The 70,194-nt window shown below is 49.9% G+C and overlaps 3 protein-coding genes and 1 pseudogene across 6 annotated transcripts in view; 3 read left to right on the forward strand and 1 right to left on the reverse strand.

The window, feature by feature from the left end:
• On the forward strand, nt 434–22,644 carry QRICH2 (glutamine rich 2). Its single transcript, XM_018064022.1, is given in 20 exon segments — nt 434–481; nt 1,312–1,374; nt 3,519–4,964; nt 4,966–5,059; nt 5,186–6,514; nt 7,265–7,350; nt 8,462–8,559; nt 9,079–9,193; nt 14,035–14,295; nt 14,997–15,119; nt 15,202–15,276; nt 15,466–15,630; nt 15,726–15,847; nt 16,468–16,533; nt 16,769–16,870; nt 17,506–17,709; nt 18,868–19,015; nt 19,317–19,404; nt 20,339–20,464; nt 21,907–22,644. Coding segments are annotated over 20 exon segments (4,944 nt in total). The 3' UTR covers nt 22,092–22,644.
• UBALD2 (UBA like domain containing 2) lies at nt 24,566–30,690 on the reverse strand. Of its 2 annotated transcripts, none has more exons than XM_018063755.1 (3): nt 30,256–30,690; nt 29,832–29,894; nt 24,566–25,642 (listed from the first exon to the last, which is right to left on the reverse strand). In XM_018063755.1, the coding sequence occupies exons 1-3, from the start codon at nt 30,373–30,375 to the stop codon at nt 25,325–25,327; spliced, it is 501 nt and encodes a 166-aa protein (XP_017919244.1). In that variant the 5' UTR covers nt 30,376–30,690; the 3' UTR covers nt 24,566–25,324. The 2 variants fall into 2 exon arrangements, with proteins under 2 accessions (XP_017919244.1, XP_017919242.1); XM_018063753.1 differs by having other exon boundaries at nt 24,566–25,645.
• RNF157 (ring finger protein 157) overlaps nt 46,737–70,194 on the forward strand; it is an 80,105-nt gene continuing 56,647 nt past the window's right edge. For 2 of the 3 annotated variants that reach the window (XM_018063757.1, XM_018063758.1), the window contains exons 1-2: nt 46,737–46,895; nt 67,456–67,574. In XM_018063757.1, the coding sequence (XP_017919246.1) occupies nt 46,808–46,895; nt 67,456–67,574 (207 nt within the window). In that variant the 5' untranslated portion in view covers nt 46,737–46,807. The remainder of the gene's footprint in view (nt 46,896–67,455; nt 67,575–70,194) is intronic. The other variant, XM_018063756.1, reaches the window with a different exon arrangement.
• Nucleotides 60,609–61,002, forward strand: LOC102186516 (annotated as a pseudogene).

Genomic DNA, 70,194 nt, shown 5'->3' on the forward strand with positions numbered 1-70,194 from the left:
GGGATTAGGGGGTAGGATGGTTGCCCAGAGCCTGGCCCCTCTCCTGGGGCTCACCCGGTTTCCCACCCCAGGGGTCTGCATGCTTTCATTCTAGGGTGATGTATGTCTCCTTCCTCTTGGGGTGCTGTCCCTGGCATGTGGGAACATTCTTTCCCTGCTCATTGGTCCATCTGGGGCCCACATGGGACAGGAAACCAGCTGCCCAACATTCACTGGTTTCTTGAAGGACAGTACTTCTCCTTGGGGCTTCGGAAAGACCCACCCCATCCTGTTCTGTTCTTTTCTGTTCCTAAAAAGTCCTGGGATTAAACTAGGGGTGTGTGTGTTGTTTGTGTTCGGTGTGTGTGTGTGCTTGTCTGTGCGTGTTGTCTTTCACTGTCAGGAATTATTAAACCGGAAGCTGAGTAGGATGCCATCTTCAGAAGAGGCCACCATGGTCACCTGGGAAGAGCTGGAGCAGGCGATTACTGATGGCTGGAAGGTCTCACAAACAATAAATAAGGGTGGGGGGTCCTGGGGGTGGGCAGTGGTCTTGGAAGGGGCCCCTGAACCTCACAGTGTTCTGTTATGTGGATATTTATAATTTCCTTCACGAGTTTTCTATCAATATTATGGATAGTTTTAATGTTTTTCCCCAAGCTTATAAGGAACCCTGCTCTAATGCGACATTCACACAAGTGAAGGTATTCATAGGGTAAATTCCTAGAACCAGAATACATGTTTATGGTTTGGATAGCTTTGGCCAAAATTGCCTTTCATGGCTGTGGTTCTGATTTGGAGTTCCACGAACAGCAGAGCAGAGAACTTGTTTCTCAGTACCAGATTTTGTTTGTTTTTTAAAAAAATATTAATTTGCTGCATCAGATCCTGGTTGTGGCATGTGAAATATTTTTAGTTGCAGCATGTGGAATTTAGTTCCCCGACCAGGGATCGAATCCAGGCTCCCTGCATTGGGAGCATGGTGTTTCAGCCACTGAATCACCAGGGAAGTCCCCAGAGGATAGTTTTGATTTGCTTTCCTAGCTTTTCAAAGTTCCTTTAGAGTCTGTCCTAACACGAATGGGTCCCTTCACTATCAGTGCACAAAGGTGAGCAACCGTGGCAATAAAACCTGTTCAGGGAGCCTTTTGCTGATGGTGACTTGTACACACAGGTGGCATCTGCCTCGAGGCAGTGCATAGGATAACCAAACCAAGCTTTCTTTGTCTGAACAAAGGGAGTATTTTCAAATGACCCTCAAGGACAAGGATCAGGTGCCCTTTTGGTCTTGACATTCCTCTTCCTCTGACTTTGTGTATCTGGATTCCTCAGAAAGGGTCCCACAAGCAGGGGAAAGAGAGTGAGGCCTTTGGCGCCACCAAGTGGCCATCTGGGGTGCGCCGAATACTGTCTTGGTACAAAGACACCCTTCTAGTCTCCTTGTTTTCTGAGGTCAGGGCCCTCTTTGAGGAAAGCAGCATCAGAGAGTTCAAGGAAGAGCCTGCAAACCAAGCGACCAACCTCGAAAAAGTTGGCCTCTGCTTTCACTGTCATTTTTTTTAAGCCAAAGCTTTTTTGCATTTACCCACATATCACTATTCTATGTTTCGAGAGAACAGCACATTTTTGGGGGTGCCAGCAGAAGACACCCGCAAGACCTAAAAATAAGCCTCGACAGAAGCGCCTCTTGACTTCTCACTTGTCCAGAAGTGAGAAAGTGTCAGGGTTCTGACTGCTGCTCAGAATCACGAACAGCCCCAGAAGCAGATGAGAATAAATTTAAATATTAATTTTTGAGAAGCAAGTCAGTAATGATGATAATGAAAGCAGTGGAGAGTTTCACTCTTTCAAGCTGAGGAAATACAACACGCTTGAGCCCAATTTTTTTTTTTTTTTGCCTTGTTGGCAGTAACTCTAAGGTGATTGTGAGGTACACTGTCCGCCTGCATCATGAGTAGACAGGCAGGATTGAGGCTTGGATGTGAGTACAGGGGGTGGGGGTGTGTGTGATGAGTACAGAGGAGTAGATTACACGCTTGGAGATGCAGATGTGAGGAAGGACACTGTCCACGTAGCAACTGCAGTTCAAGGAGCTCAGAATTCATGTGGAAGACGCTCATCCCAGGACCTGAGTGTGGAAGGATGCTGACCGCTTGTTCCCAAGGGTGTGTTCTGATGGCCGACGGGGCAGGTCTTTGCAGCTTTGCTCATATACCCAGCGGTGCTGCTGATGCTTGTCTTCCACCTTCTTTTTCTCTCCTTCCTCCTCCTCCTCCTTATGGTACTTCTTCAAGCAATTCTTGTATCAGTTGCATCCCTAGGGGAGAGGTCTTGGAGAATCTTCTGTAAAGCAGAGTGGACTGCCTCCCGTGCTTCATCTTTTAGAATTTGATTTATTCTTGATTGCACGGGGTCTTTGTGGCTGTGTGCAGTCTTTCTCTCGTTTCAGTGAGTGAGGGTTGTTCTTTGGTTGCGTGGGCTCCTCACTGTGGTGGCATCTCACGTGGCAGAGCCAGGCTCTAGAGTGCGGGCCCAGTAGCTGTGGCACATGAACTTAGTTGTTCTACGGCATATGGAACCTTCCTGGACCAGGGATCAAACTAGTGTCCTCTGCATTGGCAGGCAGATTCTTTAGCACTGGACCACCAAGGAAGTCCAGAGGCATGGAATCTTAACCACTAGACCACCAGGGAGCCCTCTTGGTCCCCTATAGATAACCTGTTTTCATAAACAATGCCTCAGACTCTGTCTCTGTACGTGTATGCCTGTTCTTTCGTGAGAGTCAATACAGACAGTTCCTATCTATGGAGTTTCTGAGTCTGTGCTTTACATTTTAAATGCATGGTTTACTTTCTCTACTGTGTACACTTCTGCTGCCAGCAATGGGTCAATGGTGGAGTAGACTTTATATTGTAAACTCAATAAATTACTTATGTCCTTTGTTTCTAGACACAATAAAAGTTGGAGTTGATCACGTGATTTAGCAGGTTTCCCCCCAACCTTTTTTTTTTTAATTTATAGTTTGGCTGTGCTGAGTTCTCATTGCCATGTGTGGCCTTTCTCTAGTTGTGGCGAGTGGGGAATATCCTCTAGTTGCAGCGCGTGGGTTTCTCACTGCGGTGCCTTCTCTTGTCGTGGTGCATGGGGTATCTATGCCCGTGGGCTTCAGTAGTAGTGGTGTGCAGGTTTAGCTGCCTCACGATATGTGAATCTTCCCAGACCAGGGATGAAACCCATGTGCCCCACACTGGCATGTAGATTCTTAACTACTGCACCACTAGGGATCTCCCCCCTCCTGTCTTCTATGAGGAAAATTACATATAAGGAGACCATTTACAAATGTACAGACTCAAAAATCTGGAGAACTGCCTTTCAAGGGTGTCAAAGTCAGTCTTTGTGTCCAGCTTAGTTTTGTAAGGGTGCATGTTTTTTCCCCAAGGGCTCTAAATCATCTTCATCAGATACCCCAGACTTCCTACCCTCCTATCATGAGTACTTTTTCCTTAGAGACACTGATTTCTTTCTTCCTCTTTCACCAGATCTCAGAGTCATCAACAGGACTTCAGCGGCACAAAAGACAGAGTTCCATAACATCAAGTGACCTAATTCCAAGTGGAGTCTCCACAAAGCATCCAAGTGATGACCAGGCTGTGGACTCTGCTGGTTTTATCACAGACAACACCTTTTCAGGAAGCAGTGGCATAGGATACCCCTTCGATGGGCCTCCTGGCAGGGAACGAAGCAGAGTTTCCTCTGCCACTGGGTTTCCGGCTAGAGAACAGCACTTAAGGGCCCGTGATGAAGCTGGCCTGGCCAGACCCCATCCGCCATCTACGTCCCAGTTGAGGGCAGAGCCAGATCGCCGCCGGTCTAGAGAGAAGCACAGCTCAGGGCATCTACGCAGAGATGAACGGGATGCCCACCTTGGCCCAGTGTATCAGGATGTGTCCTTGCCCAGAGATCAACACCCTCAGATGTCCCCAGATCAGCACAGGGGAGTGTTTGCTAGCCAAGGCCACCTCTATGCAAGGCCAGATCAATATGGATTCGGATCGTTTGATTCAGATCAGCTTGAATTGCTGTATCCCAGCACTTACGTGCCTGGCATGGTTCCCATCAGTGTGGATCAGGTTGGAGTGATGCTGCCTGGAATGGATGAGCAGGAATTGGTACTAGCTGGCATGGCTCAGAGTGATGCGGTGCCACCATTGGCACATGGCAGAGATCAGCCAGGATCAGAACAGCCTGGTACAGTTCCGCTTAGCACATATCAACTTCCTGGAATGGATGAGAGTGGTATGGGACCACTTGGCACATATCAGTCTGGGGTGGTACCTCTTGGTGTAGATCAGCATGGATTTGTAATATATCCCATGGATCAGCAAGTTTTTGTACAGCCCAATTTGGGAACATCTGGCTTCATACAACCTGGCACAGAGCAGCATGAAATGATCCAGCCCGGCGCAGGCCAGGCTGGTGTGGTGCAGCCCGGCGCGGGCCAGGCAGGTGTGGTGCAGCCCGGCGCGGGCCAGGCTGGTGTGGTGCAGCCCGGCGCGGGCCAGGCTGGTGTGGTGCAGCCCGGCGCGGGCCAGGCTGGTGTGGTCCAGCCAGGCGCGGGCCAGGCTGGTGTGGTCCAGCCCGGCGCGGGCCAGGCAGGTGTGGTGCAGCCCGGCGCGGGCCGGGGGGGGCGGGCGGGCCAGGCTGGTGTGGTCCAGCCCGGCGCGGGCCAGGCTGGTGTGGTGCAGCCCGGCGCGGGCCAGGCTGGTGTGGTGCAGCCCGGCGCGGGCCAGGCTGGTGTGGTGCAGCCCGGCGCGGGCCAGGCTGGTGTGGTGCAGCCCGGCGCGGGCCAGGCTGGTGTGGTGCAGCCCGGCGCGGGCCAGGCTGGTGTGGTGCAGCCCGGCGCGGGCCAGGCTGGTGTGGTGCAGCCCGGCGCGGGCCAGGCTGGTGTGGTGCAGCCCGGCGCGGGCCAGGCTGGTGTGGTGCCAGCCCGGCGCGGGCCAGGCTGGTGTGGTGCAGCCCGGCGCGGGCCAGGCTGGTGTGGTGCAGCCCGGCGCGGGCCAGGCTGGTGTGGTGCAGCCCGGTGCGGGCCAGGCTGGTGTAATGCAGCCTAGAATGTATCCGCGAGGTTTGGTGCAACCTGGGATGTATCCGCGAGGTTTGGTGCAACCTGAAATTTATCCGCGAGGTTTGGTCCAACCTGGTATAGATCAGCCTGGTTTCATGCAGCCTAGAATGTATCCACGAGGTTTGGTGCCACCTAGAATGTATCATCGAGGTTTGGTGCAGCCTGGTGTGGGTCACCCTGGTCTGGTGCAATCTGGTGCAGGTCAAATGGGTGTGATCCAACCCAGTGCAGGCCAGCCTGGTGTGGTGCAGCCTGGTGCAGGTCAGGCTGGTGTGGCGCAGCCCAGTGCAGGCCAGGCTGGTGTGGTGCAGCCCGGTGAAAGTCAGGCTGGTGTGATCCAACCCGGTGCAGGCCAGGTTGGTGTGATCCAGCCCGGTGCAGGCCAGGTTGGTGTGATCCAGCCTGCTGCAGGTCAGCCTGGGTTGGTGCAACCTCAAGTGGATCAGTATGGTTTAGTACAGCCTGATAGAGGTCGACATGGCTTTTTTCAACCTAATATATCTATGCCTGGCTTGGTCCCACCTGGGGCATATCCTCCTGGTCTGGTCCAGACTGGTGCCTATCCAGGTGGTTTGATCCAACCTGGGGCCTATCCACGTGGCTTCATGCAGCCTGGTGCCGATCAGCAGGGTTTGGTTCAGCCTGTAATAGATCCACATTGGGGGAGGCAATCTGGCACAGGTCGAAGCATAATACCACCAGGCACAGAGCTTCTCGGGTTTCCAACATACCGTGCCGATTTTCGAAGTTTCACATCACCACGCCCATACCAGCAAGGTGTGGCACCTCCTGGCAGGGATCAGTATGGTCAGGTGTCATCACTCCTATCCAGTCAAGGTCTGACACCATCAGGTACAGACCGAGAAGCTTTGGTACTACGAGAAATGTATCGACAAGGTTTGCAGCAGCGTGGCCCAAGACCATTAAGCACAGCTGTAGGATCTGCACCCCAGGATCAACAGCATTTGGAAACACCTGAACCAGAGCAGCGTGACCAGGCTGTTCCCGACTCTATCCCAGACTCCCAGGGCCTAATGTATGGTGGCCCAGGGTATCAAGGTGTAGATCAGCACGTCCAGGTAGGTGTGGGTCCAAAAGAACTATATGTTTTAAGCCAACCTGGAGTTTCTATTCAGACTTCCCCAGGCCAAGAGGCCCCCGTTCCCAAGAGCACATACTCCCTTGACTATCTGGACCGAGGCTCATCCGAAAGGAGTGATACTCAGAGTGAGAGACGTGAGTCACTGGATAAACTGGCTCCCAGCTTCCCCATGGCCGTGGAAACATTTCGTATGATGGGAGAGATTATTGCCCTCTACATGGAGCTTAAGGAGAACATAAAGGACCTGAATGAGGAACAGGCTGGCCTAACGGACTTGGAGAAGATCCAGTACCTGCTGGCACTGATGGGTGGGTGCTGCAGGCACAGAGGAGAGGCTGTTGTCCTCCTCGGCTGATTTCATCCTTTTCTCCTCCTGTGCCTCTGCCTGAGACCCCCGAAAACGGCATTTCCATTCTCAGCCATTCTGGGTTCTCCCATAGCCTTTAAGGGTCCAAGTTGTTGGTGTTTAGTCACTAACTTATGTCTGACTCTTTGCAGCCCCATGAACTGTAGCCCACCAGGTTCCTCTGACCATGGGATTTCCCAGGCAAGAATACTGGAGTGGGGACTTCCCTGGTGGTCCGGCGGTTAAGAATCCGCCTTCCAGTGCAGGGGAACACGCGTTCGATCCCTGGTCAGGGAACTAGATCCCACATGTTGCAGGGCAACTTAGCCCGCACACCAAAACTAGAGAGAAGCCCTCGAGCCACACGACAAAGACCCTGAGTGCTACAACTAAGACCCGATGCAGCCAAATAAATATTCAACAGAAAGAAAGAAAGAAAGAAAAAGAATGCTGGAGTGGGTTGCCATTTCCTCTTCCAGGGGATCTTCCTGACCCAGGGATCGAACCCATGTCTCCTGCATTGCAGGTGGATACTTTACCACTGAGCCCCCAGGGGAGCCCTGAAAAGACACTCCTTTCTTCCCATCCCCTCTCTACCCCAGCCCCCAGGAAAAGCCAGATAAACGATCCATGTTGTTCTTCATTGTGAGGCGGGGATTGGGAGCCATTAGAAATCTGATTTTTCTGACTCTAAGATCTCTGTTCTCCATAGTCAAGAAGTCCATACCCCCTGACCTGCAGGAACAGCTGAAGACCTTAAAGGCCTTGACCAAAGAAATTCAACAAGAAAAAGCAAAAGTAAGGGAGGGTCCACCTGCCTTGCCTTCCAGTGCCAACAACCCCGCTTCCCATTTCCATTTTCATGGACTGCACAGTCCTCTCACCTCTGTTACTATCACATGGATCTTTACAGTCCCCTCCGATGGGAAACACACCCCAGGTTTGAGTGTGTTTCTTTCCTGAATCTAAAACCTGACATTCAAAGCTATTAAGATTCCACTGAGCCAGCAAGGTGGCCTGGGCTCCTTTCATTACATGTGGTCATTTCCAGTAACCCCCACTGTCCCTGGAGCAGCCTTGGAGTTTGTGGGACTGTCTGGGGCCAGCAGTCATGGCGAGGGGCTGTTAGGTCTTCAGCCCTTCTCTCTGTCTCCTTTTAAGGTTTTTATTTTGAGGTGGATGATATTTAAAGTCATTATTGAATTTGTTACAGTATTGCTTCTGGTTTTTTTATGTTTTAGTTTTCTGGCCCTGAGGCATGTGGGAATCTTAGCTCCCCTACCAGGGATTGAACCCATATCCCTTGCACTGGAAGGTGAAGTATTAATCACTGGACTACCAGGGAATGACTGACTCCCCAGTCATTCTCTTAATGCCAGCTCTCTACATCCGCGGGCTTCCTTGGTAGCTCAGGTGGTAAAGAATGCACCTGCAATGCAGGAGACCCTGGTTCAGTTCCTGGGTTGGGAAGATCCCCAGAGGAGGGCATGGCACCCTACTCCAGTATTCTTGCTCCCATAGACAGAAGAGCCTGGCGGGCTATACTCCATGGGGTCGCAAAGAGTCAGACACAACTGAGCGACTAAGCAAAAGCATCTTCATCCACGGGGTAGACGGACTGAATGTCAGGAAGGGACCTCAGGGTTTGCTAGAGGATTGGATTAGGATTAGGGGGTGGGGTGACTTGCCTGGTGGTCCAGTGGTTAGGACTCTGTGCTTTCGCTGCCAGCAGCCTGGGTTCGATCCCTGGTTGGGAAACTAAGATCCTGCAAGCCTCATGGTATGGAAAAAAAAAAAAGAAAAAGCAAGGATTAGGGAATGAGGGAGGAGCTTGCTGGGCCTGCAGAGGTACATTCAGAAAGCAGAGATCTCAAGCCTGCCTGACACTCCTCTTCCATTGGATTTGTAGATGGAGAAGATGAGCAAGATCCTGGAGGGTCATGGGGAGAAAGAAATAGGAAAGGAGGAGAAAGGTAGCCCGCTGAACCTGCAGCTGGGTATCCTCAGGTAAAATCCCCCACCTGAGTGCAGCTTGTGTCCTGGCATCACGTGTTCTCAGCCAGGGAGGCAGTAGTAGCCTCTGGTCCCCTCGTTCCTGAACTGACTGCTATCTTTGATCCAGATCACGTCTGCTCTTCAGGTTGTCCGTACCTTGTTCAGGTTGCTAGTGGAAGTTTCCCACGTTCTTAAAACAGTTCAGCACCAGGGCTTGGAAGAGCACTCCCCTCCCCGGACAAAAAGCTCCCTAGATTCTGTCCACAGTTGGAGGCTTCAAAGCATTTGCTGGAGCCCCTCGGAGCAGTCTCTGCGCAGGGCCAGGCCTCACCCCCTTGAAGCCTCTCAGCCGGGCACACTGGGCACCTGCCTCCACGGCAGGCAGGGCCTTGGATGCTTTAGGCAGAGCTTGGAGAGGGGATGTGAAAGAGCGCCGGGCTGCCTCCTCCATCCTTGAGGGCCGGCGCTCTGCCATGCCGGGCCCCGGCCCCTGGGCAGGTAGTGGGGCTGGACCATCTCTTGCGCACACAGAGTCACCATGGCCGACATCGAGAAGGAGCTGGGTGAGCTGAGGGAGAGCCAGGAGAAGGGCAAGGTCAGCATGGAACATTCGGTCTCCGAAGCCTCCATTTACCTGCAGGATCAGGTGAGGACCTTCAGCCCACAGGGACGAGGGCCCTTCTCAGAGCTGGCTGAGGGCGTTGGGGATGCTAAACGCTTATCTGATATATACTTGGCAAGTATTTTCTCCCTTTCTGGGGGTTGTCTTTTCACTCTCCTGGGAGTGTCTGCCTTTACATCGTGAGTGTTGGTCACCCCAAAATGTTCCCAGTGAGGACTGTCTGAACTCAGACCAGCTCTCTGAGTGCCCATAGAAGGATCAGATGGGCAAAATCATGGGCCCAGGGGGCTCATGATGGGAACCCCTTTATGCTAGAGGCCCCATTCAGGACCCCCACCAAGTTTGCCAGGACGACAGTGTGCATCATTTCACAACCCAGGACTGACTGTCTTGGATAGGATGGCAGTAGATGGTGTGTTTGAGAGTCATGTGTTATCCCAAGGCTCAGGCCTGAGCTTAGCCACCTCTGGGGCTCCACAGGGCCACACCTAGAGGGCATCCACCTGCCACTGGGCAGGCCCAGCTCCTGACTCTTCAGAATAGCGTTGACTCTTCTGGTGGCAAGAGTCATGCTGAGCTCAGGCCCACAGGAGCCTGGTTGAAAATACAGACGTGTAGAGGAAATGGGGAAGGGCAAATTTCTAGGCCAAGGGGCCAGTCTGGCCCGGGCCACTACCTGTCTGTCCTTGTGTGTCTTTTTTGAAAAAGCTTTCTTTCTTGCTTGCTTGGCTTTGCTGGGTCTTCTTGGCTGCGTGCGAGGGCTTTCTCTAGTTGCGTTGCACAGGAGCTACTCTTGAACGCAGTGTGAGGGCTTCTCAGGGCAGCGTCTTCTCTTGCCGCGGAGCGCAGGATCAAGGCGCGTGGGCTTCAGGAGCGGCTCTAGAACGCTGGCTCAGTTGTCGTGGAGCACCAGGTTAGTGCTCCTTGGCATGTGGGATCTTGCCGGACCAGGGATTGAACCGGTGTCCCTTGCTTTGCAAGGCAGATTCTTAACCACTGGACCACCAGGGAAGCCCTCTGTCTTTTGTGTCTGTCTTTGCCTCCGTGTCACTTTCCTTATCCATCTTTCTCAAATACCGCTGTATCTCTCTTGCCTTCTGTATTCCGTCAGGTTTCTTTTTTTCCATTTATTTTATAATTGGAGGATAATTGCTTTACTATGTGGTGTTGGTTTCTGCTGTACAACAACACAAATCAGTAATAATTATATATATATATATATCCCCTCCCTCATAAGCCTCCCTCCCCCCTCCCATTCCACACCTCTGGGTCATCACGGAATGCCAGGCTGGGTTCCCTGTGTCAGTCAGCTTTCTTATCTCTCACACATGGTCCAAAAGGGCTGCCCCAGGCCTTACAATGTCACATGCTTCCACGAAGGGGGGCCCTAGGTTGGCTCAGCCCCTCTCCCCGAGGCAGGCAACACGTCACAGGTCTTTGGCTAGTCTGGTGTCTACCCAGGACCAGTCCTTTATGGGGACAAACTGGGACCATGGGATCCAGAAGAGAGCAGGAGGGCCAGTGGAAGGAGTTTGTTCCCACCCAGGCCGTGAGAGACCCCTGCAGTGGCACTGGTCACATTCTCTCTCTTTTTTTCAGTTGAAGTATAGTTGACCTACAATATCACATCAGTTTCAAATGCACAACATAGTGATTCAGTATTTTTACAAATTATACTCCACTGAGGGCTTCCCAGGTGGCTCAGTGATAAAGAATCTGCCTGCCAAGCTGGAGACACGGGTTTCAATCCCTGGAACAGGAAGATCTCCTGGATAAAGAAATGGCAATCCTAAACGACTAAACAGCAACAGACTCCATTGGAAGTTATTATAAAAGAATGGCTCTATTTCCCTGTGCTACACAATATAGCTTGGCTGCTTATTTACACACAGTAGTTTGTACTTCTTAGTTCCCTCCCCCTGTCTTGTCCCTCCCCTGGCCCTCCCCCAGCTGTAACCACTAGTTTGTTCTCTAGGTCTATGAGTCTGTTTCTGTTTTGTTATATTCACTAGTTTGTTTTATTTTTTAGATTCTACATATAAGTGACAACATACAGTATTTGCCTTTGACTTACTTCACTAGGTCCATCCATGAAAGTGAAGTGAAAGTGTTAGTTGCTCACTCATGTCTGACTCTTTGCAAACCCATGGACTCTTGGCCTCCAGGTTCCTCTGTCCATGGAATTCTTCAAACAAGAATACTGGAGTGGTTAGCCATTCTCTTCTCTAGAGGTCCATCCAAGTTGTTTTGCAAATGGCAAAATTTCGGGGTTTATGACTGAGTAGTATTCTATTTTAATATATAAACCACGTCTTCTCAATCTATTGATGGAAACTTAGGTTGCTCCGTGTCTTAGCTATTGTAACTAGTGCTGCTGTGAACATTGTGGAGCATGTATCTTTTTGAATTCGTGTTTCCATTTTCTTCAGATACATAACCAGGAGTGGAATTGCCGGATCATATGCTTATTCTATTTTTAGTGTTTTTAGAAATTTCTGTACTGTTTTCCATGGTGACTGTACCAATTTACATTCCCAGTAGACTTTTTGATGCTAGCCTTTCTGAGAGGTGTGCGATGATATCTTATTGTGGTTTTGACTTGCATTTCTCTAATAAGTAGCGATGTAGAGCATCTTTTCATGTGCCTGCTGGCCATCTGTATACCTTCTTTGGGAAAAATATCTATTTAGGTCTTCTCAGTTCAGTTCAGTCACTCAACCATGTCCGACTCTTTGCAACCCTATGGAGTGCAGCACCCCAGGCTTCCCTGTCCATCACCAACTCCCAGAACTTGCTCAGCTCATGTCCATCAAGTCAGTGATGCCATTCAACCATCTCATCCTCTGTTGTCCCCTTCTCCTCCTGCCTTCAGTCTTTCCCAGCATCAGGCTCTTTTCCAATGAGTCACCTTCTTCACATCAGGTGGCCAAAGTATTAGAGTTTCAGCTTCAGCATCAGTCCTTCCAAGGAATATTCAGTACTGATCTCCTTAAGAACTGACTGGTTGGATCTCCTGCAGTCTAAGGGACTCTCAAGAGTCTTATCCAACACCACACTTCAAAAGCATCGATTCTTTAGCGGTCCGCTTTCTTTATAGTCCAACTCACATCCATACGTGACCACTGGAAAAACCATAGCTTTGACTGCTGCTGCTAAGTCACTTCAGTTGTGTCTGACTCTGTGCCACCCCATAGATGGCAGCCCACCAGGCTCCCCCGTCCCTGGGATTCTCCAGGCAAGAACACTGGAGTGGGTTGCCATTTCTTCCTCCAATGCATGAAAGTGAAAAGTGAAAGTGATGTCGCTCAGTCATGTCCAACTCTTTACGACCCCATGGACTGATGCCTACCATGCTCCTCCTCCCATGGGATTTTCCAGGCAAGAATATTGGAGTGGGTTGCCATTGCCTTCTCCATAGCTTTGACTAGACAAACCTTTGTTGGCAAAGTAATGTCTCTGTCTTTTAATACGCTGTCTAGGTTGGTCATAGCTTTTCTTCCAATGAGCAAGCATCTTTTAATTTCATGGCTGCAGTCATCATCTGCAGTGATTTTGGGGCCCCAAAAATAAAGTCTGTCACTGTTTCCATTGTTTCCCCATCTATTTGCCATGAAATGATGGAACTGGATGCCATGTTCTTAGTTTTTTGAATGTTGAGTTTTAAACCAGCTTTTTCACTCTCCTCTTTCACTTTCATCAAGCGGTTCTTTAGTTCCTCTTCACTTTCTGCCATAAGGGTGATATCCATCCATTTTTTAAATCGGGTTGTTTGATTTTTGAATGTTGAATTGTATGAGCTGTTTATACGTTTTGGATATTAACCCCTTACCAGTCAGATCATTTGGAAATATTTTCTCCCATTCCATAGGTTATCTCTTTGTTGGTGGTTTCCTTTGCTGTCCAAAAGCTTTTCAGTTTAACTAGACCTCATTTGTTTATTTTTGCTTTTATTTCCTTTGACTTAGGAGGCAGATAAAAAAATGTTGCTACAATTTATTTAATTTTTTATAATTTATTTATTTTTGGTTGCGCTGGGTCTTCGTTGCTGCTCGTGGGCTTTCTCTAGTTGTGGTGAGCAGAGGCTGCTCTTCATTGCAGGGCACAGGCTTCTCACTGCAGTGGCTTCTCTTGTTGCAGAGCACGGGCTCTGGGCACATGGGCTTCAGAGTTGCTGCCCGTGGGCTCAGGTGTGTCAGGTGGGGTTGTTGCTCTGCGGCATCTGGGATCTTCCGGGATCAGGGATCAAACCCATGTCCCCTGCATTGGCAGGCGGATTCTTCCAGCGGACAATCAGGGAAGTCCTATTGCTACAATTTATGTCAAAAAGTGTCCTGCCTGTTTTCTTCTAGGAGTTTTATGGTCTTGGTTTTACATGTAGGTCTTTAATCCATTTTGAGTTGACTTTTTTGGTAGGTGGCATTAGAAAATCATGTTCTCTTATTGCTATTTACATACTAAATGGGGAGAGAGCATGTGTGAGCCCACCGCTCCTCTGCCCAGGGCCTGGAGCAGGGCCTGTGTGCCACCAGGGTCCTCAAAGTGTGTGTGGACTGACTGACAGACATCATCACTCTGGGATTTAGCTAGAGGAGATACATTCTCACATTGCACCAATGGGCTGGCTAGAGAAAGGTACAGAAGCCCCCTTCCTGCAAGGGCTTAATCAGCACCTGCCCTCCCTCCCCTGGGAACACTGTTCACTGTTTAATGGACAGACATCGAGCACCTCCCGTGAGCTGCATACCCTGCGAGGCACCGAGGCTCCGGCACCTGCCTGGATCACAGCAGGTCCGGGCAGAAAGGCTGGTGGTGGCCGTGTGGTGACCTGCTCACTGCCCTGCACCCACCCTCTCTCCCACACCCAGTTAGACAAGCTCAGGACGATCATTGAGAACATGCTGGCCTCGTCCTCCACGCTGCTGTCCATGAGCTTGAACATGGCCCCGCACAAGCCCCTGACCACCCTGGCCCCCAGCCAGATTGACCCCGCGGCCACGTGCCCGGCCTGCAGCCTGGACCTGAGCCACCAAGTCAGCATGCTGGTGCAGCGCTATGAGCAGCTGCAGAACATGGTCAGCAACCTGGCTGCCTCCCGGCCCTCCAAGAAGGCCAAGCTGCAGAGCCAGGTGACGCGCCTGCCTCCCTCCTGGGTAGCTGCAAACGACCGCCCACCAGGAGCTGCTTGGGGAGTGTCCGGGGGAGGGATGTTGGGTCACTTTTGCATGATGGAGCCCTTTAGCAGCCGCCCAAAAGTGCCTGGTCTTTCTGTAGGGTCACAGCAAGGGCAGCCATTGAGCTGGCCCTGGGGATGGGACTGGGGGGCCGACCTGAGTCCACGGTGGGATGGGGACAGCGTAGCTGGTGGAGGGGTGGAGCAGAGCCATGCTCGTGCCTCGGGGACGCTGACATAGCTTTAGTGCTTGTTGCCCGCTCCTTCACACTGGTCTTCTGGTCTGTTTCTCTCTTCCCCTATAAAGGGCAGGCCTGCTGGGGGGAGGGCAGGGAGGACCACAAGTCCCTGAGGCCTGTCTCTTGGACTCCAGAATTCACACTCAGCTCAGGGCAGGAGGGGAGACTGTAGACCACATCCCAACTCTCTGGGGCCCCAGAGCAGCTCACCACCTCACCTACACCAGTGGACCGGGTGCCTGGAGGCCACTCCATGGGGAGGTGGTGGGCTATGATGGCAACCCAGGAGGCCTAGAGTGGGGTCTGATGTCCGCCTGTCCGCTGGGTGATGTTCTAAGGGCTCCCCTGTCGGGGGGCGGCAGCACCCCAGGTGGGCGTGGGGTTGCCGCCCCAGGGAGCCTGCCTCTGTCCTGCACAGGATGAAGAGCTGCTGGGCCACATCCAGAGCGCCATCCTGCAAGTGCAGGGCGACTGCGAGAAACTCAGCATCACCACCAGCAACCTCATTGAAGACCGTCAGCAGAAGCAGAAGGACATTGACGTGAGGGCTGGCAGGGGGGTGGGGGCGGGGCTGGGGCGAGACCGGTTCCCTGCTCCTATTCTCTGCTCCCTCGGCCTCCCAGGTGTTGTACCAGGGTCTGGAGAAGCTGGAGAGGGAGAAGGCCAACAGGGGACACCTGGAGATGGAAATCGGCGTGGTAAGGCCAGGCCTGAAGAAAGGCCACCCAGGGAGGTCCCATCGCTCCCACTCTTGAAAAGGCAGAGAGAGGAGAGGAGCCCAAGGTGGGAGGTGGGCTCAGCATCAGAGTTGAGCTACATGGAGCAGGGCCCCGCTGTGGCTCTCGCCCATCTTGGTGGGGGCGCGTCTCGTCCCCGTCTCTGGGCAGAAAGCCGACAAGAGTGCCCTGGCGGCCAAAGTGAGCCGCGTCCAGTTTGATGCCACCACGGAGCAGCTGAACCGCATGATGCAGGAGCTGGTGGCCAAGATGACAGGGCAGGAGCAGGACTGGCAGAAGATGCTGGACAAGCTCCTGGTGGAGATGGACAGCAAGGTGACCCGGGCAGCGCCACCTCCTCCAGGCACTGCAGACCCCCACCTGCTTTCTCAGAGCTCACCTGGTCCCCGTCCCCCACTTCCTCCCCCAAGCTGGACCGCCTGGAGTTGGACCCTGTGAAGCAGTCGCTGGAGGATCGGTGGAAATCCTTGCGACAGCAGCTCAAAGAGCGCTCTCCACTCTACCAGGCGGACGAGGCAGCCGCCATGCGGAGGTGAGGCCTGGCAGGAGAAAGTGTGGGCCGGCCGGAGGGTCCCCATGTGTGTTCGGAGGGACTGGCGGATCCTATCTGGGATCGTCCAGCCGTAGGAAGGCACAGAGCTTGAAAAGCTCTTGTAGCTCAGGCTGATTCATATTATAGCAGAGAGAGGGAGGGGAGGGGGGCGTAAGGCTCTCTGGTCACAGGTGGGAGGGGGTTCACAGCCCCTAGAACTCAGCTCCCAGGGGAACAGGCCCCAGGCCACCAGAGGCAGAGCCTGGGCGGGGTGAGTGCTCCTGGGGGTGCCTGGCTCGTGGCAGCTTCAGTCTCAGCATTTCCATTCCTGGCCACCAGAGGGCTGCCAAGGCTTACAGAGGGCACCCACCCCCCAGGGCCCTTGAGAGCCCTGCCGGCTTTGGGTTAGGGTAGATGGGTGCTAGATGTGTCCAGAAGTGGGCATCTCTAGTAGCTGATGTGTGCAGGGAGCAGGGCCCAGACCTGCCTCCGGTGGCCTGGGGGCCCGTCCCCCTGGGTGCTGAGCATCCAGGCTACCAGCCAAACCTGAGTTCTCCATCCCTCCCTTTGGGGCCCTCTAGGCAGGCCCTCACCCTCTGCGTGTGTCCCATCCCTCACAGGCAGCTCTTGGCACACTTCCACTGCCTCTCGTGTGACCGTCCCCTGGAGACAGCCGTGACTGGACAGTGAGTGCCCCCAGCGCGTGGCCGTGATGGGGGCGTCTTCTGTCCTCCCTGCCTGCCTCTAGCTCGCCTGCTCCTCCTCTCTCTGGTCCGCTCCATGCCTCGGGCTGCTCTTACCCCTCGGCCTTCAGTCCCTGGGGCGGGAAGGCTCCTCTGGCAGGTGGAGCGTGAGGAGGGGGTGATGGGTTTGGACACTGGAGTTTCTCACTCTGACCCTCCCTTCCCTGCCCCTGCCCAGAGTCATCCCCATGACTCCTGTGGGCCCCTGCCTGCCCGGGCACCGCTCTGTCCGCCCCTACACGGTCTTTGAACTGGAGCAGGTTCGGCAGCAGAGCCGCAAGTACGGGCGGTGCCGCGGGGTCCTGTGAGGGCTTTGCAGGGGGTCTGGAGGGCGAGAGTGGGGACTGGGGCGGGGTGATGCTAGGGCGCTTTTTGAAGCAGCTCCCAGCTCTTCCCAGGGCGGGAGCATCAGTGCAGGAGGTGCAGACCTAGTAACCACCTGCCTTTGCGCCCCTGCCAGGCGTCCTGGTGGGACATTGCCTCTGAGACTTCCCCTCACCCCACACCCCCACCCCCACCCCCACCCTTCCCCTGCTCACACTGGGCCTAGGAGGAAGGCAGGGGGCGGCTCCATGAGTGTGAGATGAGTGGTAGGGGATGTGTTTCATGCCCTCCGGGGCTCCTGCCCTCCTCCCACAGACTTTCCAACTCCTGAGGCTGAGGGGTTCAGCAGAAAGGCTGGTTTTCAAAGCTGCCCTTGGAGCCCACGGGGGCCAGGGGTGCGAGGGGGCCCGATGGACTGGGCTGCTCTCCCCTCTGGCTCTCCTGCATGCTCTCGGCTCAGGAAACCCTCCCCGGCAAGCCCGGCCCTGGTCCCTGGGGTTCGGTGGAGGGGGCTCCCACTCCACAGGGCCCTGCTTCCCAGGGAGGGTGCTGGGGCGCAGCTCACCCCTCCACTGGGCCCGCACCCCACAGCCTGAAGCTGGGCAGCAGCGGCTTCCTGCGGGGGGACCTGGGGCAGGTGGAGCGGAGCGTGGGGCGCCTGCGCACCATGCACTCCAAGATGCTCCTGGACATCGAGAAGGTGCAGATCCACTTCGGGGGCTCCGTCAAGGCCAGCAGCCAGATGATCCGCGAGCTGCTGCAGGCCCAGTGCCTCAGCTCCCCCTGCTACAGACGGTGGGTGGCCGGGCCGGACCCGGGGGCCTGGCACCAGGGAGGGCAGAGAATGTGTGTGTGTGTTTGTGTGTGTGTGTGAGTGGGGCACCGGGGAGGGCAGAGAGTGTGTGTGTGTGTCCCTGTGTGTCCGTGTGTATGTATGTGAGTGGGGCACCAGGGAGGGCAGAGAGTGTGTGTGTGTGTTCATGTGTGTGTCCCTGTGTGTGTGTATGTGTGTGAGTGGGGCACCAGGGAGGGCAGAGAGTGTGTGTGTGTGTTCGTGTGTGTGTCCCTGTGTGTGTGTATGTGTGTGAGTGGGGCACCGGGGAGGGCAGAGAGTGTGTGTGTGTGTGTGTCCCTGTGTCCGTGTGTATGTGTGTGAGTGGGGCACCGGGGAGGGCAGAGAGTGTGTGTGTATGCGTGTGTGTGAGTGGGGCACCGGGGAGGGCAGAGAGTGTGTGTGTTTGTGTCCGTGTGTGTGTGTGTGTCCGTGTGTATGTGTGTGAGTGGGGCACCGGGGAGGGCAGAGTGTGTGTGTGTGTCCATATGTGTGTCCGTGTGTGTGTGTGTGTAGAGTGGGGCCTCCATGTAGGAGAGAGTATGTGATTGTGTACGTCTGTGAAAATGTGAACATGCATATGTGTGTATGAAAATGTGGGTGTGATTATATGTGTGTGAACGTTTATGTGTGTGTTTTTGAGAGAATGCAAGAGAATGTGTATGTGTGAATGTGTGTAAACATGTGCGAATGTGTTTGAGAATCTGTGAACACACGTATGTGAATGTGTATGTGTGAGTGTGTGAATGCGTGTGAACAAGTGTGAGAGAGCATTGTTAAATGTATACTGTGTGAGATGCATGTGTGTGATTGTGCATATGCATGTGTGAATGCCTACGTGTGCATTCTGAGTGTGTGAGAGAATGTGTGTATGTCTGCGAACGTACGTGTGAATGTGTTTGAGGATCTGTGAATACATGTGTGTGGATGTGTGTATGAGAGAGGGAGTGTGTGTGTGTGTGTGTGTGTGTGTGTGTGTGTGTGTCCCTCAGGAGGCCACCCTGCTCGCTCACCCCCAGCCCTGTCCTGGCTAAGCGGTGGCCCTTGGAGCAGCCCCCTCACGTGCACCCCCCGCCCCAGTGACACACCCGCTCCCCGTGACTCCGCCGTCTCCACCGCAGGCTGCCAGACATGGCTGATTACAGCTACTCCTCCGCGCCCCGGCCCTGTGGGGGCAGCCACACCCTCACCTACCCCTACCGGCGCATCCGCCTGCAGCACCTTTCGCAGGGACTGTACCCCACCGAGGAGATCCAGATCGCCATGAAGGTGGGGACACTCCTGGGAACCTCCAGGGAGGGCCCCCCAGACTCCCAGGTCCCTCTGGAAAAGCAGCCAGCAGTCCCCTGCTCAGTCCTCAGCCTCGGGTGTGGTTTCTTAATCAGATCCAGTCAAAGCCTCAGGTTCTTTTCCTTTCTTGGGAAGAAGACAGCCATTCCGGCCACCCGGCCCATCCCCTTCACCCTGTCACTCAGCCCCTTCGAGGGCTCTGAGCACCGTTTGGCTCAGAGAGGGGACGGGAGGGGCACTCAGGCGGCAGATGGCCATGGGTACCCACCCGTCTCCACAGCACGACGAGGTGGACATCTTGGGCCTGGACGGACATATTTACAAGGGACGGATGGACACAAGGCTACCGGACCTCCTGAACAAAGACAGTGAGTGTCCAGATGGCCCAGAGGCCCTTGGGCTCCTTGCTTGGGTCCCGCAGGGTCTGTCCGGCTCCTGGAGGCCCCTGCACTTCTTGGGGCCACCAGACCCCGACTGCCTTCCTCCTCCACCTCCCTGACTCCGAATGCCCCCAGGTCAGTGTTTGCAGAAGGGGGACAGCTGCCCAGTCTTAGCCAATCAGCAGGAATGTCATGGCCCCATCTTTTCTGGCCAGGCTTCATCCGCAGGCTGTCACCCCAGCTTTCCCACCTAGGCCTCTGTTCCCAGCATCACCCATTCTTCAAAACTCTTCCTGAGCCCCTACCACTTTGTGAACCTCTCGTGTTCTGGAACGTCCCCTTCCAGTTGGCCATCCTGGATGTGCTTTGTCACTTCCCTCTGGGTCTGACAGGTGTGTATGCATCTTTCTAGTCACTTCCCCTCCCGAACTGTAAACCCAGGGTCAGAATTCACCCAGCACCTGGCACGGCGCTGCTGTCTGTGGGTAGATATTGGAGTGAGTGGATGGATGGATGGACGGACAGATGGCCAGACAGACATACAGGGGGATGAAGTGATTGTTGTTGCTCAGTCACTAAGTTATGTCTGATTCTTTGTGACCCCAGGGACCGCAGCACGCCAGGCTCCCCTGTTCTCCACTATCTCATGGAGTTGGCTCAGATTCATGTCCACTGAGTCGGTGATGCTATCCAACCATCTCATCCTCTGCCTCCCTCTTCTTTTGCCTTCAATCCTTCCCAGCATCAGGGTCTTTTCCAATGAGCAAAGTGCTTGCTTATAAAGGGCATTTCCATGAATTCAGACTGAGAAGGGCGCCCGCTGAGGCAGGCTGAGACCAGCAGCCCGCCGCCCTCTCCCCATCCCCACAGCCCCCTCAGAGCGTATCTCAGAACTGATCCTCCCCGCTCCGTCTCCCGTCAGACGCGGGGATGAAGCATAAGGCCAAGCAGTCCCGGGCACACGGGCCTCGGCAGCAGTCCCTCAGCAACAGCGGCCAGCTGCCCTCGCGGCCTCAGAGCGCCCAGACGCTGGCTGCCAAAGACTCAGGTAGCTCCTCCCTGGACAGAGGGTCCTTCTGGGTGGCACTGCCCGCCGACCCTCCTCCTTGCCCTGTCCGGCCCCTCTCCTGCCCGTGGCTGGTATATACCCTTATTCCCCTGGAGAGAAGAAGGGCCTGGGAGCCGAGGGATGGGATGCGAGGCAGGAAAGAGAAAACCCTTCCCTCCCGGCGCCTGCTTTGTGCCAGGTCTGTGGGCAGATACTGTCACTGCTCCCATTTCACAGAAGAGGAAACAGGGGTGGGCTTGTGGCCCAAGCTCTAGCTCCAGGCCCAAGTCCGTCCCCGCTGCTCATACGCACCGACTCTCCTGGGCCTGTGAGGTCCCCAGGGTCCGTGCTTTCTCCAGAGGGGCCAAATCTGGCCTGAAAGCTGGAGGGCTAAGTGTTTCCCCGGGGTTTGGCTACCCATGGGGGCCAGAGAGGGACACCAGACTGGAGCCAGGGGACTAGACCACTTCCCGGTAACTCTGAGCACGTCTCCCCCGCCTCCTGGCCAGTTTCTTCATCTGTCAATAAAAGGGTGCTGGATTCTGGCTGCTAAGTTAGGAGCCCCCCTGCAGAGTCTAAGAAAGCTGCTGAGTTTCTTCTCATGAAACCTTATGTACCCACAATGCTTTGCAGCTACTTGCTGGAGGCCCAGGGAGCCCCACCGCACCCCTACCCAGGTCTAGAGCCGCAGCCCGAGGTCCTCTGCACCAAGCCTTCCAGTTCCAGCCCCCAGTGCCTGCAGGAGCCAGAAACCAGTGCAGTGGTGGCGATGTGCAGCCTCGCCTCTGCCAAGGGTTCCTCACTGCTGAAGAGCTTTACACGTGTGAATCAGTAATTTTAATCCTCACGTGTTAAAAGATAGGGACCATTGCTGGTCCCACCTACAGCTGACAAAGCCAAGGCACAGCGAGGTTAAAGTACATGCCCAAGGTCACACAGCTAGAAAGTCGCAGAGCCGGAGCTCAAAGCCAAGCTGTCTGGCCCCAGAGCCAGCGTTGGTGATGAAGGCAAATAGCCTGGGGTGGAGGATTCAGCAGGAGGCAGACAGCATCGGTGGCCTTTGGCTCTGGCTCCTAGGACTGTTCTTGGGGGAACTTAGCTTCCTTCTCCCTGGCACCCCAGTGTCCACTCTAAAGGCACATAACAGAAGCAGGAGGCGGGGGCTGTCTTAAAGAGAAATTCCTGCCCTGATTTAAGTCAGTGTGCCCCTAACAGTCCCTGTATTAATAGAGGGAATGTTAACAAAGAGGCAGGCTCTTGGCCCCTGAGTTATTTTAACTCAGAGTATAAAGGAGTGTGGCTTAAGGGCTCGTAAGAGAGCTTGACCCTCCAGCATGATGTCCTGGCTCAGCCTGGTTAGTGGGGCTTTGGGCAAGCCGAGGTGGGCTGCTGTTGGGCGTGGGAGTCAGCCTGAGCCATCCAGGGCCCCTCCTGTCCCGCAGCTCCTTCCCATCATCAGAAAGACAGACCTGTCTCCACCGAGGGCCGCCTTTCCCAGCTGAACCCAGCCCACCTACCCGGCGAGACGGCAAACCTGCCAGCGGGGCTGGACGTGCACAGGGATGCACCTCCTGGGGAGGGGCTCGAGGAGCCCACCCGGGGGCCGCGGTCCACCTCTGCTCACTGAGCAGAGCTATAAATAAATGCTTAGGAGAAAGCTCGGGGCCATGAGGCTCCTCTGGTCCTGATTCAGGTGGGACAGTGGACTTCTTGCAGCCTGACGGACGTGGCTCTCCCAAACAGGGCCAGCTGTTCTCTGAGGGCTCCAGGGCTTCAAGAGGACTGAGTATAGCACCCAGGGTGGGGAGGCGGCAGCACAGGCCAGACCCCAGGCCCCGGGGACTGGCAGGCCTACAGGGGGTTGGCCCTCTCTCGACCTTGGCTGGACCAAGTGCTAAGGCCTTCTCTGGCACAGGCACCGCCTTCCCTCTGGGTAAGTGCCCAGGGCCCTCTGGAGGGTTTAGATGCTTCAGGTCCGTGCTCTGCTCAGGCTGTACCCTGGGGTGAAGGTTTAAGGGTGGCTGCCAGCAGGCTTCTGGCACATCCTGGGGAAGATGGGGCCACCAGCACCTGGGAAGGTTCCTGGTTGCCATCCTCTCCAGCTTGCGAAACGAGGGGCTTACCCAGGTGGTGCTGGTGGTAAAGAATCTGCCCGCCAGTGAAGGCGATGCGAGACGCGGGTTCGATCCCCAAGTTGGGAAGGTCCCCTGGAGAAGGAAATGGCACCCCACTCCAGTATTCTTGCCTGGAGAATCCCATGGACAGAGGAGCCTGGCGGGCTACAGTCCATGGGGTCACGCTTGGAGGCTGCAGCAGATGCAAGAGGGGCTGCTGGGGCCAGGCTGTGTCCCTGTTCCCCTTCCCTCCCCAGGAACATAGAGAACTGTCTGACGGCCTTGAGGCCTGGCCCTTGTCCTGCTGCATGTCAGCCTTAACAGATGAGGGGTCAACTGTAAGGGACAAGCCCTTGTCCTCAAAGCCCCAGGGACAAGGGGAGAATTGCCTCCCACCCAGATAGTCTTGGAAGCAGTTTTCTGCCTTCAGATCTATTCTCATCAGCCCCCTCCTCAAAGGTGGGGTTCCCTCCCCCACCCCCACGCCCCTCTGCCAGTGAGAGGCCTGCTTTAGAGGTGTGAGGGGAGGGGCGACAAAGAGCCACAGGTGGGCGTGGCAGGAAATAGCCCAGAAAAGGGTTTCAGCGGAGGGTGGGGCTCTCTGGGGGTGTCATGGGTGGAGCAGGCACTCCCTATGGGAAGGGGCACCCCCCCTCTTCCCCATCTGCTGAGATCTGATTCATCATAGAACCCCAGAGTCCCAGCAGGCACCCAGCACCCTTTGCTCTGCAAGCGGCAGCCAGGCAAGGCCCGCGCCCTCCTCTGCTCAGTGTCCTGGCCTAGAATCCAAACTCACCAGCTTGGCGGGGAGGAGGGAGGAGCAGCCAGGCCCCCCACCCACCCCGATGCCCCTGAAAGGACGAGGGCCCCCCCCCCCACTCCGCTTCCCCACACCTGGGCCGCCTGCCCGCCCTCACCCAGCACTGGCCGCCCACGTGCCCGTGAGGGGCTTCCCCTTCCAGCCTGGGAAAGCACAGGTGGGCAGAGTGAGGGGTGTGGGTGGGAGGAGTCCCACGGATCTCCGACCAGGAAACAAAACTGAAAGGACAAACCCAGCCTCGAGCACATGGTCACATGCAGAGTGGGTGGCCGAGGGCAGCTGCATCCCCAGTCCTCCTCCACACCCACAGAGGGGCTGCCCCACAGCGACCCCGTGAAGACACAAGGGCCCAGTAGTAGGGTGGGCCAGCCGGCCAGGTGGGGCCCTTCCCAGGTGTTTCTGCACTTTGGGTCTGAACATCCAGACCCTGCAGGCCTGGTCGACAGCAAGGTCCAGGCTGCCAAGAAGGAAGGGAATGTGTCCAGTCACACGTGCTGGAGGGGTCTGGGGTCTGGGTGGGGGGCGGTAAGGGGCTCAAGGAGGAACCCCAAGCCTGGGCCCTGCAACCCAAATCCTGCATTTGGGCGGACCGACTCCGCACCCACCTGGCCACCTGCGTGGGAGTCTGAGGAAGGGCCCCACCAGGCCAGGAACTGCCATCACTGCTTTATCCTAGCCCCTTGGGGACCCAACTCAGGCCTCTGGCTCCGAGAGCTGCGGCTGATCTCTGGGATGTGGCCACACAACACGCACGTTAGGACAGGGTGCCCCGAAGGAGCTTGGGGGCAGGAAGAGCAGAGAGGGCGGAAAGATACCTTGGCGGGGGGGACAGGCTAAAGTGTGGGGCCACCATCGGGCCCCCCGAGGCAGGAGGGCAGCTTCCCCCACCACCAACTGCAAAGACAGGGGCTCCAGGGCTAAGGCTCAGCCTGTGGTGGGCTGTGAGGTGGTGGCCAAGTGCCAAGAGGAGAGGGTTACTATGACCAAGCCAGAACCTGTTCCTCCTTCTCCTCACCCCGACCTATCAGCCCCCTTGTCAGAACACCTGACCCCACCGCATGGCCATGAGGCTGGTCCCCTGAACCGCAGCACAGCCAAGGGCCCCCCACCCCTCTGCCCAAGAAACACGCTCTCCGTTCCAAGGCAAATAAAGGCACCACAAACCAGGGAAGTTAGAAAAGTCTCTTTAAGTTTTAAATTAAAATTTCACCCTGGTGAGATGATTTGATTTGGGAATTCCATCCAAAGGCAAGCCCTCCGCTCTGCTGTCCACGGCCGGGAACACAGTGGGAGAGGCAGGGCGGCCCTGGGGTTGGGGGCTGGCTCACAAGTCCTACATGAGCCCTGCACAGCTAGCCGCTGAGGCGACGCGGGCCGGAGCGCTGCTGACCGGGGGTGGGCAGCGGCCCCCACACCTTCAGACACCCAGCACCACCAGGAGTCCCTCCCACAGCTGCCACGGGGAGTGGGAAGGCCGTGGTCCTTCGCCTGATTCCAGAAGGTGTGACCTTTGAAAAGAGGCAGTGAGCAGACCAAGTGACTGCAGTCACACCACCTGGCTCCCCAGCACCTGCCCTGGGCCTGGGGTTGGAGGAAGGGGTGCTGGCCCACTGGGTGGCTCCCCTGGCCTTTCCCCGCTGACCCAACACCCCATCGGCCAGCCCCATTCTCACATACATTAGTTATTTTTATATATTCATATATATATTATAGTTATATATTAAAAAGAGGAAAAAAAAAAGCTTGCCTGATTTGAAACTCCTGAAGGATCCAAGTGGCTCAGGAAGTTTACTGTCCCCCCACCCACAAAAATTCTCTTATATAAAATCTTCCAGTGCGATCTTCAGGAAACCCCCGCGCGCCCAGCTTCCCCCCCGCCCCTGGATTGCCCCCTAGCTCCAGCCCAGCGCCCGGCGGCATCCAGTCTCATCTCTGGCCGTCCATCGCCGCCATGGCTTTCTGCTGCGTGCTCCCCTGCTGTGCTCCGGGGGGCCACGTGGGCTGTGGGTGGTGGAGGTGGTGGAAGCTGTGGGCCGTGGGGGAGGAGGGCGGGATCCAGGCGGCCTGGTGGCTGGGCGGGGACGAGGCCCAGAAGGGGCTGAAGTTTGCAGGGGGTGAGCAGGCCACGGCAGTCATGGGGCTGTTGCTGCTCTGCAGGCCCTCGGAGGTGCGAAGCTTTGAGAACATGGCCAGCGCGTCAGGGAAGTTGGGCGGTGTGGCAGGTGTGTTGCTGGGGGTACACATCTGCTGGGAGAGAACACAGGGGTTTTGAGGGCTGCCCAAGTGGGCCCCCCTCCCCAATCCCCAATCCGAGGTCCTACAGAGCCTGCCTTCCCGTGGGGCTCACCCAGGCCTGACCCTCTTTTATTTCCCATTGTTCAGTCCAAAAGAGGTTTCAACAGCACAAAAGCACTCCTTGCACGGAGCCGCTAAAAACCAAAAACATGGGGGCAGATTCCTACAATTTTTGTCAAAACCAAAGTGTTTATTTTTTGAAAAAATATTTATTTGCTTGGCTATGCTGGGTCTTAGTTGCAGCAGGTGGGATCTAGTTCCCTGACCAGGGATCGAACCTAAGCCCCTTGCATTGGGAACACAGAGTCTTAGCTACTGGACCACCAGGGAAGTCCCCAGAGAGTGTTTCTTGATGCTTGGGAATGACGCCCCAAGTGTCAGAAGCAAATGGTTAATTCCAGCCAGGAGCTAGGATGTCAGATTAAAGCTGAGACAAGTGAGGAAGCCCAGGGTACCACTGCTTAGTGCTTCAGCCAGGGTGAAAACCCAGCTGGCTCTTCAATAACCTGCCCTCAGATGTCCCGGGGAGGTCAGTCAAAGGAAGACAGCCAGATCCGGGATCTCCCTCCAAGGCCAGCCCAGGGGGAGCTGTGCTGGTCGGCAGGTGTCAGGGCCTCTGCCTCATCACATTTCTCATGGGAATGCCAGGTCTTTCTGATTATTCTTTCTGTGATGGAGATGCGGAAACCAAGCCCCAGAGCTCAAATCAGTTGACCAAAAACACAGCACGGCAGGGACTTCCCTGATGGGCCAGTGGTTAAGAATCTGCCCCCAATACGGGGGAAGCAGGTTCAATCCCTGGTCAGGGAACTAAGATTGCACAAGCCACGGGGCAACTAAATCCGCCTGCCCCGATACAGCCAAATACTTAAAGCATACCACTGCAGGACACAAGCTGAGCAGCCGGAACCCAGGAAACTCCTAGGTCTTCAGGCCCAAGCTCTTAACCTCTACCCAGCCCCTACTGCTGCTAAGTCGCTTCAGTCATGTCCAACTCTGTGTGACCCCATAGATGGCAGCCCACCAGGCTCCGCCGTCCCTGGGATTCTCCAGGCAAGAACACTGGAGTGGATTGCCATTTCCTTCTCCAATACATCAAAGTAAAAAGTGAAAGTGAAGTTGCTCAGTCGTGTCCAACTCTTAGCGACCCCATGGACTGCAACCCACCAGGCTCCTCCGTCCATGGGATTTTCCAGGCAAGAGTGCTGGAGTGGGGTGCCAATGCCTTCTCCGAGCCCCTACTCATCTGCAATTAGTGAATCTAGCGCAACTTCATGCCCAGGCCCCCCAAGGACAAAAACCAGCGATGTCGGTTTCCGGTGTCCCCGGCGACTCGCTGCCAGTGTCTGGGTGAGTCCACTCAGCCCCTCTCAGCCCTCTTCCCGGGGGTAGTTGCAAATATGCCAACCTCTGCTGTCTTCTGCCACAACCCTGAGCAGGGACTCCAGCCAGGAAGGGCAGGGGCTGGGCTGGTGTGCCATAACTGGCAGCCTCCTTGCAAACACCAGGGACAGCAGACCCTCCCTCCCGCCCCTGCCATGTGGGGAGCACAGAGGTGCCATCCAGGAGCACCTCGCGGGGGCCCAGGGAGGAGGCAGCTGAGAACACGGCTTGCAGAGCCTGTTGTGACCCCCACGGCCGCTTCTCCCTTTCCCAGGAAGCCATGGGAGCCCTTCTTTGAATTTCTCCTAATTTTAGCAACACCAGCCCCTCCCCCAGGCACAGGGCTCAGGGAGCAAGATTTGAGGACTCTTCACCTTGCAGTCGGAGCTTACACAGCTCTGCAGTTAAAAACCCCAGCCCCCAAATGGGGACAGGCCCACGGCAGCGGGGGAGGGGGGGTGGCGGGGGGGGGGAGGGGGCAACCCTCTCTGATTAACTGGGCTGGCCCCTCCATCAGCAGCTAGGGCTCCAACCCGTGTCCTCTCCGGGGAGGCCACAGACAGGACCCAGGGCAGCAGGCCTGGCCCCACCCAGACCACTTCCCTCCTCCCTTCACTATTCCTCCACCACCACCCCCCTTCCAGGGCTGACTTCTCGGCAGCAGGAAAACAATGAATGGGGGGTGGGGGCAGAAGCCAATTGCATCACAGCATCGTGACCGACTTCCCCGTCCACAAGCCAGCGATCTGGAGCAGGCCTGTGCCTGCCTGCCTGTGTGAGCTCAGGCAGCTTCCTTAACCTCTCTGGAGCTTCTCTCTGCTTCTATAAAGCCAGGGGTTTGGACCAAGTCCTATGCAAGTCCAGCTCTATCTAACAGTTACGGAGAGCGCTTCCCAGCTCTCAAGCACACCCAGCGCCCGCTGCCCCCTCTGAACAGCCACTGTTTCCTGGCCAGTGTTTTTCTCCTCTTCCTAGCCCTTCCAAATCTAACCTGGGAGCCCATCCCCCTCTCATCTGGGAAGATGCCTCCAACTGTTGATGTCCAGTAATCTACCGGACTATTTATCAGTTACTCATGGCCTGGGGCACTTCTGGTATTTTTACGTAACATTTTCCTTTGATTTATTATCTCTTAAAAAAATGACCAGCTCCAAGAGGGCAGGGATGGTGTTCGCTCAGGTGCTGGTGAGGTACTCAATACATGGTACACTCATGGGAGACAACAATCAAAACCGGCAACAGGCCTCAAGGGAAGCTTCAAAAGGATTACAAACCCTGGGGATTTGCAGGGAAAGAGCAACAGAACCTAAAAGGATCACCAGTCCCGGCTCTCACAGGCGAGCCTCTCTGTTGAAGGCAGCCCAGAGCCACTGAGCCGGAAGCCTGGGCCTTTTGAAATGACCAGTTGATGGAACAAACCTTGAGGCCCCCTTTGAGAGGACACGGAGGCAGCTTCCCCTCAGTCAGGTGCAGGTGGAGGCCCCCATGGAGATGAACCCCTCTTGGTTTTACCAAGAGCCTGGCTTCAACTGCCAATCCTGCGGCCAGCATAATTCTCATCATACTCCAATGCAGTTTTGTTTTTTGATTCATACACAACAAGCCATTCCAAGAGAAAAGCTGGTTAAAGGGGTCAAAACAGACCCCCCACCGCCACTTGTCCTTTGTAACTAGATGAATACATGGCATCAAGAACAAGACACAGCAGAGGAACTCATGGCAGCTTCTCCAGGCAAACGGCCACTCTGAGAAGGGAGCTGTGGGCAAGTACACTGAGCATGAGAAATGGCAAAAAATACACTTCAGAAGCCGCAATAGATCCGGAGTGTATTTTACGATCCCTATGGGGGGGCGGGGGGGCCTCCTCCCCAGCAGGGCAAACTGGTAACTAGAGGGGGAGGAGGAGGCAGTCAAACCTCTAAAGTGAAGGGATGTCCTGTGCCCAATGGAGAGCAGGATGCCTTATGGCCAGGAGGGCAAAGGCCCAGGCCTGGGGCCAACTTGGAAAAGAGAAGAAAGAAAATCCAGGCCTGAACCACTTCTGTTTCCTGTGCTTTATACGCCTTCACCTATAGAGATTAAACGCATTCTTGGCTTATCTAGTCAAAAACCTGTAAGTCTTCCAGGCGGCTCAGGGTTAGGTCTTTTCCCATGAACAGGAAAGAGTGGACCTAACTACCTGGGAAGAGCCCAGCTCCCAGGCCAGAATGGACTTGTCCCTTTCCTGTTCCCCGTAGAGCTGGGCTGTTTGGAAGAAGGGGGGGTTGCTGCCACTCAAGAGCAAGAAATGGTGCTCCATAAACAGACACCCCCAGGTCCCAGTCCCCGTGCGGTGAGGGGGGGCCCTTCGCTCCCGCCCTCCGTTTCCCCCTCCCGGGATATCTAGTTATCCTCCGAGCCCCCTCCCCCTACCTGCCTCCTGGCTACTCCTCCAGCCACCCTCCTAGCCCCTGGCCTAGGAAGATCGCCGGGGCACAAGGCCTCAGGTCGAGCCATAGTGGCCCCGGAGACCTGACCGCAAAGTTGGGCGAGCCGGCCGGCCCCGGGAGCCGCTCTTTCCTGGAAGACATTTTGGCTCTTTGTTTACAACGCGGCGCGGCGCTCCCCGGCAACATGGCTGTCACCGCCGGCGCCTGACAGCGGCCCCCGGCCCGCGCGCTCGGCCGCTCCGGTGCGCTGCGCCCCCGGCCGCCCCGGGTGCGCCGCCGTAGCGGCGAGGCCGGCCCTCCCGCCCGCCGCGCCCGGCCACACTTACCATCTGGTGGTGGTGGTGGCCGTTGGGAATGTTGGTTTCTTGGAAAAACGTGCTCAGGGCGGTCTGCGGACAAACACAGCGGCATGGTGGCGGTTAACGAGGGTCGAAGCCCACCCGCCCCACCGGCCGGGACCCTCCGCGGTGTCCGTGGCGCTGCGCTCCCGGGCCTCCGGGTCCGACCCTTTGGCCCGCAGACACGCGTCGCTCGGAGGGGGCGTCCCCCAGGCCCCGCGAGGGTCCCAGGCGGCAGGGCCCCACGCCCCACGCGGGCGCCGATCGCCGGACCGGGCGATATACATAGAGCTTCCCTGCCCCCTCTCCCTCCGCGGCGCGCGGCCGGGCGCCCCGGCCTGCACCCCGGCCCCAGCGCCGGCGGCCAGCGAGCGGGACTGCCCGGGAGCGCTGGCTCTCGGCCCACACGCACCTCGAACTGCCAGTGGGCCGCCTGCAGCAGCTGCTTCGCCTGGTCGGCCGCGCAGCCCGCGGCCAGCACGAACTGGTTGATCATGACCTGGTGCCGCAGCTCATCCATGTTCACCGACATGGCTCCGGCCGGCGCGCACTCCCGGGCTCGGCGGCCGCGGGAGGCCGGCTGCCCTCCGCTCGCGCTCGCCGCCGCCGCCCGCGGCCTCCGGACCCTCGGCCGCCGCGCCGCCCGCCTGGCGAGTGTTGTTGTCCGACTCGCGCTGCCGGCCGACACCACAAACAACAGCGCGGGGCGGGGCCGCGTGTCCCAACGTTCGGGGGCCGAGAGCCGCCGCCGCTGATTGGCCCGCTCCGCTCGGCCGGGGCCCGGTTCCCGTGCGGACGTTCGATTCGAATCCTGCGGCCTGCGGGCCCGCACTGTTTCTCTTTTTGCCTGGCCGCGCCCATTGGCGGACGTCGGCGCTGTGGGGCTCCCGGGCATTGGCCAGACGCTGTGTTTTGGCTCGTCTGGGCTCCTGATTGGCCCCGACCCGGCGTTTGGGGCGGAGCCGCGCCATCTGATTGGTCTCCCGTGAGTCTGTTTGAACTCAACTTGAAAACCTTGAGTGCCAGCTGATTGGCTGAGGCTCCTCTATTTGCTGTTGTAGTCTTGGGGGGTGGTGCGGCCAAGTTCATTCATTACTTCATTGAAACTGAACATGCTCAGCTGGAAAAGCAAGACAGAGTGGCTTTGACTCACTTCCTCTGAAAGATGTGGTCATCTCGAGAAACACAGTGATCAAAATAGGAAACAGAGTCTTTGAAGCTGCTCAACTCTCAAAATTGTTTATTTTTTTAAACTTTCAAGCCGCTACACTTTTTTTTTTTTTTGGCTTTTTATTGAAGTGTAATGTAATCTCTTCATGCCTCCTTCCAGTCCAACACACCCCAAAAGCCCAACAGCCTTTCCCTACGTTTTTAGGCCAAAACCTTGGCTTTCTGAAGATGTAAACTAATGTTAATGTACATTAAATATAATGGAAAGGAGAAAATGAGACTTTCTCAGACACCAATATTGAAAACAAACAAAAAAAAAAGTTTTTCCATAAATTAATTGACCTAACTAAAACTTTAATTTGTTTCTGTACAGGTACTGGCTCTCAACTCTAGATATTTAAAAACAAAGTTTATTTATATACACTGAGCTTCCATCTTCTGAATTAGATGTAACCTTCAAGTTTTGTGTTTGGGCATTGTCAGGATGGGGAAAGAACTAGGAGTTTAAGCAGATTGAAGACAGGCCAGAGAGTTTAGAAAGGTAAATAAACATTGCTAAGAATTCACTGTGAGAATTTCTGTTTCTCAAAAACTTTGTAAGTTCTGGATCTAAAATACCAATCAAAGAGAACATTATAATTAATTAAGAGCCTTCAGAACAGGAGGCTAAAAGAAAGGAAGCCATGATTCTATTTTGACTTTGCCTGAAGTGGATTTAACTCTCCATCTAAGAAAACCTAACCATATTAAAAAAAAAAAAAAAGAATATAAATAAAGAAAAAGTTACACCCAATGTTTATGTACTGATGAAAAACAGCTTCGGGCACTATCATGAGTTTGTCCCATTTAGTTAGTCCCTTTGTTTGTTTGTTTGTTTTGAAGGAGCAGGAGTCAGCTTTTTGCCTGCCCAGGCCCATTTCTGTTGCCCTTAGCTACCTCCAAGTTTGCACGGGCTGAGACCTGGAGTGTGGCTGAAGAGTCAAGTACAGCTTGCAGCCCTTCCCTTCCAGTAATTGCAAGGTGAAAACAAAAGTGAGCAGCCAGCAGTTGCCATTTGCCAGGGAGCCTGGGCCACAAGCAGCCTCAGAACAAGGAAGTACTGTCACTGTGCGGCTCCAGTTTTCACAAGTACATACAGGTGTCCAGCATGCCAGGGCCATGAGTAGTAGGATGGAACTGGGCAGAGGCATTTCAGGCTGCAGGAACCCTTATGACTGTTTGTTTGTTTTGACTATGCCTTGCAGCATGTGGGACCTTAGTTCCCCAACCAGGGATCAAACCTGTGCCCCTTGCAGTGGAAACGCAGAGTCTTAACCACTGGACCACCAGGGAAGTTCCAGGAGCCCTTTTGTTTTGTTTTGTTCAGTAGCTAAGTTGTGTCAGACTCTTTGTGACCCCATGGACTGTAGCCCTCTAGGTTCTTTTGTCCATGGGATTTTCCAGGCTAGAATGCTGGAATGGTTGCCCTTTCCAGGAAGACAAAGGTCCTGAAAACACCAAAATTGCCAAAGCTATTTTCTCTTGGATATCAATGCGGTCTGTTCTGAAGCTTTCTTTAATGTTTACCATTTACAGGGGACAGCTGTAGACACCCAGGAGAGGCATGGAAGCCCAGGCCCCCGAGCCATTCTGGTTATCTGCTGTGGACATAAAGTCAACTTGGGCATAGAGAGCAACAGAATTCTGCCTCTGATTTGTAGCTGTGAGTAGTAGAAATGTTTAATCAATACTTTGGCTTCTGAGAATCTGTTTGGCAATGAATAGGAGTAGGGCTTTCCCTTCTCAGGCTGGGAAACAAGAGTGCCCCCCTCCTGGGAGCACAGGGAAAATGAATGAGGTCATGTTTGTAGAGGGCTTTGAGCTGTTGGGATGAAAGCAGCTCCCCAAGTGCAAGGTGTTATTAACCGAAGGTATTATTATTTTCATCTGAGAGGACAATGTGCAGCAGGCAAAACAGAGCAATAAAAACACGCCCATTAATAAGGAATAAAGCACAGTAGTAGTCTCAGAAGGAACAAAATCCTTGTTACACCAATGGTCTAGGCTACAGAAAGAGCCATGATACAACAACTAGGAGAAACAGTCTTAGCCAGTATTTCCTCGGGAGCAGGGGAGGTGGGACGGGGTCCAGATAACAAGGATGTTGGGAATGCAAGTCACTGAGTTGGCGGAGAGACAGGCAAGAATAAATAGCTGGATCGTCACAAACAGTTGCAATTAACCAAGCATTTCTGGCGACCCAGGCATCTTTTGAAGAGTTTACTGTCGTTCAGTCGCTCAGTGGCGTGCAGCATTTTGAGACCCAGTGGACTAGCCCACCATATTCCTTCTATCCATGGAATTTCCCAGGCAAGAATAATGGAGTGAGTTGCCGTTTCCTTTTCCAGGAGATCTTCCTGACCCAGGGATCAAACCCAAGTCTCCTGCATTGGCAGGCAGATTCTTTACCACTGAGCCACCAAGGAAGTCTTTCAAAGAGTTTACTGTCTGTTAACTCATTTCAGTCCACGACAATCCAGAATCCCATTTCACAAGCGAGGCAATTAAGGCACAGAGGAGGGGAGGAGCTTACCTAAGGTCACAGTAGTAAACGCTGGAGTGAAGCATTGGCCGGTGTAGTTCCAGAACCTTGTAGTTAACCATTACACCACACTACCTTCCTTAATGTTGTAGTGTTGCCTCAGTGGGGCTCACAAAGAGCCATGAAAGGCACTGGGGCTTGCACAGGGGTTGCTTGGAAAGGAACCAGCCCCAGATGAGGAAGAGGAGGCATCTGCTCTCTTGGGCAATCATGGGGGAGGGGTGGAGAACTGACATTCCCAGGCCATCTCTGATGTACATTCCATTCCTATTTCTTTCTTCTTCCTCACTACTTCTTATTCTCTGACCCAAATAGATCCAACAAAACTGAGAGAAGGACTTCCTTGGCGGTCCAGTGGTTAAAACTCTCCACGTTCGATGCAGTGGGGCGCGGGTTTGACCCCTGGTCAGAGAACTGAGATCCCACATGCTGTGTGGAACAGCCAAAAAAAATAAAAAAACAAAACAACAACTGAGAGGGGGAACTTGAGGACTCTTGGTATGGAAGACCCACCGTATGCAGTCTCCTTGCTGAAATTTTGTGCCCTCTGAACATCTTCTATGGTTTGAAACTTCCAATAGGCTTTGAGGCTCAGAGAGGTTGAGGAGCTTATTCACAGTCACTGCTTGAATTATGGGAGAACTAGGATTAGATCTCTCCTCTTCTTCCATTCCCTCCATCTTTCCTTCTTTCCTTCCTTCCCTCCCTTCTCAAATTCTTATTTCTTGTTTCCCTACTGTTGCTTCAAGATACCGAGACAATAGGACAAGGTGGGCGGGAGAAGCAGACAGATGTTGAGAGGAAAAGAATCATGGGAGGGATGTAATGTCAGGTAAGGAGGTCGAATGCAGACAAAGTTCGAGGGGCAGCTGGGTTAGGCTGGAGGCTAGGCATGCCTCTCCTTTTATGGACTTCTAATGAAATTGCCAACTCTTGCTTGTTTAACACAACCTATTTTTTTTTTTTAACTATTTTTTTTCTGTTGTGGTGGGTCTCAGTTGCAGTGTTCGGGCTTCTCTCTAGCTGCAGCCCGTGGGCTCTAGAGCACTCAGTAGTAGCGACACAGGAGCTCAGTAGCCCTGTGGCATGTAGGGTCTTATTTCTCTGACCAGGGATTGAACCCGAGTCCCCTGAATTGCAAGGCTATTTCTACTATATGATGGCTAAGGTAAACTTGACCACTTGTTTTTCTAGTCTTTTTCCTTAAAGAAAGGGCTTCCCTAATGTCTCAGATGGCAAAGAATCTGCCTACAATGCAGGAGACCCAGGTTTGATCCCTGGGTTGGGAAGATCTTCTGGAGAAGGAAATGGCAACCCACTCCAGTATTCTTGCCTGGAGAATTCCATGGACAGAGGAGTCCATGGAGTCGCAAAGAGTTGGACACAACTGAGCGACTAAATTTCCTTAATGGAAAATTACATTGGACTTGGTGTAGTAACACGTCTACTCCAGGCAAATCCCAGTCCTCCTCGGTGATCATTGAGATTTCTGTCTGTCGAGAATGTTCTCTGAACCCAGCTCTGTGCTATTCTTTATTTGGATTACCTTTTTAAATACAACAACCTGGTGAGGTGGGGACTGTGCATATCCCCAATTAACAAAGAAGAAAAGCGGGGTCAGAGAGGTAATACGTGACCAAGTCACCAGTTAGCTTAGGGTGGAGTTGAGGTCTGAACCCAGGTCCACGTGTTTGCTCCCAGAGTTTATGCTCTTCAATATCACAGGCTCCTTTCTAGCTCTGCCCACCCGCTGGAATCCTCCTTCAGTGATAACAAAAACTGGTCTGTATTGTTGGAAGTAGTGGGAATGTCAAAGCCAGACCTCAGAGATGAGTTCATATGGTTTATACCAGATTACGTTTCACTAGATGTCACATGTCCAAAGGGACAAAGGTCATACCACTCCCAGCAGAGTTAATGGCATTTCCCAAAAGCAGCACTGGTGGCCTGTACTCTGTGTCCTGTACCTGCCAGCCCTGTGATAAGCCGACCCCACCTCTCGTTGCCAGGTGTGTCTTATGGTAGGTAGGTCTCTGGCAACCCTTTCGAAGGGACAACATCGGGGGCGGGGGGGGCCTTGGCCAGAGGGCAGGAGACAGCCTTCTTAGGAAGGTCTTCCTTCTCTGGGGTCCTCAACTGTCCTCTTGGATTCAGGCACCAGCCTCTTTCTATGGGACAGAAATTGATGAGCCTGGCACTGGGCCTCTCTAGCCCCACGCATGCTTCCAAAACACAGGAGGAGGCCGGTTGTTATGACTGCCACTGACTCTAAGGTTTGAGACAGGCTTCCAACCTGGCATACCTTTGTTTTGAGAACTATATCCTGCACTAAGTGTGTAACCTATGCACAGTTTGAAGCATAATGAACAATCACCCACGTACCCAGCACAGAACTCAAGACTACTACCTCTGAAAACCATGCCTCTCCTCAAATGCATATTCCTTTCCTCCCCAGACACATAATCCTCAAACTTGCATTAAGCATTCCCTTGTTTGCTTATTTTTTGTCATTTAATCTTATGTGTATGTATTTCCAGACAAAGGTGATTATGAGTCTAAGAGATTGATTCCAGGGCACAAATGACTCACCTTTGCCTGGGCCCAGTCCCTCTCTCCCCTAACTCTGTTGGGTGAGCCCAACAGAGCCTCTGAGCAATACGAATCCCTGGCTTTTTTTCGTGACCTCAGACAGAGACGCTGATGCAAACTAGCAATCATAGGAGAAAGTCCAAGAAAATTCCTTGGAGGAGGGAAATCTAAGTTGGGAAGGATTTGGGCAGATAGAAAGGAGAAAGAAGAGAATTTTGGTTTTGTTTTTTTGGCTGGGCTAGGTCTTTGTTGCTGTGTGAGGGGTTTCTCTAGCTGCAGTGAATAGGGGGGCTACTCTCTAGTTGCGGGGCACTAGGTGTGAGGGTTTCAGTAGTTGTAGCTCACAGGCCCAGCTGCCCCTTGGCATATGAAATCTCCCCAGACCAGGGATCGAACCCCGTGTCCCCTGCACCAGCAGTGGATTCTTAACCACTGGACCACCAGGGAAGTCCAGAAAGGGACTTGAAGAGTTACCTTGAAAGCAAGATCATAGCAAGACCCATTGGAGCTTCTGTTGGGAAGCTCCAGCTTCTGCTGGGAAGTGGAGAGGGGAACATTAAGCTTGGAGAGGCAAGGGTTGGAGTGGACCAGTGCTGGGCAACGGGGGAGAAGGGGGCTAAAGTATCACTTCCTTTATCCATGAAAAATGGTGCATCCTTCCTCAAGTTGCTGCCAAGACTCTTCGAATTAGGTTAAGCGCTGTCTATGGGGTTGCACAGAGTCGGACACGACTGAAGCGACTTAGCAGCAGCAGCAGCAGCAAGCTATGGGGTAACTATAATCCTTACTTGTCACCCATGCGAAGTTCGCTGTGGTTTGGTGACTTTCAAGAAAAACTGACCTCTGGGCAGTGATATAACAATCCAGCCTATGGGAGCTTCCACTGTCATGTAAACTACAGCCCTCAGGCTGCCTCCTGTTTTTGTAAATAAAGTTTTATTGGAACACAGCTACACGTATTTGCTTATGATTCATCTATGAGTACTTTTGAACTATAGTAGTTGCCGTATGAACAACAAAGCCTACAACATTTCCTGTCTGACCCTGTGTGCCAGCCAGAACTTGGCAATGAGAGGGCTGGAGGGTTGTGCACTGGCAAGTAAGCGCTTTAGCACAGAAGTGGTACACCTCTGCTCATGGTTCATTGTCTGGAAAAATCACATGGCTGCTCCTAACTTCCAGGGAGCAGCCAAGTCGATCCACCACACACCCAGAAGTAGAGAAGGAGGGACTGGTGAACATTAACAGTGTCTAAACGACCTCTGTGAGGCCCTTCCACAGGTACCAGGCCGTCAGGCAGTGAGGATGGACTCATTTTCCCTTGCTTATCTGTAAATCCCAGAGTCACAGAGGGAATATAGATGGATCAGGACTCAGCAAAATGGAGAGAAATATTGGAGAGGTCTGGAGTTTACAATGAGATGCTACTTGAGGTTGCAGAAATTTTCAGAAACACAGGAAGCCAGGATACATTGAGGAAGGAGAAAAAAAAGGGAAAGCAAGTCCTAGAAGGGAAGTGTTTGTTTAAAATAAAGTCCTTGGTTGGTATTGTTTTGTTTTTTGTTTTTTTTTTCTCAAGTTTTGTGGTAACAGGTACCTTCCTCCTTTGGGAACACAGGGCACCTTGGGGCAGATGATGGATATTCGCTATTTCCTGACCCCAAGAGCCCACGCCACATAGATCACTCTCTGGACCAAGCAGGGTGCTGTTAATAAACACAGGGCAGCTTTCCACATAAAGAGGAAGGAAGTTTCTACTGAGAATGAGAACTCTGGGTTGTACACAACAGAATTGGGAAACTACCAGAACGCGCCTTTGTCACCAGCAATACCCATGTCCATCAAGCCCTGGACCTTGAGAGCAGCCAGAGGAAATCCTATGACCTGTCCTTGGGGAGCTGCCAGACCAGAGCCGTGCTACTGACCAAGCTGTGCACAGAGTCCAGTCATCAAACAGGATTGTGTAAGGAGTCAGGACTTCTGTCTAGACCTGAAGGCTCTTAAAGACCACAGGCAAAAAAATAAAATAAAATAAAATAAAATAAAGACCATAGGCATTACCAAAGTGTCTATAGGAGAGAAGTTTAAGGCCAAGAAAGACCTTGGAGGGGTATCAGAGGGCTTGTTGAAAATGGTCCTAATTTAGATAAGAAGAAGAGGTAGAAGGAAGTGGAATGAGGAAGGTAGGTTAAACTTACAGGGACTTCCCTGGTGGTCCAGTGGCTAAGACTCCATGCTCACAATGCAGGGGGCACCGGTTCAGTCCCTGGTCAGGAAACTAGATCCGACATGCTGTGACTAAAGATTCCACATGCCACAATTATGACCTGGCACAGCCAAATCAATCAATAAATATTAAAAAAAAAAAACCTTGTAGAGGCAAAGTGAAGGTGAGGTGGAGAGCTGTCCCCGCGTGTTGCCCTTTTTCACTGGTGGCCCTACAGGGAGAACTACTCTGCTGGCTCGGTGACCAGCAGGCCTGGCAAAGGGACAGGTTTTCCTCATGGAAGCTGGTAGGACCGGTAATCTGTGGGGAAGACCTGGGGCTTTAGGCTCAGGTGAACCTCAGGCAGGTTCCTGCTCCCTCACCTGGTTGAGTGAGTTTCAGGTTCCTCATCTGGGAAATGGGAACAATAACCATACTTATTGCTTCGGGGTTGTTTTGAAGGTTAAATGAGATAACACATTCAAAATTTTTTGGATGGAGTCATTGTTCAAAATCGATTATTCTTTATAAGCATTTAGCAAGTCATTTATTGAATGACTCGCATACAGGAAATGGGCTTCCCAGGTGGCTCAGTAATATAGCATCTGCCTGCCAATGCAGGAGAAGCAAGAGATTCAGGTTCAATCCTTGAGTCTGGAAGATACCTTTGAGTAGGAAATGGCAACCCTCTCCAGTATTCTTGCCTAGAAAATTCCATGGATAGAGGAGCCTGACGGGCTACAGTCCATGCGGTCGCAGAGTCAGACACGACTGAGCAGGAACACACATGTGGGGGACACTGTACCCAGTCCTTCTGAGGGAGTCAAAGAAATCTAAGACTGGGGGTGTGCTGGCAAACTGGCTCTGGGGTGTGGGGCAAGCCCTGGTTTGCAGCTTTTGGTGGTTTCTGTGGTTTAAATAGTTCCATCATGGCCAATTTCAAGCTATTGGCAGTTTAGCAACTGGCTGGCAAAATTCCAAATAGTCCACTCTAGAGAGCAGGCCCCCAACCCAATGGGCTTTCTCTGTAGTTAGGAGATGACACACCAGTGAAAAATTAGCAATAGTGGCTGACAGATACACAGCCCAGTCCATAGATAGCTGATCTAGAGGGCCTTTGAGGGCCATGTTTTCAGGGTACAAGCAGGGTTTACTGAGATGCAGAGGGAGAAAAGGGCTCAGGGATAAAATATGCATCTTGTGTAAGGTAACAGGGAGCCACTGAAGGTATATGGGTAAGAGTATATGATGATGATAGCTGCCTATCAGTAAAGTTAAGCTGGGAGTGATTTTTTAGAATGGATGAGAAGAGAGAGGATTGAGAGGCAGGAAAACCAGAGCGGAAGCTAATGAAATCACTAGATCTCTTTTCATACACAGATTGCATCTTGGACTAGGAAAGATAACAGTACACAATGAAGCAATATAACAAACATACACTTCGTGGAACATAATAGCAATCTGAGGCTTCCAGCAGTTTACCCTGAGAACCACGGTGGTGAGTAGCATCTCTATTTATTACTCTGTCAGGCTCAACACACAATCTTACCCCTGATGAAGATAGTAGGTGTCACTTAAATGAATAAGCAATTAGCTCAGGAGTAAATGTGTCTTGTAAATGAAGTCAGGCTTCCCAGGTGGCTTGGTGGTAAAGAAGCCACCTGCCAGTGAAGGAGATGTGGGTTCAATCCTAAGTTGAGAAGATCCCCTGGAGAAGGAAATGGCAACCCAATCCAGTATTCTTACCTGGGAAACTCCATGGACAGAGGAGCCTGGTGGGTTACAATTCAGGGCGCTGCAAAGAGTCAGACAGGACTGAGCATACACACACACACACACACACACACACACACACACACACACACACACACAGAGTCACGGAACTGGTCGGTGATCAAACTTTAGCGAAGAGCTGACTCATTGGAAAAGACACTGATGCTGATAAAGATTGAGGGCAAAAGGAGAAGGGGGCAACAGAAGATGAGATGGTTGGATGGTATCACTGATTCAATGGACATGAGTTTGAGCAAACTCCAGGAGATAGTGAAGAACAGGGAAGCCTGGTGTGCTGCAGTTCATGAGGTCGCAAGGAGTCAGACATGACTTAGCACCTGAACAACAGCAACAGACTTTAGCAGGGAAGCACCTTGAATGTGTATGTGACACTTTTAACCTATTTGCTTAGAATCTGATCTAGCCCTCAGGGGTGATCCTCAACCCTCTTTTCTCATCTGCCCTTTGGTTTCCATGCCTGGGAGGAGGTGAATGGCCCATCTGACCTCAGCTCCAGTTTCAGGGGGGTAGAGGGAGGGTGTAGGGAGACGACTGCCCCCTGCTTGAGCTCGAGCTCAGTACTGGGTAATTTCTGTGGGAGGGTGGTGTACCGAGTGTTGGGCCTGGCATCCCAACAGGTGAACATGTATTCCCGCTGATTTGTCCTCTTCTCCTGGCACTAGAAGTCAACCTGCCCTGTAAATAAAGACACCAAACCAGCATTCCCACAGCGAGGCCCGGAGCACGGAGCCTTGGATCCCTGAGTTCTGAGCCAGGCAGCCACTGGCCTGACCTTGGGCAAGTCCCTTACCTTCCTCAGGCTAGAACTACATTCGACCTGTCAGGTGAGGGGCCCTGGATTACATATCCTTCCAGCTTCTTCTAGACCTGACGCTCCAGCCAGCACTCGGTGTTGCCAAGAAACCCCAGGAGAAGGAAGAGAATTTGTTCTCAGCTTCTCCCTTTGATTTTCTGAGTAACTGCAGTTGAGCATAGAGGTGTGGGGGCTGTCAGCACTGTCTCTCCCACATTCTGGCTTCGCTGGCAGCAGGGGACAGATGCTGGGCTTTTTGCCCGCCTGGAGTGTTTCCCCCAGAGGAGGCAGAGCAGGCAGCAGATCCAAAGTGGGCTGAAACATTAGTGGCACCTCCTTTAGCACAGATTTCATCACGGAGCGTATGCAGCCCCAGATGCAGCTGAGCTCAAAACCAAAAGAAGGACAGGGAAGTGAAGGCAGAAGCGAATGTACCGAAACGAGCTTAAGGGCTCTGGTGTTTCACAGAAACAATCTGGGACTAAACTAAAGCGAAATAGAAGGAACTCTCCTGATTTCTTTAAATGAGTGCTTGAATGGGATTAATGTCCCAGGTCTCTCCTTTCTCCAGAGGCCCGGGGAAGCAGGGCTGGAGGCAGGGTGAGGTGCCTTGCGGACACTGAGTGGCAACTTCAAGGTCACACCCTGGGCACCTCACTCTCCCCACCCAAGCCACACCAGGCGAGTGTAAACATTGTCTTTCATTTCAATCTCAACTTGAAAAATAGATTAAGAAGCTACAAACCCAACTGGAGTCTAAACAGTTGCCCTTTGTTAGAGGCACGCAGCTGAGCAGGAAATTAACAATGAGGAATTCACACTTGGCAAGACGCAAAAATATGAAAGGCCGATGGCTGATTTCCTAGTGGGCAAGGTTATCTTCCTCAACAGAGAGCTTTCGGTTGTCAGAGGAACAGTTTGCTGGGTCCCAAAACATTTAGGATCAGGCCCCTGTGTCCACATCAGCCTGGCGTGCCGATCTGGAGCAGGATGTGAAATTCTCTGTTTGTGGTTTTAGCTTGACTCCACTGAAGCCAAGGGCCAAGGACTGAGAGAGAGAGATGAGGGGCTATGCGTTGAGATTGGGCCCCTTGTTTGTTTGCTTTTTAATTTGGCTGCTCTAGAACTTCATTTCGGCACATAGAATCTTCGATCTTCGTTGTGGCACAGGTTTGGGGCGGCGGGGGGCGGGGGTGTCTTTGCTTTAGTTGTTGCATGAGAACTCTTTAGTTGTGACACGTGAGATCTTAGCCCCCTGACGATGGAACCCGAGCCCCCTGCATTGGGAGCATGGAGTCTTAGCCACTGGACCACCAGGGAAGTCCCTGGGGCCCATGTTTTGGATACTCAGGATAGCCAGAGTTGTAGCTTTCCTGTCGCCCAGCCCAGGCAGAAGGGTAAGGCAAACAGGCAAGAAGGAGCCTGTCATAGCTCCTTCAGGTCCCTGAGGCATGCCCCCCAACATCCCGGCTCTGCTGCCTTGGGAACTCCGTGCTCCCATTAGGACAGCATCTATCAGCTCTTCACCGGCAAGTTCTCTCTCTTCCTCCTGATGCGGGCATCTGTGAGAATCTTTGAAATTGGTGGGTGTGTCACAAAAGGTGGAAAATGCACGACGGTGCTGAAACCAGGACAGCCAAAACGAATAAAGTAAAGGCTCAAGGGGACTAGCTGACCTAGAAATTACTCGTCCCTCTGTTCCCTTCCCCGCAGGCTTCTCCTTTCTCCCTTAGACCCAAGGTGGAGAAGGGCTACGACCTGATAAAAATACACAGGCTTGTTACCTCCCTGCCTTCCTTGGATGATTAGAGGAAAACCCCTGAGACCCTTAAGCGCTGGCTTCTCTCCTAGGGTTCTCCCAAGGCCTGCACCCACATAGGCTTGGAAATGGTTAGAATGCCTTGAGGCTATTTACACAAAGGATGTGTGGTATTTGCGTGTAATTTCCCTGTGTGATCTGAGCCATCTCTCCCCAGACCATTTGTTCAAGTTAAAAGTATTTTTATGACTCTCTTGATGGCTCTCACTTCTGGATTTTTCCTCTTGTCTGTGCCATCTTCTCCCTCAGGACCTCTCCTTGGCTCACATCTCTGGCAAGGGGAGTCTGGAGGCACCAAGCAAGGACCTGGGAGGAATGCAGGTCTTTCAAGGGTTTGCTTATCTCGCCTGCACCCTGAGCACCGGGGGAGGTTCTTTTTTCCAAAACAGTAACACTGTGTGATTACACTGTAGACCGTGGGACTCTAACCTAACTCACAGAAAATCTCTTTGATCTGGAATTTTCTCTGAACTACCGGCATCCCTTTCTCTTCTGCCTCCTGACCCTAGTCAGCCCGTTACCATTATCACTTCTTCTTCTTTCTTTTTTAAGTCTTAACTTTTTTTTTTTTTTTTTGGTTCTGCTGGGTCTTGGTTGCTTCCAGCGCGCTTTCTCTGATTGCGGTGAGCGGGGGCTAGTCTCTAGTTGAGATACTTGGGCTTCTCATTGCAGTGGCTTCTCTTATTGTGGAACACAGGCTTTTAGGTGTACAGGTTTCAGTAGCTGTGGCATATAGGCTCAGTGGTTGTGGCTTGGGGGTGGACTTAGTTGCTCTGGGATCTGCCCAGACTAGGGATCAAACCCACGTCCCCTGCATTGGCAGGTGGATTCTTATTCACTGTACCACGAGCGAAGTCCCGATCACTTCTTTTTTTTAAACTGAGTCTTGATTCACTAATGGCTTCTTTGTAATAGACAGTAAGGATTGGAGGAAGAACAAAGTTATAAGCTTGGGGAGTGTTATCCAAGACAGGGAACAGGGCTTCCCTGGTGGCTCCGTGGTTTAAAAAAAAAAAAAAAAGATCTGCCTGCCAATGCAGGAGACGTGGTTTCCATCCGTGATCCAGGAAGATCCCACATGCCTCAGAGCATCTAAGCCCACGCGCCAGTTATTCAGCCTGTGCTCTAGAGCCAGGGAGCTGCAACTACTGAGCCCACATGCCCTAATGAACCACGTGCCCTAAAGCCTGTGCTCCACAGCAAGAAAAGCCACTGCACCTTGAGAGCATGACTGCAACAAGAGAGTAGCCCCTGCTTGCCTCAACTAGAAAAAAGCCTTATGCAGCAAGGAAGACCCAGCACAGCCAAAAATAAATAAATACAAATAAAATTATATTTATATATGAAAAGATAGGGAGCAAACCCACTTCCCAAGATCAGAGGCTGAGATGAAAGAAGAACAGATCATTGCAAAAAACAGGAACAGAGCTGCCTGACTGAGCTACCTCCTGCCTGACTCTGGCTGCAGATGTGGGTAAATCCGCTCAGAGATGGTGCCCCCTTTACCAATGGCCAAGGGCAGGAAGGACAAAGACTTCTTTGATAAGATTATAAGGCATTTTACTCTGTGATGTGCTAAAGGCTTTCTGCTTTGAGGCCATACTGATTCTTCGTGACTTGTATTTTATCTTTACCCAGTAATTACAAGGTAGGCCCTGTGTGTGATGAAAAGGGTAGCTGGTAGTCATTGATTCCCTTCCAAAGATATGTCTAAAAGCCTTCTAGTGGTGAGGGTCAAGGGTTGGAGGGAGGGCTCTGAACTCTGCCACGGAGCCCTGGTGCTTGGGAGAAGCTTCCATCTGCTGGCCTGGGCCAGGGACTTGCCTGCTCCTCGGCATCAGTCAAAAAAAAAAAAAAAGACAAATATGTGTTCCTGCCATCCTGGGGACAACCAAGGCAATTGGGTGATGGTATCTTTGTCACCAGGTCTGCAACTGAGAAGAGGACAATTAAAAGTACAAAAGAGGAAACTCCCTGGCAGTCCAGTGGTTCGAAATTTGCCTTCCAGTGTTGGGGGATGCCGGGTTCGAACTCTTGTCAGGGAACTAGGATCCCACATGCCCACCAGTCAACTAAGCCCCCTCTAGGCAACTGCTGAGCCTGTGCACAGCACAACTGAGACTCCAGGCAGCCAAGTAAATAAATAAATGAATTAAAAAACTAGTACAAAAGGTAATCAGGAAAGAGACTTTGTGAAATGGCTTTTACAAATCTAATCAAGGGAACCCAAGGGCCCAACAGTACACTGAATGTTGCTGAAACATTGCTGACATCGTGTTCTAGCAGTTGAAGTTTTTGCTAATCAGTCTACGCTCTCACCAGACCCACACAAAAAAGAAAAGGTTTAAAACACATATGTCTGTAATTAAGCTCTGGAGTGGTGTCTTCTGTCTGTCCCAGTGACCCACTGTGGTTGTTTGTTCTCATTCAGAGAAGCCCTTCACCTGTCATCCCGCCTTGACTCTCCTTGCTCGCATAGTTTCCAAAAGGCATGATCTGAGCTTGACTGTCTCGATCTATTCTGAGTTGAGGGTCTCCTAACTTCAGGGCTACATGAGCTGCAGAAGGGACCGATAAACAGAGAATGTGTATAGAATTCTGCTCTTTGAAAGGAGCTAAATGAGAGGGTTAGAAGTAGAAGTGGAAGCAGTGTCAGATTTTGTTTTCTTGGGCTCCAAAATCACTGCAGATAATGACTGCAGCCATGAAATTAAAAGATGCTTGCTCCTTGGAAGGAAAGCTATGACTAACCCAGACTATGTCTTACAAAGCAGAGACATCACTTGGCAGACAAAGGTCTGTCTAGACAAAGCTATGATTTTTCCAGTAGTCAGATATGGATGTGATAGTTGGGCCATAAAGAAGGACGAGCGCAAAAGAATTGATGATTTTGCACTGTGGTGTTGGAGAAGACTCTTGAGAGTCCCTTGGACTGCAAAGAGATCAAACCAGTCAATCCCAAAGGAAATCAACCCTGAATGTTCATTGGAAGGTCTGTTGCTAAAGCTGAAGCTCCGATACTTTGGCCACCTGATGCGAAGAGCCGACTCATCGGAAAAGCCCGTGGTCCTGGGAAAGATTGAAGGCAAAAGGAAGAAAGGGCGATAGAGAATGGGATGGTTGGATGGCGCCACCAACTCAATGGACATGAGTCTGAGCAAACTCTGGGAGACAGTGGAGGACAGAGAAGACGGGCGTGCTGCAGTCCATGGGGTCGGACACGACTTAGAGACTGGGCAACAACAAAGTGAGACGGATGTCGGTGGCGACGTCTTCCGAGCGGGTCACCAGCACTGATCAATCTCCCTGGCCCCGGGGAGTCCCTTTGAGGCTACGGCGCTGGGGGTGGGGGGAACCCACCCGAAGTCCCTCGGCTGGGGCGGGCGTGCTAGGGGCCCCCCTCTGCGGGGTTTCTGACCATTGCCTTTGGGATGCTGAGGGGTGGGGCTGGAGAAGGCATCCTCCCGGTCGGGAAGCCGCGTGCGCCCTCGGATGCTGGGGACAACGGTGAGCGACCTCCTGGGCCTCGACCTGGCGCGCGCGGCGAGACGGCGGCTCCCGCGCGGTCACCTGAGCGGGGTCAGCTGGCTCCGTGGGGGCGACGCGTCCCCGGCCCCTCCAGCCCGCGCTGGGCCGCGAGCCCCGGGCCGGCCGGGCGCGCCCGGAGGCCGCTCCGCCGAGTGCCGCCGCCCATTGGCTGGCACGGCGCGGCCCGCTCCCGCCCCGCCCCGCCATTGGCCGCGGCCGCCGCGGGCCCCGCGCGCTAGCCGCGGCTGACATCACGAGGCCTGAGGCGGCGGCGGCGCCCCCGGCCCAGCCCGCAGCCCCCCTCGACATAGGCGCCGCCGCGGGGCCCGGCGGAGGATGGTGCGCGGCGCGCCCGGGGCTCCCCGCCGCCGAAGCCGCAGCGCCGAGGCAGGAGCGGGCCGCGGCGCGCAGCCGACCCCCGCACCGGACGCGGGGCGAGCGGCCGCCGCGGTGAGGCGCCCAGGGCGGCGCGGGCGCAGCGGCCATGGGGGCCCTGACCAGCCGGCAGCACGCGGGCGTGGAGGAGGTGGACATCCCGTCCAATTCCGTGTACCGCTACCCGCCCAAGTCCGGTGAGCGCGAGCCGGGGCTGCGAGGAGGTCGCGATGCCCCCGCGCGGGGGGGTTCCCCGGGGGCCCAGGAGACCCAGAGGCCGACGGCGCTGCAGAGCCATCTCGGAGGGTGGGAGGTGTTGGACCAGGTCTGGGAGGGGCTGCTTTAGGGCCCTTGGCGGGGGTCGCCGGGGTGGGCATTCCCTCCGCCGGGGGCCGGGGGCTGGGAGCGGCCTGCGCGCCATCGGGTCCTGTGACGGAGACGTGCGCTCGGGGGACTGCGGCTCCGAGGGGCGGGGTGTCCACGGCGCAGGCCGGGTCCCTTCCTTCCCGCCCGGTGCCCGGGCCCCCTCAGGAGCTGAGGGTGAGGTGGAACGGGTTGGCATCCGAAGCGGGCACCTGTGCTAGGTGCTGGCCCTGGTAGCCTCCGGAGAGGGAGGCACAGGTTTGAATTAGGTTCTCCTGGTTGCGGGGTTGGGGGGTGCTGCTGGAGGATGGCGGCCGAAAATGCGTTTGCTGTTGCGGGTGCTTTTTCAAGAGGCTGTCAGAAGAAAGGAGTTCAACAGAAATGTATCAGAGTCATTCGGGTTGTCGCTTTGCCAGAGCAATGGCAACCCTGGCATTTGGAATGAGAATAGCCCTGGGATAGGGCACAGGTATTGATAATGTCTAGAAGTATTATGTTTGTTTTCAGAATCATTAAAACGATACATGTCTCCAGCCTCTGGCTTGTACCATAAATATTGGAAGTGGAGGAGAATTTTGACAGCACAGAGAGGTTTACAAGTGGATTGAGCACCAGCCAATTCGAAATTGCTAGCCAAGACCCCAACTCCTGGCTCTTTGTTTTTCAATACTTTTCTCAAGACTTCTGGGGACCCATGGCTACCATCTTCCCTTCGGCTTTGGACCTGATGAGGATTTTCATGATCTTGGAGAGATGTCAGAATTACAGCAGTAGAATAAAGACATGCTAATGAGATGAGCTGGTTTCTCAGCAGTCGATCCAGTTTGTGCCAGGTGAAAGCTGGGACCAGACAATGAAGCTGCACCCCGCAGTGTGTCTGCCAGGCTGTGTTGCACACTGCTTTTGTGCCAAAGAATGAAACGTTGCAGACATGAATATGCTTTTGAACTGCTTTAGTATAGTCTGAGATCAAGGGAGGCATTATTAGTGTTTTAATGAAGCTCTGGCTAATTACAACTGCATGAACCCAGTGCTAAAGGAGGCATGCATTTTGCTTTTTAGTCGACAAAAATATACACAATTATTTGTGGACTTTTCTGAAATCACTTAGCTTTTATTGATTTGCATATGGAGCATGTTTTGCTGAACTTGGAGTTCGCAGTGGAGTTCACTGCCTCAGAAGAGTATTCATCCATCCTTTACTTATCGGAATAAGCATAGGTCGATCAAAGTCCCCAAAGAATATTGATGCAACTGTGGATCTTGGATGATGATAATAAAAGGGTAATGGACCAAACTGAAACTTTCCCTAACCATCGCCCTCCATACTTATAGTCTTAAATCATCATCTCTGCTCTACCAATCTTTTTTGAAAGTTTCACCGAATGGTAACCCATTTTTTAATTAGAGCTTTTGCACGAGAGAAATCTTTGTAGCAAGTGGACCAAGTTTTGTATGTTGAACGTAAAACACAGAAAATAGGAATCAGAACATTCATGTCCCAGTCGGCAGACCTCTGTGTACTTGAAAATTTGTGTACTTGGCGTATATGCGCTAATCTAGAGGCATCTGCTATCTTTCACGTGATCTTTATCATTATTGTTTTTTTATTTATTTGGCTGTGTTGCCTCATTTCGGCACACGGGGATCTTTCTCTGCAGAGAACTGACTCTGTCTAGGACTCTGTCTAGTTGTGGCTCGAGGGTTCAGTAGTTACAGCACAGAGGCTTAGTTGTTCCATGGCATGTGGGATCTTGGTTCCCTGATGAGGGATCGACTCTTCGTCCCCTGCATTGCAAGGCAGATGCAAGTCCCTCATGTGATCTTTAAATTTACCTGATTATTGGATTATAATACTTTTTATTTTTTTTTGGCCGGGCAGTGCAGCATACAGAGTCCCTACCAGAAATCGGACTGATGTCCCCTGCATTGGAAGCTTAGAGTCTTAACTGCTGGACCATCAGGGAAGTCCCTGGATTATAGTATTTGAGCCCCAAAGGAACCTTGCAGAGAATCTGGCCCCTGATCCATTCATTTGGCGGGTAAGAAAATGGAGACTCAGAGAAGTGGGTTGGTAAAGGCCAAGGTTACCCAGCAAGTGAGTGCTCTTCTTACTAAACCATCAGCCTCTGCCTTTCTTAAGGAATTGGATTTTGAACTCATCCTTGATGATTAGTGGAATGGAGGCTATTCTGCATCAGTATTGGTACAAAACTCAGAGGCCTGTCTCCCTGTTGAAGGATCAGACTGGGTTTGATCTTGAGGTCTCCCTATCTTTGGTGCTGAGAGTGGAACAAAGCAAACAGCAGAATCAGCTTTCTCCAGGTGACCAACCTGGCTGAGCTGGGACCGCCCTCTGGCTCACCAGGAAGTCTCTATAACTCCACGTGCCCAGCAGAAATTGGTTTTTCTGCTTTTTGTATTTTTAAAGGAACCCCTTAATTTTCTACGCATGTTGACCTGGAAACATTTAAAAGATATTGAGAACAGCTGATTTCTTGTTGGCGCTTGGGTTTATAGCTTTTTTTTGTTCTTTACTAGAGATAGGCGAAAATAAAATAGCCTAAAATTGTTTAGAATTCATTATTTTTTTGAATCAGTCATAGAGTCACATAGTTCAAAGTTGAAAAGAATGAGTAGGCATACAGTGAGAGCCTAGTTCTCACAGTGCCTGTTCATCCACCCAGTTCCTCCCCATAAGCTGCCCATACCTACGTAACCACTTTCTGGAATTCTTCCAGTTTCTTGTGTAAATACAAGTGTAACTACTTAGACTGCTCTGCACCGTGTTTTGTTTTGGTTTTTTTACTTTCAAAGATATTGGAGGTCTTTTTCTGTTATCTCCATATTAGGGTTTTTTTGTTGTTTTTGCTGTTATTGTTGTTCTTTTAAAAAATAAAACAACTAAAAAAATTTCATTAAAAAACAAAACAATCAATTAAAAAATAAAATAACATTCCTTGGTGTGTACGTGCTATTGGTTTTTCACGCAGTCTGCTACTGGTGAACATTTGGAAGTGTCTTCCCGCCCCAACCTTTTACTATTACAAACAATGCGGCAATGACTAATATTATGCATATGTTCTCAGGCAGTTTTTAGCTTTGTTAATAAATACACAAATATTAATCATTTAAATAACAGGAAGTATGATGGGAATTTGTTGCTGTAGACTGTTTCTACATTAGCATAGAAAGCTGGTTTCAGCACTGTTCTGCACAGTGCTAAAAGGCACAGGGTTGTGCCTTTGTAATTTTTGAGTTGGAAGCCATTCTGTGCTTTTAAATCCTCCTCTGAGATCTTTGTTTCTTCCAAAGCCCATGATCATTTGTTCAGCAAAGGTATAGTTTTGCTGAAGTGGTGTTTTTATGCACGCAGGCCCAACTTTCGAAAGGTGTCTCCATATTGATAAGGGTCATTGGTTCTGGTTTCCTCTGTCCAGGAAGAACTAGCATACCATAAAGACATTCACTTTAATTCGGTACCTGATAAATCTAGTTCATTTCCCTCTTACATATTTGAGCAAATTGGAAAATAGGAGTAATTCATTTTGCTTAGGTGTTAAGAGGGAAACTTATTATAAAAATTTAAGATGGGGAAGGGATAGTTAGGGGGTTTGGGATGGACGTGTATACACGGCTGTATTTAAAATGGATAACCAACAGGGACCTACTCTGTAGCACATGGAATTCTGCTCGATGTCACTTGGCAAGCGTGGATGGAAGGGGAGTTTGGGGGAGAATGGTTACATGTATGTATATGGCTGAGTCCCTTCGCTGTTCACCTGAAACTATTCACAGCATTGTTAATTGGCTATACTTCAATACAAAATAAAAAGTTAAAAACATAAAGTAAAATTAAAAATGGTGAAACTTCCCTAGTGGTCCAGTGGTTAAGAACATGCCTTGCAGTGCAAGGGATTAGATCCCTGGAAACTATGATCCCACATGCCCCGGGGCAACTAAACCCATACCCAAACACCGCGGCTACTGAGCGCTGCAAGTAGAGATCCCACATGAGGGGACAAAGACCCTGCGTGCTGCATCTAAGGCCTGATGCAGCCAGATAAATAAATAATTTTTTAAAAAGTAAATAAAATTCAGAATGGTAATCAGAGTCCTGGACAGCTAACATCATCATTCTCCAAATTTTTTGTTGTATTGGAGTACACATATGCTTGTCAAGTGGGTCTGTCCTAGGGCAAGAGCAGTTTCTGTAGCGTGGGTACTAAGTCTTTGCTGGTTGCACAGTTATAAAAGTTTCTCTTAGCTTTGTTGTTGTTTAGTTGATGAGTCATGTCTGACTCTTTAGCAACCCCGTGGACTGTAGCCAGCCAGGCTTCTCTGTCCATGGGATCTCCCAGGCAAGAATATGGAGTGGGTTGCCATTTCCTTCTCCGGGGGTCTTCCCAGCCGGGAGATCGAACCCTCATCTCCTGCATTGGCAGGTGAACTCTTTACCACTGAGCCGCCAGGGAAACTTACTGCAGAATAAAGAATTATTTGGTTTTGGCAAATTTTGATTGATGCATTAACCAAAATTAAGTAGGTCTCTTGGGACTTCCCTGGTAGTCCAAAGTTTAAGACTTAGCCTTCTAATGAAGGGGGTACAGGTTCGATCCATGGTCAGGGAGCTGGGATCCCACATGCCTTGAGGTCAAAAAAACCAAGACATAAAACAGAAACAATGTTGTAACAAATTCAATAAATACTTTAAAAATAGTCCACACATAAAAAAATATTTTAAATGGTAAAAAAAATAGGTTTCTAAAATTTTTAGTAAATACATTTAATACCATAATAAAGCTTAATGGTTGTTCTATTTAATGATGGAGTCATAAAGCTCAAGAGTTCAAATGCTGGTGTTAGTTTTGAACACTTAAAAGGTGGTAATTCTTCTTTGGAAACCTCCAGTATTTTTGCTTTATTTGTACCTTACTTCATTGAGAGCAGACTGATTTCTTTCACTTTTCGATTGTGTCTTATGATTGAGGGCCTTTGATTTCCTTATATGATAGTGGTTGTGTTCTTTTGTTCCTTAGCACCTCTCTTCTCATTCTGTTTATTACTGTCAACGCACATTATCGGGCACTGATGGACTGTGCTGTGTGCTAGTGTATAGATTCTGATCCTGGGATTTTGATGCCTATGGCAAGCATCAGGATAGAAGCCCTCAAATCAACTTTGTAGTTCATGATGTGGGTCACAGAAGGGAGGATTAACAATACAGGCTCTATGGTGGTTGTATCACCAGGGTTCTCCAGAGAAAGAGAACCAATAGGAGATGTACACATATGATTGCCCTCCATTATTGTGAGGCTGGCAAGTCTGAAAGTTGTAGGGCTGGCCAGCAAGCTGGATTCTCAGGAATTCATGTTGTATTTGTCAGTCTGAAATCTGTAGGACAGGCTGCCAGACGAGAAACTCAGGCAGGATTTCTGTGTTTGTTTTTTTTTTCCCCATACTTTAAACTTTTTATTTTGCATTGGGGTATAGCCAGTTAACAATGTTGTGGTAGTTTCAGGTGAGCAGCAAAGGGACTCAGCCATGCATATGTATGTGAATCTTATAGCGGAATTCCTTTTTCTCTGGGAAACCTCAGTTTTGGCTTTTAAAGCCTTTAACTGATTGGATGAAGCCCACCCACATTATCCAGGTTAATCTCTTTTACTTAAAGTCAACTAATTATAAAGGTTAATTACATCTACAAAATACCTTCACAGCAACATCTAGATTGGTGTTTGGACAGACAACTGACCACCATAACCCTAGCCAAGTTGACATAAAAATTAACAATCATAGTGATTCTTTTTTTGTTGTTTTTTTTTTTGGCTGTGCTGCACGACTTTTCAGGATCTTAATTCCCCAACCATGGATCAGACCTGTGGTAGTGAAAGTATGGAGTCCCAACCACTGGACCACCAGGAAATTCTCCGTAGCTTCTTATTTTATCAAATTATTTGTGCTAGATAGGCACAAAACTTTGGCTCCAAGTTTTTACTTTCTGAAAGAGCGCCTGTGCTGGGAAATATTTTTAAATGTCTAAAAATTACAGTCTTAAAAAATCATAATTTAAGAATTACACTCCTTCCAAAATTTCAGTGCTTATCATCTAGTATCAAATGTAGAATGCAGTCATAAAGAGATAAATAAGAATATAAAATATACCATGATCAGGTGGAATTTATGCCAGGAATGCACGGTTGGTTTAATATCTGAAAACTCAATTGATGTTAACACACCATATTAGTAGAATAAAGAATAAAAACTACATGATCTCCAGTATCTTGGATCAATACTGCTTAACATATCCAATACCTTTTCAAGATAAAAAACATTCAACAAACTTGGAATAGAAAGGTGCTTCTTCAATCTGATGTAGGATATCTATGAGATACTCATAGCTGCCACTATAATTAATGGTGAGATACAGATTTCTTTCCTCCTAAGATCAGGGTCAAGACAAGGATGTCTGCTTTTGCCATTCAGTAATGACTGAAGATTCTAAATGGATTGGAGATTCTAACAATAAGGTCAAACAAAGAAACACATAAAAAAGAAATTTTAAGGAAACCAGATTGTGAAGAAAAAAGTGAAACTGTATTCACAGATAACATGATCCTATGTATAGAAAATACTCAGGATTCCACAAAAAAAGCCACTAGAACTAATAAATGAGTCAGGTTGTAGATAAAAAGATCATATAAACACGAAAAAAATCAATTGTGCTTTTATATACAAGCAATTATCTGAAGGGGTTCCCTGGTGGCTCAGCGGTAAAGAGTCCGCCTGCAATGCAGAGGACTTGGAGACCTGGGTTCAATCCCTGGGTCAGGAAGATCCCCTGGAGGAGGAAATGGCAACCCACTCCAGTAATCCTGCCTGGAAAATCCCATGGACAGAGGAGCCTGGCGGGTTCCATGGGGTTGCAAAAGAGTTGGACACTACTGAGTGGCTAAACAACAACAAATAATCTGAAAATACCGTTCCATTCCCAATAGCAGCAAAAAGAATGTAGTCATTTTCAGGAATAAATTTAACATAAGTGTGGGATTTGTACACTGAAAATTCTAAAATGTTATCAAGATTAATGCTCTAACTAAAGATTAGTTTAAAGAGGTCTATATAAATAGATATTTTATGTTCATGAATTGGAAAACTCAGTTGAGATGCCAGTGGTCTCGCAATTGATCTGAAAGTTGACTGTGTTCTCTGTCACAATCCCAACAGACTTTTTTGAAGAAACTGGCCAGCCAGTTCTAAAATACATGTGGACAAGCGAAGGATCTAGAATATCCTTAACAATTTTGAGAAGGAAGAACAAACTTGAAAGATTTTCATTACCCAATTTCAAAAATTACATCAAGACACGGTGTGGTGTTGGTACAGCTAGAAGTATATAGATCAGTAGAATTCAAGACAGAAATAAACCCTTATATTTATGGTCGGTGGTTTTTGACAGAAGTGCCAAGACAATTCAACAGGGAGAGGATATGCTTTTCAACAAATGGTGCTAGGACAATTGGATATTGACAAGCAGAAAAATGAGCTTAGACACTTGATTCACATCACCAAAAATTAACTCACATAGAATGAATGAATGAAATAGAATGAAAATATTGACCATGGAGTGGAAGAAAATATTAGCAAATCTTCTACATGGTAAGGGATTTGTGTCTAGATTGTATAAAGAATGTGTACAATTCAAAAACAAAAGGACAACCTGAAAAGGAGCAAAGTTCTTCAGTAAACATTTCTCCAACAAAGATACACAAATGAACAATAAGCATGTCAGTAATGAAAAGATGCTTACTATTGTTGGCCTTTGCTGCTGCTGCTAAGTCGCTTCAGTCGTGTCCGACTCTGTGCGACCCCATAGACGGCAGCCCACCGGGCTTCCCCATCCCTGGGATTCTCTAGGCAAGAATACTGGAGTGGGTTGCTATTTCCTTCTCCAATGCATGAAAGTGAAAAGCCAAAGTGAAGTCGCTCAGTCGTGTCCGACTCCTAGCGACCCCATGGACTGCAGCCCACCAGGCTCCTCTGTCCATGGGACCTTCCAGGCAAGAGTTCTGGAGTGGGGTGCCATTGCCTTCTCCAGTTGTCCTTTCAGTTTAGTTCAGTCGCTCAGTTGTGTCCGACTCTTTGCGACCCCATGAATTGCAGCACGCCAGGCCTCTGTCCATCACCAACTCCCGGAGTTCACTCAGACTCACATCCATCGAGTCAGTGATGCCCTCCAGCCATCTCATCCTCTGTCGTCCCCTTCTCCTCCTTCCCCCAATCCCTCCCAGCATCAGAGTCTTTTCCAGTGAGTCAACTCTTCGCATGAGGTGGCCAAAGTATTGGAGTTTCAGCTTCAGCATCATTCCCTCCAAAGAAATCCCAGGGCTGATCTCCTTCAAAATGGACTGGTTGGATCTCCTTGCAGTCCAAGGGACTCTCAAGAGTCTTCTCCAACACCGCAGTTCAAAAGCATCAATTCTTCGGTGCTCAGCTTTCTTCACAGACTAACTCTCACATCCATACATGACCACTGGAAAAACCATAGCCTTGACTAGATGGACCTTTGTTGGCAAAGTAATGTCTCTGCTTTTTAATATGCTATCTAGGTTGGTCATAACTTTCCTTCCAAGGAGTAAGCGTCTTTTAATTTCATGGCTGCAACCACCATCTGCAGTGATTTTGGAGCCCCCCAAAATAAAGTCTGACACTATTTCCACTGTTTCCCCATCTGTTTCCCATGAAGTGATGGGACCAGATGCCACGATCTTCGTTTTCTGAATGTTGAGCTTTAAGCCAACTTTTTCACTCTCCTCTTTCACTTTCATCAAGAGGCTTTTGAGTTCCTCTTCACTTTCTGCCATAAGGGTGGTGTCATCTGCATATCTGAGGTTATTGATATTCCTCCCGGCAATCTTGATTCCAGCTTGTGCTTCTTCCAGCCCAGCGTTTCTCATGATGTACTCTGCACAGAAGTTAAATAAGCAGGGTGACAATATATAGCCTTGACGTACTCCTTTTCCTATTTGGAACCAGTCTGTTGTTCCATGTCCAGTTCTAACTGTTGCTTCCTGACCTGCATATAGGTTTCTCAAGAGGCAGGTCAGGTGGTCTGGTATTCCCATCTCTTTCAGAATTTTCCACAGTTTATTGTGATCCATACAGTCAAAGGCTTTGGCATAGTCAGTAAAGCAGAAATAGATGTTTTTCTGGAACTCTCTTGCTTTTTCCTTTAGGGGAATGCAAATCAAAACTGCAGTTAGATTACCACTTCACAGCCACTAGGATGGCAATAATTTTTAAAAACAAATAGTAAGAGTTGGTGAGAATGTGGAGAAACTGAAATCCTGGTCCACCATTGATGGGAATGTAAAAAGGTAGAGCTGCTATGGAAAACAATTTGACAGCTTTTCAAAGGATTTGTTACTTTATAACTCAGCAATTACAGTCCTAGGGGTGTATGTGTGTGTATGTATGCCCAAGAAAAATAAAAATATTCCATACCAAAACATGTAGATGAACGTTCATAGCAGCATTAGTCATAGTAGCTAAGAGGTGGGACTATCCCTAATGTTCAACAACTGGTGACTGGAACAACTGATAAAATGTGGTAAATCCGTGCAGTGGAGTGTTATTCATCAATAAAAAGGAATGACGTATTGATATGTGCTATAGCTTAGCTGAAACCTGAAAGTCACTAACATGAAGTGAAAGAAGCCAGAAGCAAAAGGGCATATATTGTATAATCCCGTTTATACGACATGTCCACAAGAGGCAAATCCGTAGAGACAGAAAGGAGATTAGTGACTGCCAGTGGCTGGGGGAGGGGGAGATGAGAAGTGATTGCTAACAGGGTTTCTTTCTGGGATTATGAAAATGTTCTAAAACTAGATAATGATGAATAGTTGCATAACTTGTGAATATACTAAAAAACCATCCAACTGTATGTTTTAAATAGATGAATTGTATGGTATGTGAATTATCTCTCGATAAAGCTGTTTTTAAAAGGGACCTAGGACTTCCCCAGGGCTTCCTTGGTGGCTCAGATGTAAAGAATCTGCCTGCCGTGCAGGAGACTCAGGTTCTATCCTTGGGTCAGGAAGATCCCCTGGAGAGGGAAATGGCAACCCCCTCCTGTGTTCTCATCTGGGAAATTCCATGGACAGAGAAGCCTGGTGAGCTACAGTCCATGGGGTCACAAAAAAAGCTGGACACGTCCTAGTGACTAAATGACAGCAAAGAGGACTTCCCTGGTGTCCCCACGGTTAAGACTGCCTTCCAATGCAGGGGGCGAGAGTTCAAATCCTGGTTGAGGATCCCACATACTCCATGATGGGGCCAAAAATTTTTACAAATGGACTTAGATTCAAGAGTTAGAACTATAAAACCCCTAAAAGAAGACATAGGAGAAGCTATGTATTTGTTTCAGATTGGGCAGAGTTCTTTGATACAATGCCAAAAGCTAAATCCATAAGGGAAAAAACTGATAAATTGGATTTCTTCCAAATTAAAAATGTTTTTACTTCAAACAACATTAAGGAGATGAAAAGACAAGCCACCTTCTGAATGAAAATATTTGCAAAACACATAGAGGATTTACATCCAGAATATTTTGACAACTCTTACAGCTCAATATTAAGACAACAACTCAATTTAAAGATGGACAAAAGAGTTGAATAGACATTTCACCAAAGAAGATATAGGAATAGCCAGTAAACACATGGAAAGATGCTCAGCATCAGTAGTTACTAGGGAAGTACAATTAAAACCACAATGAGATAGCACTCCAAAACTGCTAGGAAAGCAACAGGAAAAAAGACAACATCACATGTTGGTGAGAATGCGGAGAAATTGGGATCCTTGTACCTTACGGATGGGAATGCAAAATGGTAATGGCCAATTTGGAAAAGAGTGTGAGAGTGTCTTAAAAAGTTAAACATAAACTTACCTTATGGTCTAGCAGTTGCACTCCTCTCGTTGTTCACTGGCTCAGTCGTGTCCGACTCTTTGCAACCCCATGGACTGCAGCACACCAGGGCGTCCCTGTCCTTCACCATCTCCCGGAGCTTGCTCAAACTCATGTCCTTTGAGACGATAATGGCATCCAACCATCTCATCCTCTGTTGTCCCCTTCTCCTCCTGCCTTCAGTCTTTCCCAGCATCAAGGTCTTTTCCAACGAGTAAATCTGTTAAAAAAAGAATGAAGACATAGATGCACACAGCACCATGTGTTCAGTTGTTCATAACAGCATTGCTCATAATGATCAAAAAACTGAAAGTAATCCAAATGTCCATCAACTGGTGAATGGATTAACAAAATAAGGTATATTCATTCATTACAATACTATTCAGCAATTTAAAGAAAACAGCTATTGATATACGCTACACAATGCAGATTAACCCCAAAAACATTGTGGTAAGTGAAAGTAGCCAGATACAAGATGATGTATTATTGTATGTGTCCATTTGTATGGACTAGAAACAGCAAATACAAAGAAATAGAAAGCAGAGCAGGGTTTGCTTAAGGCTGAGGGTGGGAGTGGGAATTAGTTGTAAATGGACACAAGGGAGCATTTTGTGGTGGTGATGTTTTCAACTGGATTGTGGTGATAGTTGCCAAAATCATTGAATTGTAGCATGGATGAATTTTATGCTGTGTATATTATACCTCAATAAAAACTGTTTTTAAAAATAACAGTCAAGAGACGTCCCTGGTGGTCCAGTGGTTAAGACTCTGAGCTCCCAATGCAGGGGGCTCGGGTTCCATCCCTGGTCAGGGAACTAGATCCCACACACAACAAAGATGGAAGATCCCAAATGCTGCATCTAATTCCCGGCACAGCCAAATGCATAAATAAATATGAAAAAAGGAAATACCAAGTGTTTTATGCCAGTTGAATAAAATGAAGAGAAGAGCTTGAGGACTTCCCTGGTGGTCCCGTGGTTAAGAAGCCGTTGGCCAGTGGGGGGGACATGGGTTTGGGCCCTGGTCAGGGAAGGTTCCACATGCCTCAGGGCAACTAAGCCTGCACACCACAACTGGTGAGCTCGTGCTGTAGAGCCAGCGAGCTGCAACCACTGAGCCCACGGGCTGCAGCTCCTGAAGCTCTCAAGCTCTAGAGCCATGCCCCACGACAGGAGAGTCCACCACAGTGCAAAGCCCCCTCACCGCAACGAGAAAGTAGCTCCTGCTCACCACAGTTGGAAGAAGCCCGCCACGTGCCACATCTAAGGCCCAGAGCAGTCAAATAAAGAAAGAAATGCTAAAAAAGACAGAAACTAGCGTTGAAGTCTTCTGAGCATTCATAAGGTGAATGAAGTGTGAGAAAAGACAGTTGGCCTGGTTGGCCTGGTTCCAGAGAAGAGTTTCAGCGCAGTGGTAGAAACTGCTGTAAAGATCGGAGGGGTTGTTGGATGTGGGGGTGGGTGCAGACAGAGGGTGGAGGAATGGATGGATGGATGGATGGATGGGCTGGTGGGCGGATGAGTGCGTGGATGGATGGTTGGGTCTTCAGGCACTTGTTTTTGTGTTTGTTTTTTAAGTCAGGGAGAGAATATGTTTGTAGAGGCCAACAAAAAAGCCAGTGGAGAACGAGGAATGGAAATCTTGAGTAAGGAGGATTGTTGCTGATGAGGTCTGGAGGAGGTAGAGTTAGTTGGGAATGAGAACCTGGGTGAAAAAATCAAGCTTGCGATGGGGACAATAGGAATATCTTCTTGAGATGGGAAGAAAGTATGAATACAAATATAGGGAAGGTGAAGGTTTTGAAACTTTGGTAACTAAAGGGTTTTTAAGGAGCTCCACAAAGTAGAAGGAAAACAGGTAGAAGGGTCAACGTTGGGGACTTGAGAACGTGGGAAGGTTTGGGTCCACTGAATGTGCCTTGCTGTATACACTGTGAAGCTACAGTTGTTAAAACCGTATTGTGGGGCTTCCCTGGTGGTCTAGTGGCTAAGACAACCACACTTCCAATGCAGGGGCCCCGGGTTTGATCCCAGGTCAGGGAACCAGATCCCACATGCTGCAACTAAGGGTTCCCATGGCACAACTGAAAGGTCCTGCACACCACAGCTGAGACCCCGGGGCGCGCCACCCCCCAAAAACCCTATTATTGTACTTGTTCAGAATAGAATAGGACCCAGATCTAGATATATATATAGCATGATAAAAATCAAATTTCAATTAGTGGAGGAGCCCAAGGGCCACGACTTGTGAGCCTGTGCTCTAGAGCTCGGGAACCACAGTTAAGCACAGACGTCCTAGAGCCTGACTGAGCGGCCCAGGCCCCGCAAGAGAGGGGAGCCCCACTCGGCGCAGCTGGAGAAAGCCCCGCAGCAGCGAAGACCCAGCACAACCACAAATAAATAAGAAAGTGAAATAATCAGTGTGGGAGATAGAATAGTCGAGAAATTATGTTAGTGATGTTTCCTATTTGGAAAAAACAAATTAAACCCTTATCTCACACAGTTCACAAGGACAAATTCCAGATGTAAAAATAATAAAATAAAAAAACCAGTTGGGGTGATGGGCTCTCCATCGTAGGACCATGGCCTGGTTTGTCCGTAACCTCGAGGAGAAGACCCCCGTGCTGGTCAACGCTGCTGTGACTTACTTGAAGCCTCGATTGGCCACGTTTTGGTACTATGCCAAGGAGGAGCTGGTTCCTCCAGCCCCTGCTGAGATCCCTACAGCAATTCAGAGCTTGAAAAAAATTATCAACAGTGCTAAAACTGGTAGCTTCAAACAGCTCACTGTTAAGGAAGCTGTACTGAATGGTTTGGTGGCCACTGAGGTGTGAATGTGGTTTTATGTTGGCGAGATCATAGGTAAGCGTGGCATCATTGGCTATGATGTTTGAAGACCAATTTTTAACATGTGATTATATTTGCTTTATTATTCAAGTGTTCTTGGATCATTTGTGAGCAGACTGCTATTTGAATAAAATAAGACAATGTGTCAGAAAAAAGAAAAAAGAAAACCAGGCAAGCAACATAAATGAGAAAGAGTAGGGAGCATTTATCAGGAGGGAAACAGTTAATTCAATCTAGGCAGTCAATGGGATTACAGTATAATGGTTAAGAGCACACACAGGCTCGGGAATAAAAATAGCTGGATTTGGGGCATGGCACTGCCTCTTCTTAACTGTGTGACCTTGGACAAAGTCCTTAACCTCTCTGGGCATTCAATTCCTCTTTGGTAAAATAAGAAAAAATAAATAGTTGACACGCACCTTATAGGGTTGTAAGGAATATGTAATATTTGTTACTATAGCACTGGTATATAGAGTAAGCCTTCAAAAAGAGGTTGTTTTTATATAGTCATTAAGAACAATGAGGTTGGGAATTCCCCGGTGGTTCAGTGGTTAGGACCTGGCCTGGTCTGGGTTTGATCCCCTGGTCAAGGAACTAAGATTTTGTAAGCTAATTGGAGTGGGCCAGGGGAAAAAACAATGAAGTCAATCCATAAGTCCATACATAAGTACAGACCTGGAAAGATGCCAATATTACATTAGAGAAAAAAAGCTACATGCAGATCAATATGAGTAATATTTTAAGTAGGTTAAAAAACAAAGTAAAGCAAAACCGAAAACTTGAATGTGCTTATATATGTATAGGAAAACCTAGAAGGCTGCAAACTGTTTTTTGTTGTTTGTTTGTTTAGGGGGAGAATCATTATCTTTTTTAAGTTAATTAATTTTGGTTTTGGCTGCTCTGGGTCTTTACTGCTGTGCACAAGCTTCCTCTCGTCGCCGCCAGCAGGGGCTACTCTTCGTGAGGGTGCGCAGGCTTCTCACCACAGTGGGTTGTTACCGAGCACCAGTTCTAGGCACTTGGGCTCAGTACTTGCCACGAGGTGTGTGGAATCTTCCCAGACCAGGGATTGAACCTGTGTCCCCTGAACGGGCAGGTAGATTCTTAACCACCGGACCGCCAGGGAAGTCCCCCCAAATTAAGAGTTTTTGTTTGTTAACATTTAGGGTATCCATTAAATACAGAGTTGAAGAAAATGAGAAGTGTCAACTGCCCTTTCTTGTGTGATGTAATAGTTCACAGTGGTTTGGTGGCAAATGTCAGAATATCTCATTAGGGCAGACATAAATTCTGGAATCCACTGAGCAACATTGACTTTCATTATGATGTTAGGAATGTACCCCAGTAGTGTAGTTCACTGGGTAAACTAGTTAAGATTGTTAATTTCAAGATATTTCTTTTTCACATGGTGAGTAACAAATAGCTGTATTCTTCTTAGCGGATAGTTGAAAAAAGAATGTGGTTAGCACCTGAAAATATTTTTATATTGATTACATGTTGAAGTAATATTTTAGATATATTGGGTTATTAGAATATCCAACATGGGGTTAAATAAAATATATTCAAATTAATTGTGATTATTTTTACTTAAAAAAATATGGCTCTTAGATAATTTAAAATTACATATGTGGCTTGCTTTTTTTTTTGGTCACGCCTCAAGACATGTGAGATCTTAGTTCCCTGACCAGAGATTGAACCCTTGACTCTACAGTGGAAGACCAGAGCCAACCACTGCACCTTCAGGGAAGCCCTGTCATGGTATATTATTACTGAACAGTGCTGATCTGGAAGAACAGTACTAGTATAATTTTCTTCCCTTGTAAGTAATTTTTTAAAATCTGGATGCCTTTTTTTTCTCTAATACTCAAAAAAAAAAAATACTGAATTGTACTAGTACTGATCATTCTGGGCCATACCTTATGGGGTTTTCCCCCTTGCTATTTTATTTTTATTGTGGTTAAAAATACATAACATTAAACTTAGCCACCTTAACCATTTTCAAGTGTTAACAGTTCATTAGTGTTAAGATCTCTAGAACTTTTTCTTCTTGCAAAACTGAAACTATACCCATTAATCACTGATTTTCCCGCTTTCCCTCCCACACACACCTTATGTTTCAAATACAATTTAGGGGGTGAGTGATGAATTAGGAGTTTAGGATTAAAATGTCTACACTACTATAGGTGAAATAGATACCAACAAGGACCGACTGTATAGCACAAGCAGTTATATTCTATATACTCAGTATCTTGTAATAACTTGTAATGGAAAAGTATATCTATAACTGAATCACTTTGCTATACTCCTGAAACTAACACACCATTGTAAATCAACTATATTTCAATAAAAACTTTTCTTAAAAGTATATAATTTTTGTGCATGATGTGGCTTCTTTTTTCCAGTTCGACCGATATAATTGACAGATAACATTCTGTAAGTTTAAGGGGCACAACATGATAATTCGATCTAGATGTGTCTTGCAAAATGATTACCACAAGATATGTCTTTTTAAAAATAAGGGTTAGATTTTTTTTTAATTGAGTTTATTGCTGGCTGCACTGGGTCTTCATTGCTTTGCGAGGGCTTTTCTCTAGTTGCGGCGAGCTGGGGCCACTCTCTGTGTTTCGGTGCACTGACTTCTCTTGCTGTGAAACACGGGCTCTGGGCTCTGGAGCTCAGCACTTGTGGCTCCTGGGCTTCGCTCTTCCTTGGCATATGTGGAATCTTCCCGGACCAGCGATCAAACCAACATCCTCTACATTAGCAGGTGGCTTCTTAACCCTCGGACCAGGGACGTCCCAAGATGTATCTTCTTAAAGCCTGCAAAGAATTCCAATTATGATTTGGTTAATAAATTATAGCCAACTATGGGACTTCCCTGGAGGTTCAGTGATTAGGATTCCATACTTTCTATGCGAGGACTGCAGGTTTGATCCCTGGTCAGGGAACTAAGATCCCACATGCTACATAGGTGGCCTACAAAGTAAAATAAAAACTCTAAATAAAAATTATAGCCAATTAATAATGAAAAACTTGCAGGTAATCTACTAGTCATGTGTGTTGTTTCCTTCCTGCAAATAGGCAAAGAAATGTTCCAGTGTATTTCTTTTTTCCGTACCATTTCTGATCTTAGTGCACAGTTCTCACTAAGCAACAGAAATGTGCACAAACTGTCCACCAGGCACTTTTTTTCAGGGACTGTTGGTGTGTTTGGTGTTCCCATCTGTTGATGTGGCCACACCGTCTAGGTCACTGCGCCCTGATCCCCGCCTCTGGGCATCCTCGGCAAACAGAACATTTTTCTTTTATCTGATGAGGCATTCGTATTTTAAGTGTGTCAGGGAGATCAGTGTGGCGTTGACACTTCTCTCAAAATGAAAAAAATCCTCCTTTTCACCTGTGGATTATTGACCTTACTTTTAGGTCTTTGTATATGTGTGCTCTTGATTTTTAATGCCATCAAGGCTGGATTTCCCTGGCACTCCAGTGGTTAAGACTCAGTTTCCAATGCAGAGGATGTGGGTTTCATCCCTGGTTGGAGAACTAAGATCCCACATGCTGTGCAGTGCAGCCAAAAAAAAATTTTTTTTCTTTTAAATAGTCATAAAATAGAGACTTCCCTGGTGGTCCAGTGGCTAAGACAGCAAGCTTCTATTCCAGGGGGCCCAAGTATGATCCCTGATCAGGAAACTAGATCCCATATTCAGCAACTAAGAGTTCACATGCCTCAACCAAGACCTGTGCAGCTGAATAGATTTATTTAAAAATAAAAAGTTAAAAGTTAAAAAAATAAAATGCCAGACAAGGCTACAGTTAGCGCTACACGCTGCTTTCTGGGTAATTTCATTTATTATCATGGCTGTCCCCAAAAGGGCATTTCCAGTAGAACCCTGCCATCTTTAATGCTTTAACCCCGAAGGCTTTAACCCTGAAGCCATTAGTGCTCTTCTCTTGCTAGAATCAATCACTACCATGTGTAAGCTGATTATCCGTTGATTTCATTGTCCTCACGTCCCTCACCTGATGGCTCCCAGGTCCTGGAAACTCAGCGTGTCCCAGATTGAACTCAGCCTGTACCACTCCAGACACCGAACCTGCTTCTCCCCATTCTTTATTCATGATCTGGGCAAGCCACCCATTAATGTAAACATCTTTCCTAATTTCACCTAATGTATAGTAAATGTATAATGTCTAATGTGTAGAAAATGTATTTTCCTAATGTTCGACAGTAAATGACAAATTCTTTAAGATGGGTACTTCTGTTTGTGACAGCTAGGCACCTCCTTCTCTATAAATTATGCACGTGGAAAATAGGGCTAGTAAGTGCTAGACATAAATAATTTATAACTAAGCTCCTAAATGATGAATTGCGCTGTGTATCACTGCAGATGGCTGCCCCTGTGTGTTTTCATGTTGATGGGTAACTTTCAAGGGTTCCTCCTTGATTGCTTTGGTTTCGGCTGCTTTTACCCTCAAACAAGGGGCTTTCCAGGTGGCTCAGTGGTAAAAGAATCGGCCTGCTAATGCAGAAGATGCAGGTTCAATCCCTGGGTCAGAAAGATTCCCTGGAGAAGGAAATAGCAACCCACTCCAGTATTCTTGCCTGAAAAATCCAATGGACAGAGGAGCCTGGCAGGCTACGGTCCCTGGGGTCCCAAAGAGTCAGACGGAATTAAAATAATAACAACGACTCTCAAATAATGCTTTCCTGCTTGCTGGTTAATTAAAGAATTGCCTCATTTTGTGGCAAGGGATTTTATCCATATTGTTTTGTTTAATGTTTCTAGACCAAAGCAACTCCATGTGTAGAAAATCCAAAAAAAAATGAATGTTTGATTCAGTTTTCCTGTTAGAACTTTCTTCTCTGCCTTTGTTGCTGCGGCTTCTTCACAGGCTTAAAGTGCTGAATCTCATTTTTTAGAGTTTTCTGTAAACCTAAAAAATTGAAACATTTATCCTAGCCATATAACACATAAAGAAGACTTTTTGCTGATTCGTAAGTTCTTTGTATTAATCCAAGAACTGGGGTATATGAGAGCACTGATGGAATATGATATGGCCGAGTCACTCACTTTTGAACAGTTTACGTTTATGGGACAATGAGATTATAGAAATCCTGAGCTAAGAAGCATTGAGGTTTGTTGTTGTTGTTACTGTTTTGGTTTTTTTTGGCATATAGTTGATTTACAGTGTGTTAATTTCTGCTGTACAGCTAAATGATTCTGTTTGTATATATACATTCTTTTTTATACTCTTTTCCATTGTGGTTTATCACAGAATATTGATACACAGTTCGCTGTGCTATGCGGTAGGACCTGTTGTTGATCCAGTCTGTGAGAAGCATGCATTTAATCAGATTTGGAAAGTGTTGCCAGATGGAATGGGCAGTGTTACCTAAGCCTCCCTTGGTTACTTAGTGCCATCGTGTCCTGGCTCGCTTCCTCCATCTGTCTCGATAAGGCAGTTGGAGATCCTGACCCTGCCTGCAGATTGCCTCTAGTTGGTGTAGGGTTGAAAATATTCCTGCCTCCTGGCTGATCAAGGTGGGGCCTGACTGATGTCCCTGTAACTTTGGCCATGAAGACTGCTAATGAATTTGGGACTAGGGTGTATATGCGTGTCTGTGTCTTCAAAATCATTAAACTTGTCCAGTTAAGCAATATAATCTGTGTGGTATGTGAGTGCCCAGTCGCTTAGTTGTGTCTGACTCTTTGAGACCCAGTGGACTCCAGCCCGCCAGGCTCCCCTGTCCATGGAATTTTCCAGGCAAGAGTCTGTGTGGTAGTTGATTGGTAAAGCCTGGGGCAGTATTACTTAATTTGTATTTTCCTATTAAACCGTCATTTTGAAGCAAATATGGAACACAAGGACCCTTCATTGTGGAGGGTGATGGAGGTATACACGGAATTGGCAGGGAAATGCTGAGACGACTGTGTTTGGGTATGAGCCGGTGTATGGAAAGTCTGGGCAAAGGAACGTATGTGCGTGCGTGCATGCTGATAACCCGCAGTTAAGATTCATGAGTACATGCAGAATAAGGAATAACCATTTCAAGTGTAAGGGAAAAAATTCAGGAACAAAACACATATATATATACACACACACATTAATGTGCATTGTGGGGCCTTCTGGTCTTTTGCAAGAATGTCAAAAGGGACTTCCCCGGTGATCCGGTGGTTAAGAATCTGACTGCCAATGCGGAGGATGGGGGGATTAAGGGGGGATTCGATCCCTAGTCTGGGAAGATCCCACATGCCGCAGGGCAGCTAAGCCCTGAGACCACTGAGCCAGCAGGCCACCACAAGAGAGGCCCTCAGTCACGGTAACTAGAGAAACACCACATGAAGTACAGCCAAAAAAAAAGAATGTCAAAAGGAAAACAGTGATCTGTTTTATATTTGATATCTCACTGCTAGGATTTTGCGTATTTTGTGCCATTATCCCCAATCAAGAGAAGAAAATTTTCCTAGGGTTAGAAATGGCTCTAATTGTTTGTTGAAGGGTTAACCTTCTTTTTCTTTCCCCCTGAATCGGCTTGTTCACTTGGCTTAGTTTGACTGGTTTCTGTCTCTCGCCCTCTAGGAAGCTATTTTGCCAGCCACTTCATTATGGGAGGAGAGAAGTTTGATTCAACTCACCCCGAAGGCTACTTGTTTGGAGAAAACAGCGATCTGAACTTTCTGGGGAACAGACCAGTGGCGGTATGATTATCATCCGTTTACTTCCACTCGGGGCTAAGTGGCTGAGTCAAATGGTCTTGTCAAAATAAGTTTGTAATTGCTGGTTCAGCAGCGTCTGCGGCTTGGTCTGAGTTGAGAGGAGCCAGACGGCAGCCTCTTTGGTGGAGCAGGGTCTCCTGGCACCAGAGGCAGCCCCATGGAAAAGTACCCGGTCTGCCTGAGAGTGAGGACGGCTCACAAAACCCAGCTCTCCTAGGATCTGCCCCTCTGAAGCTCTGCCTCAACGCCGCCTCTGCAGACTTCCCTTACCCAGTCCCTAGCTTGTCCTCACCTTGCTTTTCATTCCTCTTCAATTGGGGCAGGAAATGGCAACCCACTCCAGTGTTCTTGCCTGGAGAATCCCAGGGACGGGGGAGCCTGTTGGGCTGTCGTCTATGGGGTTGCACAGAGTCGGACACGACTGAAGCGACTTAGCAGTAGCAGCAGCAGCATAGCAACGAATACCACATTGTTGTTTTTCGGTCGATAAATCATGTCTAACTCTTTGCAACCCCATGGACTGCAGCATGCTCGGCTTCCCTGTCTTTTACTGTCTTCCAGAGTTTGCTCAGATTCATGTCTGTTGAGTCAGTGATGCTCTCTAACCATCTCATCCTCTGCCACCCCCTTCTCCTCCTGCCTTCAATCTTTCCCAGCATCAGGGTCTTTTCCAGTGAGTCAGCTCTTTGTATCAGGTGGCCAAAGTAATGGAGCTTCAGCATCAGTCCTTCCAATGAATATTCAGGGTTGAATTCCTTTGGGATTGACTGGTTTGATCTCCTTGCAGTCCGAGGGACTCCCAAGAGTCTTCTCCAGCACCACAGTTTGAAAGCATCAGTTCTTCCTAACACCACATAAGCTTCCGTTGCCTTGTCCCCTCTATTATCTGCCTTTTGCATCAGAATGTCCATTTCCCAGGGCAAGGGGGCTGTGCTACTGTCGAAACCCAGCACCCAGAACAAAGCCTGGGACATTGTGATAAGCCTTTCATAAAGATCTGTTGAATGAATGACTGACAAGTTTCCCCTCGATATCTGAGTTGATATCAGACTGTCTCTCTCTCCATTCATTCAACTCATTCCATAAATGTTTATGGGGCATTTTCTCTGCACCCAGCATGAAGCTTTGCAAAAATAGCTGCCATGTGGCTACTGATTGGCCACTTTGTGCTAAGGAAGGCCCTAGAGACTTTTCAGACATTATTTCTAATCTTCATAAAGACCCACTTTAGGACTTCCCTGGTGATCCAGTGGTTAAGACTCCACACTTCCAGTGCAGGGGCCAGAGTTCAGTCCCTAATCTGGGTACTAAGATCCCACATGACACGTGGCCAGGCCAATAAATAAATAAATAAATAAAAACAAAACTATATATATAAAAAAAAAAACCCTACCTGTCAGAGAATTTATTATCAGTATTATTTTGTAAGTGAGAGAACTGAGGTTCCAAGCTTTTGTTGTTGTTCTTCAGTTGCTAAGTTGTGTCCAGCTCTTTTGTGACCCCATGGACTATAGCCCGCCAGGCTCCTCTGTCCATGGGATTTTCCAGGCCGGAATACCAGAGTGGGTTTCTATTTCCTTCTCCAGAGGATCTGCCCAACCCAGGGGCTGAACCCACATCTCCTGCAATGCAGGCGAATTCTTTACCGCTGAGCCACCAGGGAAGCCCAGTAGCCTTTATGAAGTGCGCACTATGTTCCAGACCCTGTTCAAAATGCTCTCAGAAAATTTTTCCCAAAGCCACATAACTAGATCTGCCTAGCTGCAGATCAATAACCTTCCCACTGCTTCTCTTTGCTTCACAATATCCTGCCGTTCTCCAGAAACTCCTATTTTAGTGGGGCAGGCCAAACACAGGAACAAGAGATACTTCAATAGCAGTCAAGGTCTGAAAGGGCTGCGATTCTGTAGGTATAGAGAGTGGTGGAGGGGAATCGTAAGGGCCGGTGCTTTGGTTCTGGTTTTGAGGAGGAGGCCTTGGAGGATGGCTGAGTCTTCATGAGGCGGGTAGGCAAGGGGCTTCCTGGGAGGGAGGCACAGGGCACAGGCATGAATGCATTCACATTTCTGTCGAATCAGTAACCATTTACTGAGAAACTGCTGTGTGCCAGGCACTGTGGGAAGTGCTGGGGACACAAAGCTGAAATGAGCATGGTTTGTTCCTCCCCTGGAACAAATAAGGAAGCCAGTCTGGCAGGAGTGGCCCTTTTCCTGGTGGAGAAGCAAGGTTGGAAAGGTAGGTGGGGGCTCCGTTCCCTCAAGATATGCTCCACCCTCTCCCACAGGCTCGGGAAATACTGAAGTGTGTTAGGCAGATGAGAGCCCCAGAGAAATCATTCGTTTTTTGGTCTTTAGGAAGGTTAATCTGATGACGATTTTCCATCTGGAGCTTTAATTAAAAAGCATTTTGGTTGTTGTTGATGGTTTTTATTGTTTTCTTCCTTTCCATCTGGGCTTCGCTGATGGCTCAGAAGGTAAAGAATGTGCGATACAGAAGACCCGAGTTCGATCTCCTGGAGACGGGAATGGCAACCCAGTCTAGTAATCTTGCCTGGGAAATTCCATGGACAGAAAAGCTTAGGGGGGCTGTAGTACATGGGGTC

This window comes from Capra hircus, chromosome 19, assembly GCF_001704415.2.
Source record: "Capra hircus breed San Clemente chromosome 19, ASM170441v1, whole genome shotgun sequence".
Lineage (NCBI taxonomy): Eukaryota > Metazoa > Chordata > Mammalia > Artiodactyla > Bovidae > Capra > Capra hircus.

Bases quoted from the DNA above. Each gene is read 5' to 3' on its own strand.
- UBALD2 (XM_018063753.1), bottom strand. From the start codon at position 30,375: ATGTCGGTGAACATGGATGAGCTGCGGCACCAGGTCATGATCAACCAG. The intron at 29,895-30,255 runs GTGCGTGTGGGC...GTTTGTCCGCAG, and splicing joins CGGCCCACTGGCAGTTCGAG to ACCGCCCTGAGCACGTTTTT. The intron at 25,646-29,831 runs GTAAGTGTGGCC...GTTCTCTCCCAG, and splicing joins GCCACCACCACCACCAGATG to CAGATGTGTACCCCCAGCAA.